Source organism: Gadus chalcogrammus, chromosome 1 (assembly GCF_026213295.1).
Source record: "Gadus chalcogrammus isolate NIFS_2021 chromosome 1, NIFS_Gcha_1.0, whole genome shotgun sequence".
NCBI classification, from domain to species: domain Eukaryota; kingdom Metazoa; phylum Chordata; class Actinopteri; order Gadiformes; family Gadidae; genus Gadus; species Gadus chalcogrammus.
In genome coordinates this window covers 24,547,251-24,619,339 of record NC_079412.1, presented here as the reverse complement: position 1 = coordinate 24,619,339, position 72,089 = coordinate 24,547,251, and the positions used below count along the sequence as shown (strand labels likewise).

Sequence of the window (72,089 nt, the reverse complement as noted above, 5' to 3'; positions counted from 1 at the left end):
GCCGATGGGTTTCCTCATCTGTAATTGGCTGGAACAGGTTAGTCAGACCTTAACCCCAATGTTGGATTTATTTAAATGAGTTACGTCACTTCATAGATTTGTGAGGAGGTAATGCACAATGACGAATGGGAATGTTAAGGAAAGGGTTTTCTTTTTCAAAGACTAAGGGTTTCCTTTTTCAAAGATAATGAACTCATTACAGCCAATGATTCAACGTCCATTTAGGTTATGATATCAGGTAGGAGTGGTTCTACTACGCAAGACCTCATGTCGGGATTATTTCCAGGACTCGTCTTCTCTTAGTGGGTTTGGACTACAGAACCACAAAAGGGTAGACAGAACATTTCCTTTTCATGAGACACACTACTTACAAACGACTCGTTTCAATATATATCACTCTTCCAAATGTTTTACTTTCTCTTAATATTATGGATATCAGTGACATCAATCACTCCATCCATTTCTTAATCTATCCATTTGTCCTGAATAGATTCATAATTCAACGAAATGTTGTAGATGAGGCATTTTACTGCGTCTTATAATGTCACTTTTACCAACGTTCGAAAACAATTATTCAAGTTCTCGAAAAACAGTTTGTACAATATTTAACACCAATATCTCACTTTTCCTGGCACTTAAACCACTTCTTATTGTTCGGAGGGTTCTTTTTCGCAGAAAATGCTAATGTGGAAGCACATTTATGCAAATGTGGTAGGAACCATAGCCTACACTGCCTCGCTGCTCAATTAAAGAAGACTTTGGGAAGCAAATGGTTTATGATGCTCTTCTGCAGAAAAGAGCCACTTAAATGCCCTCATACATATTCACTCGGAATCCATGCATCCTGCACAGTCCAACACAAAGCATATCACAAAATACACCTTCTATGCACATATTACATATTTCATCTCTATACATATACAATGGTACATATGCCTAGTGTACATATTATTTATAAAGAGTCATATTTTAACCATTCTGCAAATTGAATAGTTGTGGTTGTTTGGTGCCAGATTTCGGTCGCTTGTAAAATGGCTAACTAAATGGAATCACCACAAATTGACCGACGAACTCGATCGATCACAGAATGGCTAACTCAATGGAATCACCACAAATTGAAAAACAAACTCGATCGATCGCGGAATGGCCAACCAATTTTGGTATCCCCACAGAATGACCAACCGACTGGACACCAGCCACTCAAACATGTTGGCCCCATGCCTCTCTAAACCCGGGCCACAGCGACTCACACACCTAAATGGACTGAGAGGATTCAGCCCAGCTCAGGGGCCAAAGCTCGCCCTGCTCAAACACCAACATGAAGAGCATGCGGCAAAAGAAGAGGAATACATTGACAACTCTAAGAAAGCTGTTGAAACCACATCCTCCGGTTTGTTTGCAGTTCATATCGACAGGCACAGCCGGAGTGTAACAGAAGCCGCGAGACACTAGCTGCCTCCGCGGGCTGCGTTCACCGGCTCTGAATGGCGGCAAGCTATCGAACAGACACAGCCGCCAGGGTGATTATTGATAATGTTGAGAAAGAACCAGAGAACCACCATTCAATATCAACTATCCCGCCCCCCCCCCCCCCCCCCCCCCCCCCCAGATCCCCATGCTCCGATCCCCAATTACTGCCTAGCTGACACTTATTCAAACCTCAGCTCAATGCCTCTGGGCGGGAGAGGGAGAGAGAGAAGACACAATGCATAGAAAGTGAGAGTCATTTGTTATAATTTAATATTTATCTATCGGAGGAGGCTGAGCTTTCAGGAGCGGCCAAATTGAAAGACAGCCAAGCGTGGCCAGACAGAGTCAGCGAAAAATATGAGAAGAGGAAAATATAAGCCGCCTCTGATGACCCTCAGGGAGAAAGAGTAGAGACGGCAGGGAAAAGTGGAGAGTAATAGAATGTCTAACACTGTGTGTGCGTGGGGTTGTGTGTGTGATTGTTACTGTGTGTGTGTGTGATGGTTGCTGCGTGTCTGTGAGTGTGGCTGTTTGTCTGAGAGAGAGGGAGAGAAGAGAAAGAAGAGAGAGGGAGAGAACGAGAGAACGTGAAAGGAAGACAGAGAACGAGAGAATGAGAATCGAAGACAGAGACCGAGAGAGAGAGAGAGAGAAAGACGGAGACAGAGACAGAGAGAGAGAGGAACAGAGAACGGAAGACCGAGCGAGAAAGAGAGAGCGAGAGAGAGCGAAAGAGAGGACTTAGCAACATTCTGCAGCACAATAGACGGAGCACCAGAACTGCCCGTGGTCGGCGTGTGTGTCTGCTAGACTCTCCTATTGACTTTCACCCTGCATCATCATTCCCCTACGGAAGGCCGGCGTCTCACATTAGGCAAGCGTTTAATTAGGGAAACACATAATGGCATTCCCACGCATGGCTGAGCCCCGGAGGAATAATGGGATGGAGGCGAGCAGACGGTAGGCGCCCGCCGTCCAGCCAACAAGTGAACCCCCCGCCACGCAGCGCGGCCCGGAGGTTAAACCAAACAGACTGTTTCTCACTGCTCCCACTCCCTGGCTGCTCTGTGGCGGTCGGTGGCGCTCCCAGCGATGCCAGCCAGGGCCCTGCTGGTACCAGATGATTACGCCCCGTGTCAATATTCATAAGCTGCGTAGGCGGACACCAATATTGATAAATATCGGCGGTCTTTGACACGGGAGGGAAGTGGGTTTTGAATGGCGCCCACAAAAAGCTGATACATGCGAGTGCCCCATCCTTACACTCGCTATAGTCACCGCGTGGTCGAGGCTGAAGGTTTTATTGTTCCTCGCAGGTTCTTTGGGAACGGAGGCACCACTACGCCGGTCTCAACCAGTCTGCCAGTGCAGCTGCACTTGGGTGTATACCCTCCTGCCGCCCACTTGCACGCACACAAACTAACACACCCACACACACACACACACATAAAACACAAACAAAAGCACACAAACACACCCACATTGAGCACAAATGTACATACACACACATAAAACCATAAAACGCAAGCGAATACACATACACACACATTCACACACACACAGAGCACAAATGAATTGAACACACACACAACCACACACAAGCACATTAAAAACACGCACACACGCACACGGCAGCCCAGTGGGAAACAACATGCACGGCAACCGCTTCCGATTGGCCAGTGTAATCCTTCAGCAGCGCCTCATCATCGCCACATATTGCATCACCTCAGGACGGGACAGACAGGAAGTGCAATATCCTGTTCTGCTGCCCAATCTCCCATCCATCCCACACGCAACACAACACCTCCACGAGCAGCGTGGGTCCGACAACAATCTGCTGCTGTCACGCTTTGCTCCCGCCCAAAGCTAGACATTATTATGACATGTTATTATCAGGAGTGTGAAGCAGATTAGATCAGATTAGCCACATCAGCCCGGCATAGCCAAGCCCTCTCGCCAGGCTTATTCGTGCTTCATTCTGACGGCAAAATTTCGATGAATTTTTGGTCAAAGTCTTTTGACCGAAACGCCATATTTTAGTCTTCTGAATTGTTTCGGTCAAGTTTTACGTGACTAAATACGGATTTGGCAACTATGGTGATTCATGTGTCTCCTTTAGCTTTGTATTGTATTTAAAGTTTAGCGAAAACAAACCGGCTTCGGTTAGAGTATGCTGCAACTGTTGCCTTAATGTAATTCAATGACACCCAAGCTCCCGGAACAAGGAAACATCCATCACAAAAAGTGGGACTGGTGAATAGGTGGCTCCTGTTATTCTCGGCAGTCTAACAGTTGATTGATGTAATACGGGTCCGGCCCTTCCTGCATCCAGGACACGAGCGAACCACACACGTCACCCCGCCCACACAGGCCAGCCCATCCACTACGCTGTATGATTACCGAACGGCTGACTAAGGCTAGCTACTCCCCTTTCTACCAGGGGTTTGCTCTCCTAACCCCACAATGGTGGAATGAGCTCCCCACCGACGTCAGGACCCCTTACACCCAACATTTAAAAATAAAGAACAATTACAAATTAAAGAACTATCTTGTAATTTAGGACTTAGAGCAGTTTGCTTATTTTATGAACTCCCATGATTCTTGCACTTTTTGGTGTTTGGCATTTTCATGGTTTCATGCACTTTTGTGAGTCACTTGGGACAAAAGTGTCAACTAATAAATGGAATGTAACCTAATGTTAACATGGATAAGAAAGGAGGCAACTTCACTAAACCTCCTAATTGGTTGGGGCTTGACAGTCGCAGGAGATTTTCTGCAGTTCCTTTGTGGTGCACAACAGATCCATGCGCATTTTAGGAATATGAACCAGTAATTGTTACGGATATTATGATCACACTGGATTTACGGCTTACCCTGACTCCCACTATGCCCTCACCTCCAATAGGTCAACATTGACATTGTTCGAGATTGATTTAAAATTAACGCGATTTCAAACTCATCAACTCAAGGATGGGTTGATGTTGATGACAGCAGATATTTTATTCAATTCAAACATAGTCTAGCATGTAGTTCGGGTGATCTTTGGTCGGACGGTGCGGCAGGGAAACCAGAAGGGGTCTGACGAGCAAAATCGATGAGCTGATAATTTCGCCAGCGATTATGAACAGATTATTAAAAAGCGTATCTACGCAGGCATTTACAAAGCACTCTTCCTTCGCCCCCTCACGTGATGGCGAACTGCTGGCAGGGACCTGCTAACCCCCCCTCCCCCTCCTCCCCCCATCTTCATCACCTAATCCTATTCGCCATGGTCTTTAACCCACAAGGATATCCGCCCCCCCTGCTCTCGCACTCCCTCTGATCAGGGGATCAAAGACGCTAGCGATAGCAGGCTGGGCTAGCGATCGAAGGCTATGCTAGCCGCCATGATGCCAGAACGTTTTCCCCAACAGGGATAGGAAGAGCAGAACGGCGATTATACTAAATTAGTAAGGGGTTTAAGTAGGGTGCCAGGTGGCTTTAGTAGTGATGCAGTTTGACTCCCATCAGAAAGGTTCTGGGTACCCCTTAATGTCCACAGTCGATGAGTTCACCCCTAGCTACCTGATAATGCCAAGTTTCAGTTTAAGTTACGTTGGGTGAAAGCGATAATAGGATTAGCATTAGAAAACATGTGAACAATTGATGCTACTTTTATTTGACGATTGAGATTTGGTAACGTTACATCAAATTATTATTAGGAGGTAGCATTTGATCATTTGACCGCGTCTTAATTAAAAAAGATTGAAACAACAGTAAAGATATTAGAATTACAATAAGGGATGCCTTTTACATGTACCACTCTCACTCTATCATTGGTATAAGCAGCCACTTAGAAAAGCTTGGTGCTTGGAAGTGGAAACCATTTTGTTTTGTATTATTATTGATTCAGTGTGCTGCATTATACCTCCTGTGTGGCTGGAAAAGATGAGCCGGCCAAATGCTTGACTATAGTACAGAGAGTACGGTTGAATTACACCCATTCAAGGTCTACACTAATAGATGTTGTGGAAATGTAACCGATGATTGAGACACACACACACACACACACACACACACACACACACACACACACACACACACACACACACACACACACACACACACACACACACACACACACACACACACACACACACACACACACACACACAAGGATGAATTAATTAAATACAAATCCTTGATTTAATAAAAAGCTACTCAGTCAAAAGTGACCATGAAAACACTGTCAAAGCAGTCACAGCTTAAATATCTTGTATGTTTTACTCCAAAGGCAACTTTTTGAGTTCTTCCTCTATGTCAAAAGGAAGTTCTGAGGCAGAATGCTCTGGGTAAAGAGATTGAATTTCCAATCATCATTCAAGTCATATGAAGTGCTCTGTCATCCACTATGGAAAATCTATGTACCTAATGGACCGCCCCCACCTCCCACTTCCTCCATCACACACACACACACACACACACACACACACACACACACACACACACACACACACACACACACACACACACACACACACACACACACACACACACACACACACACACACACACACACACACACACACACATTGCCATTTGATGCACATTGGATCAATAAAGGGGTCAAGGAAAATCCAATTTCTCAAATTAAGAGCAAAACCGACCATTTGGCCGAATTTTGGTCCATTTATTGGGGTTATAGTGAAAAAGAACGGAAAACCCGGCTCATAAAAAAAAACGGACAAGTGAGAAAGAGCTGGGGAAGGAAGAATGAATAAGAGACCCAGTTCTCGCCTGTGGGGTCTTCATGGGGAGAAGCAACAAGACAGTGAAGGCTAGTATGACTCCCCCGCCGTTGCGCTACTTTGTGCGGAAGGGTGCGGGTCTGGTGAGAAGACCACCACTCCTCAATGGTCTCTCTCTCTCTCTCTCTCTCTCTCTCTCTCTCTCTCTCTCTCTCTCTCTCTCTCTCTCTCTCTCTCTCTCTCTCTCTCTCTCTCTCTCTCTCTCTCTCTCTCTCTCTCTCTCTCTCTCTCTCTCTCTCTCTCTCTCTCTCTCTCTCAACTAGGAGTGTGATGTGTTCCACGGTGAACAGTAGGCAGCTCTTGACAGAATGCATGAGATGCCACATGACATAAAAGCAACACCAACAACCGCGCGCATAATACCACCGTCCTTCTCACGCACTCGCTTTCTCTTTGAACCACACACACACAGACAAACACACACACGGGATAACAGAGGCAGTAAATGAACACGTAAAAGCATCAAAACACATAACATACACAAATAGATCGGGAAGGGAGGCAAACAACCCACTCACAAAAGCCCACTATCTAAACACACTCATAGCCGCGGGGCCATTAGGGCTAACAGATGCATTCTCCCTCTTCCAGGGCCAGTAAGGGGCCTTGGTCTCCCGCTAAACACCGTCGTCATGGGTAACGGCAGGCGCGCACGCATGAGACCGCAGCAGCATCACCAGTTAGCTCTTTGAACAATTCTCCAGCTCCAGTTAACTCTAGAACCCCTTCTCTATTGAACTCTCTCACCCCTCCTCTAGTAAACTCTCTAACCCCTCGTCTAGTTACCGCTGAAACACCACCTCTAGTTAACTCTCTCACCCCTCCTCTAGTTAACTCGCTAACCTCTCCTCTAGTTAACTCGCTAACCTCTCCTCTAGTTAACTCTCAAACCCCACCTCTAGTTAACTCTCTCAACCCTCCTCTAGTTACCTCTCTAACCCCTTCTCTAGTTAACTCTCTAACCCCTTCTCTAGCTAACTCTCTAACCTCTTCTCTTGTTACCTCTCTGGCCCCTTCTCTGGTTAACTCTCTGGCCCCATAGTTCTCCGGTTAATGCTCACTTCCACACAAAGCGGATTCCAGTGAATTCAGAAACACGTCGTTTAAGGAGCAGGAGGGGGTGAAGCATCTTGCTCAGAGCCCAGTAGAAGTAGACTGAGTACATGTAGTGGGGAGGGAATCCAACCCAGTACCTTTCAGTAGGGAGTAACCCCCTAGTCAATACGAGTACAGAGGACGGAGGCTTCGATCTGAGTGTAGAGAACAGTCATTCTGCAAGCTAACCGACCATTCAGGACAGCAAAATAAGGAGCAAGGCAACGGAATGACATCAATACCAAGTCCAATTCAGCATTTCAGTGACGCCTCAACACACATGCATGCTTCTATGCTATTAAGATAATCCTCTGAGGGACTGTTTCCATGGTAACATACCCACACGTATGATGTGTACACTCTCAGAGGCAGGCCGATGTAAACACATAGAGTGCCACAAACATGCAAACAACACACACAAACGTCTACACACCGTGTGAGATGGGGGAGAGGCAGGGGTTAATAGAGCCGTGAGACTCCATCACCGGATAACCTTTAAGATTCATCTCCAACATGCTGAAAGACTGCCGATCTCGCTCTCTCTCATACTATTTACTATTGTAACTATGGTTTGTAGCGTCAGATTTAGATAAGTTCCTTGGTTCTATTTAGCTTCAACATAAAAACATTTCCCAACAGCGATGGGGAACAAAGAAAATCCAAAGTATCACACTGATACCTCCGATACCAATGTTCACATTAAATACACGTCATACGAAAGAAAATTGGACACTCGAATCATTTAAAACACAGGCGGGCCAAAACAACGACACAAACATTATGTAAATGAAAAGAAGGGTTCGAGCAACGTGTCGTTACCCTTTCTCCTCTAACGGAGGCCCCGTCAGCGGCACGTTGCCTAGCAACCTCGGTATCAGTGGTCAAGCCATGCAAATGCCTGTATTCATCCGTCGTGCGGCCCGTTCGTTGAGTGTTTTAGGAGGTGTGATTGGCCCCGACGCCCGGGTTATTAAACAAAGCCACTTCCCTGTGAGAGACAGTGGGATGGCCTGACAGCCCTCTGTCCCTGAGGGCCTTCCAGGGTGAAGAGACCCTTCACCACCGGTCTGGACCGGTATTCACTGTCCTGGACGAGCCTTCTGTAGTTCAATCGCCAGGTTATACCGTATGGAGAGGAGGGCTGTTTGCTTCATAAGTTGCGCACATCATTATGACACGTTTTAAAGTTTGCATGTCAGTATCAGGGGTTAACGATAGGGTAGGCACTTCATTTTAGATGTTTTTTTTGCAATTTTTGTTGAAATTCTCTTTACAACCTGACAGCATATCAGTGGCTCTCGACGAGCTGTAATAGGCGGTCCAATCAATTCACCCCAAATTAAATGGTTGGATGGCCTTACTGTCTGCCAACCTACCTTGCCCCGCCTACCTGGGCAAACTCTTGAAATGCAACAAATATTGCACATGACTGGAGTCTTCCATAAGGCTAGGCAGACCTTTGGCATGGCTATGGAGGGAGGCCTGAAGAGAGGGGTGTTTCCTATTTTTTCCCAAAGAAGGTAATACATTTTGAAGTTTGTTTGTCATAACACACAGAAACCAGTTCCAAACCAAAGACAAAAAGATCAAAACTTATGAGGCTCAGGATTTGTGTATAAAAAAACACCTGAATAAGATAGTGCAAAGCTAGCATCAAGGCTCATTAGAACTTTACCATTAGATTGTCCTACCTCACTGATAACATCCTCCTCTTTCTTTTGAACCTCAGTTGAAAGGTTTCATCACCATCCTGTGGTGCAGAAATTGGAAAATACCTCCATTTTGGCAGTCGAAACGCAGGGGGGAACAAAACTGGAAAAACACCTCTAAAAACAGACAAACAATCAAAAACGTTGCTCCACAGTCCCACCTTTGGTTTTCATTGATGGTTGGGAATGAGAAATCCGAGCCAAAGAAAGTCCAGCGGGTACCTGCCAGGATCTGACAGGTTCGAAAGGATGGAACAAAATCTGTTCTTCAGCTTGATCAAGTTGTATTCCCGTTTTGATCTGTAACAACTAAGGGATCTACCCTGGCGGTAGGATTTCAATCAACAACCACGCTGTAAGGGATACAGTTCCACTTAAAATGGCTTGAGTGAAGACTAGACAGAGTCAGATCAAGACTAGAAGACTTCAAAAGTCAATAGACAAATCAATCGGTTACAGAGACTGGATCAATAGAACACCTCTGAGAGTTGAGGACCAGTGCAGCATATGAAACACGCGCCTGCCCTGCAATCCATCTCTGGGTTAAACGTCTCTTCTCCTCCGTACGTCAGTTGTCCATGACCTCAGGCTCAGCTATCACCTTGACGTCCGCACGTTTATCCCAATGCCTGACCCCCGCAGGGAGGACAGAAGGGGAGTGAGTTGGGTCATTACTCAGTATAGCTGTGGTTCTGGCTTTGAGTGCTCTGGTCAGACAGTCTCAGGGTGGAACAGCCTCAGAGACAAAGTCTAATTCCTGCCTATTCTGGATCAATGGAAGAACTGGGCCTTCCTTAGTGATCCTGCTCCCATGGTAACGTCCTGATTTCTTCTCTCTGACCTCTGATAGATGAGGGGTAACGACGCATAACAGTACTCAAGAGAGAGGGAGACAGATATGTTGGGGAATGATGGATGGATTTGGACTTGAAAGTGGATTTTGTGCCATGTTTGTGCACACGCATGCACACACACACACACACACACACACACACACACACACACACACACACACACACGCACACACACACAAACACTCCCTTTCCCTTGATGTCCCAACTGGGTAGGCATTTGGCCAGCCTACCAATTGAGACTAGCTGCAGATGGACTGGTAATCGTGCATGTGATGACCATTGGACAGAAATAAATAAAAATAAGTAGTAAGTCAAATAAGTTATGAATACATGCATTCATTCACCTCACCGGTAGGCCAATCCAGCACTGAGTTTCAAGATGTGTTTTCTAGGGTCCCTCTATGGCGGAAGAAGCCGAGGTGTGAGCTTAAATAATTCACGTTGTCTTGTTCTACTGAAAAATGTGGCCTCTCCCCATTTTGCCTCTCCAAAAAGCATCCTGATTTTAAGTGTCTGATAAGCTCCAACACTCCATTACCGGCTCATTACCCCCCCCCCCCCCCCCCCCCCCCCCCCCCGACTTCTCCCCGATCGTTCAGAAATACGAAACACATGACGATAGTTCAATCAGTCCAACTCTTGATAATAAACATCGTTTTACTTCATAAACATACGCGGGAGTACAACTTTGATGCGTTTTGGCATCGTGGGATCTGTCGTTATGTACCGTTGGGTTCACACACGCCTTCTGAAGCTGGGAACACAGCAGCCCTGCTTGAATGAAATGATTGCACTACCAAAGGGTTTGCTGCCAAGCATAGTTTGTGATTTTTATGCTTGGCATGGTGCTGATAGGATAGCAGCTAGTGGCAACCGCCTGTTCGTTGATAGTGGACTTAAAGGCTGCCAATTGTCTGCGGCTGATAAACACATGTTTCTTTATGTTCACTCTAAAAGGATATTCTGACCTGTTAGTGCCAAGTTTCAGTGGTTAAAACACGCTAACTAAGTAGCTTGGCTTAACCTGTTTTCCTCATTCCGCAGAGCTACCTCCTCGTCAAACAGAATACCAAGTAAACTTTGAATATTGAGTTACTTTGTAAGCCAGTACCGCGGGAAGTAGGGGTGCTGGGGGTGCTGCAGCACCCCCTGTCTGAGGCCCTGTCTTATCACAGAAAACAATCATTTCTAAGTGGAGATTTCTGAAAACGCTGGTTATGTGTTGTCGTGTCAACGGGGAGAAACGGGATTTTAGGTTCCGAAGCGTCACATTATGCACCAGGAAATGCTTAACGTAATGTGAGCGCCCGCTGTACCGTATTGGTCCGAATATAAACACAAACCCCATTGTAAGACGACCTATATTTGAAAAAAAAAAACAGAGACCAGATCTTGTTTTTATAAATAAATAAATTGTATTCAATGAAATAATATACGAAAATAAAAAGGCATAGAATAAAACACTGCATTGCCACTAAACAGTAGTGCCAATAGGCCGTACTGATGTGTACACCAAAGACTATTCCTGACACTTGCCCGTGGCAAAGCGAGCCATCCTCGCTGCTGTCCAAGGCATTTTGAGACGCAGCATTTATTTAATGCTCATATGACCTAGTGCTGAAAAAAAGTTATATGAAAAAGTGTGAGGGGAGCGGTGGTGGGCTAATCTTGTTCATTTTCGACTGTGCGCGCATGCCCTGGTGTTATTGAGCTGCGCTGCTATATATCTTTTTTTATCAATGTAGCGAGTTGCGAGTCTAGTGCAGGCTGATTTTTTTTTCCCAGCACCCCCTGCTGAGAATACGTTCCCGCGGCTATGTTGTAAGCCATCCACATTTTCCAGGTTTCCTAATGCACTTAATGACAGCCTTCGTTCCGCTGAACATTGCTACGCTCCGCAGCGGTTGCCAGCGTTGAATCAGATTACCCCAAAACGTGCACGGCATTATTGTTTTTTTATCACGGACGCTTTCTTCAATGTTTGTCTCTTTCCCTCTCTATCCTTTGCTCCCCCCACGACACCGAAATAGCTGTTATTTGTTTTTCTGACATAACGTGTTTACATCCTCAATCTGATCCAGACACCAATCCAGTCCAGCTTTCAGGGCGATAGTGCAAAAGCTCACGCAATGTTTTTACATTTCTACCCACTAACCAAAATAAGGACTGCGACCAACAGATAAAAAGATCCAAAACGTGGACGCCAGCCAATCGACGACTTGGCTGTTCCGCCTCTCATCCCCGCTGCCTGACGGAGTCAAGGACACGGCTGCAGACCTTCTCCGTGGAAGGATGCTTCCCCTACAAATCAGTCACGGGGCACGGCCGCTGCGTTGTGTGATTAGACGCAGATGAGCATGAATGGAAGCGTAATTGTGAGTGCTCATCGAGTTTTTCTCGCCAGAGAGGTGATACCAGAGTCATGGGGTGGTGATGGGACGCCTTACAAACACAGTGTTGCAGAGCTCCATGAGCCACACTAAATAATACTGAAAACATTGCTTTCTGTTGACGATGGTCTGCAGGCTTGGGTATCTGAGTTCGCTCCCCAAAGTCCTCATGCAGGCAACCACGACAAAGGTAGACAACCTTTGAGCAAGATGGCCAAGTTACCCATCCTGAATGAGCCGACTGGGGTGATGAAAGCCCAGGTTATCTTATTGCTACTTGATGACATGCATCATTCTGTATTCACTCGTCTTTGGATACAGGCAGCGAATCAGTGGGGTGTCTCTGATGTCATCACTTCTCAAACAGCAGGGACACAGAGACACACATAAATCACCTTCATCTCTTTCTCTCCCTCCCCATCTCCCTCTCTCTCTCTCTCTCTCTCTCTCTCTCTCAGAGGCCTCGTTTGTCACACACTGGGACGGAGCCAGGTCGGCGTTAGTGAGCCATCGCCACGGCAATAATAATAATATGCTCCCGGATGCCTCGATCCACCCCCAGCACCCCCACCCCCCGTGGAGAAGGAGGAGCAGGAGGAGGAGGAGAGGGGCAGATGGGAGCAGTGTGATGTATGTATTATGCATGGGTGGAAAGTGTACGCTCAGGATGGACCAGCTGAGCTCCCAGTCAGAGAGGGACAGCTGACACCCCCCCCTCCCACCACCATACACAACCCAGCACTCAGAGGCCCGGGACTGGCCGCGGGGTCGCACTGTGACCCCGGGCAGCGCTCCAGCTCCTCCATCAACTATTAGAGCGGGAGGGAAGTCAGTCCATTGTGTTGCAATATTAATTTGGTCACTTCTGGCTTGGAGATGACTTTGGTCAGCCCCCTGTATCTCTTTCCCTCCCTCCCCCCCCCCCCCACCCCCCCCCCCCACAGACGCTACACAGTACACACAGATGGAAGGGGACTGACGGTCATTCACTGTCATCAGACACTGATAGTGCGGCCCGCTCGCTTCAACACAATGCTAATTTCTCAAAGTAATTAATGTTTTCACTGCAGAGGGGCAACGGCCCCGGAATAATGATGAAGGAGCAGAACGACGGCCAGGCCAGGGGAACTCGTGTGGCCCCCGCCTGAGAAATGAGGTCCTTCCATCGCCAGAGTGCAGCATGGACGGAGGAAGGATCGGTCCATTTACCGGAGTCCTTCGAAATATGAGCACGAAAGCAGGCGTCGCTAATGCCTTTTGGGCCAACAGGAGTCTGGGGAACACTTCCACTTCCTCCGGCTGCACGCTCCGTGTCTGTCTGTCTGTCTGTCTGTCTGTCTGTCTGTCTGTCTGTCTGTCTGTCTGTCTGTCTGTCTGTCTGTCTGTCTGTCTGTCTGTCTGTCTGTCTGTCTGTCTGTCTGTCTGTCGCTCCACTCTGAGAGACAGACCCACTTCATCAGCTCCTCCGCGCAAAGTCACCCGTTCCCCGTCGCCCTTCAACCCCGAGTCTCCGCCCCCCCCCCCCCTCCCCCCCTCCCCCCTCCCCTGCTCATCTCCCTCCCGCCCTTATCCCCTCCCCTTCCTCCTCCCTCGGTCGGCCCTGGGGGGATGAGTGACACCTTGGCTAATGTAGTCGCAGTCGAGATAGGGGGGCATCGGGGTGCGGTGGGCCGGGGCGGGAGGGGCGCTGGGGGGGGCGGACGTATGGGGCGATGCCAGATGGGCCTTCGGAGGAGTTGGAGTAGCTACAGTGGAACCGAGCTCCTCAACCGTGGACACGCTTTTACGGTCGGGTGTTAAATCGCTCTGCAGCGCGGTGCGTTTCATTGATCCATTTTGATGAATTTTTCGCGGTTGATATAATTAGCAGCAATGCTAATTTTATTCTGGTATCAAAGCAGTGGTGCACAAACATGAGTCATCTTCAAATGGTGGAAATGACTTGACTTCAAGGGCCTTTTTTTATCATAAGATGTGCTCTGAGGGCACTACGTCCTCACTGGAGGGCTGCGACATTTCAGCTTATTAAAAATATACAATTAAACACTTACAGAACTCACTCAATCATGTTATCCAGAGATCAGGTTCAGAAAAGTACAACTGCTACAACTACTACTATTTCTACTTCTATGACCATGCCAGCCAAGTACTGGACAACACACAAAATAAGGAGTTGTAGACACACTGAGGACGAGGTAGTAGTATATATTCTGGTGCTGTAAACAAACAGAACCCGTGAAATATTTATATGGCAAATCCATGACCCTCGCAATGAATCTCCTCTGGCGTTGTCTGCCAAATTAAAATACAATACATCCATCAGAGCCAGCGTTATTGACAACCCCGCTCCAACGTGTCAGATCCTCTCTCCAACGATATTAACGGGAGGCTCAATCAATATGCCAGCTCCACGGGGCAGGAAAGCACACAAGTCCCAAGCTGTCGCCAAAACAAACAGTAACAAGCTAGCTGCGCTCTGAAGAGTCCGCTGCGTTCCTGAGGGTGGATGGGTTGGGGGGGGGGGGGGGGGGGGCAAGCCTGTCACTACGGCAACCCAGATTATACAGATCGGAGGAAAATGGTTGAAGAAAGGGAGATAAAGTGAAGAGGGTTAAAAAGAGGAAAAAAAAGAAAGACAACCGTGCGCTTGCGGCGTTAGAAACTACGGCCTCGCTGTAGTAAATGTAAATGGACTGCATTTATATAGCGCTTTTCTAACCATTGCCCACTCAAAGCGCTTTACAATATTGCCTCACATTCACCATTCACGCACACATTCACGCACCGACGGCGGAGTCAACCATGCAAGGCGACAGCCAGCTCGTCGGGAGCTAACAGTCAGGGTTAGGTGCCTTGCTCAAGGACACCTCGACACTCAGCTAGGAGGAGCCGGGGATCGAACCAACAACCTTCAGGTTACCAGCCAACCCGCTCTACCTCCTGAGCTACTGCCGTAGTCAATGCACGTCTCTTCTTCTGTGGATTTCCGCACCTTCCCCCCCCTCAAATTTGAGCGTTAAACATGCTTTCATCCCCGGGGAAACCGTTCTCCGCCATAGACGTATATAAAGCAGAAACAGAGGGGAGGAAGAAGAATAAAGACGGAGCTAAACGTTAGCGCTGCGTCCCGGAGTGGTTTGCGTGACCCGTCGCTGCGTCGGAAGGTCTCGCTGTTCCCGCCTAGCAGAAGATAAAAGTTTTTCCGCATAATAGGAAAAGGGAAATTAAAGAAAATATAAAGAGGGCCGCTAAGGGGTTTATCTGACGAGTCTACAGAAGGTTTTAACGTTTCGTTAATGAGTGTTCACCTCAACCCTCACCTCGTCTTTTATTAATACAAAAAACCTCCAGAATCCAAAGTCCCTCCAATTCAAATGGTAAATTGAATAAGGTGGGACATTGGCATCTAATAAAATCATTAAATTATTTTTAATGATTAATTCAATGAATATATATATTATGATTTAAATGTGCACCAGAAGGTTGCAAAGTGCCTCCGTTCAGTGCATGGTTAGAGCCGTTGGCGAGTGCCGTTGGCAGTGGCACTGTTGATGTCAGTTATTATATTTAGCACCATTTCGCTACTTTCTAACACAACTTCCAGTCATAACGATGCAGGTCATTAAGGAGTCGGTAGGGCTGTTACGAGTCTAGTCTAGGATGCCTAAAGGCAGGTATCTGACATCGGGGATCAAAGCCCCGGTCTTTCGGCTTGGAGAAGACCAGTCTCCAGCCACTACACCTGTCATGTTACTTTTCAACTACCAACACTGTGAGCTTCTGCTAGGGAGCATGATGGTGAGGTTTCAGCCATGCTAATTCCTCCTCACCAGGTCCAGAGTTTATATTCATCTTTTAGGCCCACCAGGATTTCACAATAGCACGCAATTAGCCATAACGTGAGCCTGCATATTGGTCAAATTCCCTGCAACATTTCACTTCCTTTCTAAACAGGCAGGCATGTCTATCAACATCCCCTATTTATTTAAACAGAATAAATAATATATATTTTTAGGTTGCTTCTGCTCCACAATTTAATGGAAATTTATCAGAAAACAGCACGGCATCGCAATTTCACCGAGACTTTTGAGAAGAGCTGCCGAAAAATCAGGGAACTGATTGCAACAAAACAATCAAACAATCACAAGAAAAATCTAAATCCTGAAGGGACTGAAAGCCAAGCGGATCTTATGTGGAACACGGTGTCAAATGAAAAGTTAATGTGGCACCATGTTCAATAGGAGATCTGCTGATTTGCAGAACAACATTAATCAGGCTGTCAGCTTCCTTTTGGCTTGTTGATACCCATCTGGCTTCTGCTGCTGCCACTTATAACTCCTATTTGATTTGTTGACTGTTTTGGGTGTTTTGGGTGTAATTGCTTTATCGTAGAGTGTTGGGCAAGATTTTATCACAATGAATGTTTATGTGGGTGCTAGAAGTACTTCTTCTTGGATAATCAATCCCATCTCCCTTGGTAAAATAAGAAGGTAGCAATGTTTGTTTGCGTTTATTTTTTAATCAAATATAATGTCTCCCTGTGCTTTACTGCTTGATTATTTCTGCTGTATTATTCCGGCTCTTGTTTTACTTAATTTTGTTGTTTATTTATTGATTATTTTCTGTTCTGTTTTTTCTGTAGATTTTACCTTGGATTTTTATCGGCGGTAAAGTGTCTTTTTTTGAATGGTGCTGTGTGATTGGTGGTGTGACACACCATCTTCATAATTATTGTCATGTATTGCTAATTATTACTAAAAGTAATCCCTGAAAGGGGTATCTCAACTGGCCGCTTTTTCCCTCACCCCTGTCGGAACTCTCCACACAAACATGTAAACAATGAATGTGAGTTGAGTAAAGGTCATTCAAACTCAATTACACCTTGAAGATGAAACCAGAAATGTAATGCACCGGTGTCCATGGTAACCCCTCCTTGGAGGATACTAGACCTGTGGTTATGATTGCGGAGAGGACCACAGATAGGACAGCATAAACTGTCAGCCCTCCATCGGAAATGAATACTTTGTATTTTTGGTTGCTCTTCTTTTGTCTAACAAATGAATAAAAGACAGAAAAACACATGGACTGAAGTAAATAAAAAACGTGTTATTCTTTTAAATGAAGATGTGTTTGTTTTGTGTCTGCGGGGGATCTTATGAGCCTCCTCTTGGGTCTCATGTGCAGCTCGTGTGTTTGACCTATCATATTCACACACCTATATCAGCTCATGCCGTACATTATTTTGTACTGTCAAGGTCAGGAAAACGTACGTTGTTAAAGAGCAATGACAAGATGGGGAAAACGGAGTGTGATTCAAAAAATGTAGACAAAGCTCAAAGTTTTCTGAAAGAATGAAATGTTCATCTATTTCTATTAAAGCTTGATGTATCCTTGGTTCCGTAGAGCATTGGGAGGGTCTATTGGGGGGCACCCAGAAAACGTTGTACCATAAAGGTGTTTGTCGATATTATTCGGCAATAAAAGCTATGTTTCTATTCAGGCTTATCAACCAGTTTTGCGTGGGCCCGAGAGACTGAGGGTCTAGCCTCTAGCGCCACTAGGCGCTAGGCTATTCAACACAGGGTGATTCAGCCTTTACTTTCAGTGTCTGGGCTCAGAGCAGGCTGTCACTCCATGGATCTCCCTCATCTAGTCCAAGGGCAAAGGGAGATATATTAAGAGAAAGAGAGAGAGAGAGAGAGAGAGAGAGAGAGAGAGAGAGAGAGAGAGAGAGAGAGAGAGAGAGAGAGAGAGAGAGAGAGAGAGAGAGAGAGAGAGAGAGAGACACACACAAACAGAAAGAGAGAACAGAAAGATAGAGTTCGGCAGAGAGAGAGGCCAACACGGAGAGACAGCAGCGTGAGAGAGAACACGTTGCCTTGTGCCAGTAACACCATGTCCCTGTTGCCTTGTCTCTTTTCAGACGAGCTCAGCATCGAATGTGTTGCGCTCCTTCCTCCGATGATTACCCACCCCACGCCACTCTAGCCGTGGGCAAACATCTGTTCCCAAACCATCCTCTCAAACCCAAAGCTCCGTACAATACAATCCCTGGTGTTCATGTTTGAGGACATGCCAGTTATCGTTGAATTAGATGAGATTGGGATTTTTGTTGGGTAAACGACTAAAAGATAAGACATGCTCAAAGATAAGACGGACAACACATGCTTGAGAAGCACGTGTTGCTACACCTGTGAGTCTGTTGTGCAGCACTATAGGCTAATTCTAGATTGAAGAGTCCATAGTGTGGCCTAGCTCACCGCTAACCTAACGACAGATTGGGTCTACATTCTGTTGTTTGGCCTAATGCAGCGAAAGGCTAACTAACAGCCATAGAGTCCGTTATATAGCCTAGTTCAGAATCAGAATCAGAATCAGAAATACTTTATTGATCCCCAGGGGGAAATTGTTGAAAGTGAATAGTTAGTTAGTTTAGCACTAACCTAACTTCCTCACTATAGTCTGTTGTGTAGACTTGTGCAGCGCTATGCCAACTGCAGACTATAGAGTCCGTTGTGTGGCCCATTCAGAAAGCGGAGACAGGCGTTCACGGAGGATGTGTAACCTTGTTGTTCCACTTCCATTACGGACAGTCAATGTTTCCATTCATTCAGAGGGAGCGTCTAGCCTTAAATTGGCAATCTCTTTCTTCATCAGAGTTTGGTTGTTGCAAAGTAAAGCACATAATGGATTTACTACACGTAAATAGCTCGCCCGGATTCAGCGTAAAACCAGTTTAGTCAGAAGTGTGTTTATCGTAGAGTTTGCTTCTTCACGTTTTAAATCGTGAAAACAAAGAATTGGGTTTGTCTGTTGGCAGTTATCGCCAACATCGGCTGATTATGTGTGCGAATGATTGAAGTTTTCCTATCAGACAGCATTTGGCTATAGTCATTTATGGCTGTTTTCTTGCAGCAGAAGCAATGTTGTGTTTAAATATGATGTGTGGCAGATAGAAGATTACTTTATCGGATAAGATAACTTTTGTACGCATTATCCATATAGTCAAGTCGATGTTGCACACCCATCTTTTTCTCTGCCAATGTAGAATATAATACTTACAAACCGGCCTGGTCATTCAAACAGGCCTTATTTAATATAATGTTTTCTTTGTCCTTGAGATTACACTTTTATCAATAGTCACTTGAATTGAATTCAGATACAAGTGATTAAGGGGCAGGTGGCCGATTGGATATCTGGGATCAAACCCAGTAGCTTTTGGCCGGGAGAGGAACATCCTAGCCCCCCCCCCCCAAGATATAGTGTAGGAGCTCTATCCAGGGATACCACCCCCCCCTCCCCTTCAGAAGCTCAGCCTGTTCTGCACCCATAATCGCTCTGGACGGGTTAACATGGAGAGGGGGTTAACGTGGCAGGGTGGAGTCATTACCTGGGCGTCCACCAGGAGGCGCCTCATCAGGGTCATGGACTTCTGCAGCGTGTCTTTCTCCGTGGGGAGGAAGGCTGGCTCCTCCTGCTCCAGGGCCTTGGGGCCGCTCACCATAAAGCTGGCGATCTGGTCGTTCAGGCTGTTGAGGGACTGCACGGCTGGTAGGGAGGGGGGGGGGGGGGGGGGGGGGAGAGAAAGAAAGAGGGGACTTTAAGGTGAGCATAAGTGACAAACCAGGAGTTACAGACGTGAGAGCCGTTTACCAGGTAGCTTAGGATCAGACCGTTTGGAATCAGGCACTTTAGAAATCAGACAGTTTGGAATCAGACACTTTAGAATCAGACGGTTTGATATCAGACAGTTTGGAATCAGACACTTTAGAATCAGACTGTTTGATATCAGGCAGTTTAGAATCAGACAGTGTCAGACGGTTAAGTCACTATTTTCAGTGACATCACAAGTGGGCGTGTTCATCCAGATATATGAAGGATAGATGAGCGACGTTTGCTACAGTCCACTGGGTAGGCTGATAAGACTATCCAGCGTACGTCTCGGTGGACACGCCCACTTCTGATGTCACTATGAAAATCAGTCCTTTCCTGCGCCAAACGGCTTGCACCTGCTAATCACACCCACACCTGGTGGCATGATATGAGCCCTTTAAGATTGGATATTTAGTCTTGGGAACTAACAGCAAGCCACTGATGAGCCAAAGCGAATACAACAGATGTTTCGTTTTCAATTTTTTATTCCAATATTCCAATAATTGTTTTGCTTCAAAGAACCATAGCATGTAAGAAGTTATTTTCTGTTTGTTATAGGCTGTGGTGTCAGAGGCTCTAGGCCTCTCTGTTCAGGAACATTCCATGTCTGTTCGAATTTTTTTTTATGGAGGGTTGAGAGAGAGAGAGAGAGAGAGAGAGATCCTGTGTTTGTTTTCCTGCACTCGTCCCTGTTTCCCTGGAAAAGCTCTTCATGAAGGGTTTCCTCCAACATAATCAACACGCACACATAAACACACACACATATACAAACTCACTTTCAAAAAATACTTAAACACACACACTTCCTCAACCCACTTCCATTTACCATTAATCGGCCCTTGTTCCTTCTAAAGGTCACCGCAACTATTCCAGAAGCCGCCCATGTGTGTGTGCGTGTGTGTGTGTGTGCATGCGTGCGTGTGATCGTTCATGTGTGTGTGTGTGTGTGTGTGTGTGTGAGTGTGTAGAGGTTTTGCTGGTCTAAGTGCCAGTGTATCTCAGTGCAGGTACGGCACTCAGCAGTACTATTGTTTCTGGTTCATGTTATTCAGAATGGGAACAGCTTGAGCTCCCGTTGTTGTTGTTCTCCACTCCAGTGGCGGCGGTTCCTTTCAGGTCAACACAAAATAATTTGTGTTGATGCTAAACCCTTTCCCAGGGTGTTATGTACTGCCATATATACGCCAAAAACGAGGCTACTCGACTGGATCAATCTCGGCTAAAAGTACCAAGATCCAGAAGTTTCACCTTCTTCTGACAAATTTACTTATTGTAAGTGGCTTTGGATAAAAAGGTCTGCTTAATTCCCTAAATGTAAATAATAATGTAAAAATAATGTAAACTCACCACAACTGGTGGAGGTTATTTAGGTCCCCCCCCCTTCACTGTAAGCGTCTTTGGGTCATTGAAAAAGTGCTATATAAATAAAATTAATAATTATTATTATTATTATTAAAAAGCAGTGTAGTTTATGTCCAGGGAAATGTCGTTTTTTAAGGTCAACGATATAAACCCCCCATGTTCCTTTTTTACCAGTAAAATAAAAAAGAATAAAGAATCAATGATGAAGTCTTACTTCATTAAAAAGAGGCGAGAACTTTTTCAAAGGTGACACTTTTAACTTTGAAGCAAACAGGCTGTCTTTAACAACCTGACGATACGCACTGGTGGTGGTGAGAGATGACGGAGGCTGGGAAGCAGTCTCACCTCCAGGTGAGAGTCTAGCAGATGCACCATCTCAAAAATAGATCTTTAAATAGGCGCCAGAGACGTTTCTTGTCGGAGCACACATCTTCCTCATATCTTGGCTGAGAAACTCATCTGACCTCAGAAAATAACAGTAAACAAGCAGTCATTTCCTCTTTTCTCCCACAAAATGATGGGTGCATTGGGAAGGGGGTGGTCATCTTCCGTTTGTTAATCAAAATGGTTTTATTGAGGTCTAAAGCCGTTCGGTGGAAAGAAACTGCGTTGAGGGCTTTCGGTTTGAGAGATAACCGCAGCACTTTGGTATTGTCGCCCTCTGCTGAGTAAATATTGAAATTGCAGGCAAGTGGAGCTGACTTCAAACGATGGCCTGCATTGCATTCTGCTGTCATTACGAATTACTGTTGAATTACCTGAAAAGCTGTTTGTGGCCTCCCATTTTAAATGATTGAATTGTAGTGTTTATGTTTACGCATCTTTCATTCATCAGCCATATTACAATGACGTAATGCACATCCGTAATATATAAATAAATAATTTGGGTAGTTTTATACAGTCTAAAAAACGTAAATAAAAATGAGATCAGAATGTGTTGTTGCAAACAAACTCAGTGCTAGAAATTATTCATGAAAGAAAGCCACAACAACAAAACCTGTTATCATTTCAATGTGCCTGTCCCAGAAACCCATTTGATGTCAAACACGCCAGTCCAGAAGCGATCTGGAACGACCACAAATAGAGATGTGATGATGATGATGATGATGATGATGATGATGATGATGATGATGATGACGCTACGCGCTAGCTGACGGACTCAAAGGGACTGCTGGAGCGGAGAGCAAGGGGTACTTTCACCTCAAGTGAATATTTCAAAGCTTCAGACACTGAACGGCGCCACACTGAAGACGTGAATCAATTTACCAATGGTCAACAGTTAACCTAGAAGTCTCCAGCGGGTTTATAAGGGAAATAGCCTATAGGTAAGCAGCAGGCAGCCATTAAGTAATGCATGCAAGAGCTAACTCTGCATGAGGCAGGTCAGAGGGTTGTGTAACATCATTGCTAGGGACACAAGCTTCGGCCGCGGCTACGATAGATCTGTTTTGAGTGTGTGTTATGGGGCTCATCGACTTGACCAAGGGTGTCTTTTAATCAATACCAGATATTATTTTCTGAGGGTATCTCATCCCATCCTTCAAGGGAAGTATTGATCCCTCAAACATGGATTTTCCTATAGCCAAGGTTTGCAGGGTGCTTTTTTGGAACCGAAGTAGGCACCATTTAAACCAAACATGAAATAGGTGGAGACCCCTCTCCACGAGAATTGATGCGAAATTATGCATATTCGAGTGTATTTTCGATTGCGTTTAGGAGCGCACTTGAAAGAGAAAACATTGGTCTTTGAAACGGGAGAAGGCGTGAAACAGACGATTTGAGATGTGCGAGTGAGAAAGAGGCGGGGGTGGGGGGCAAGAGAAGGAAGAGGACATGGAGGGAGTGGGGTAAGAGAAAAATAATGTTTTATGAAATGCAACCACAGAGCTCCACGGAAATGTTACACAGCAGAGATGCAAATGAGGTGAAATCATCGGTTCTGCTTTGCTGCGGCACGATTCCTTCCCATCACTTGTTCCTTATAAGCCCCCTGGACGCGCACCCACACACACATATAAACACACACGCAAACACAAACACAGACACGCACACGTGTGTTGCTGTACACGCAAATACTCCCTTCCCCTCCAACCCGACCACATGATTCCCCCCCTCACCACCAGCATTCTCTCGGGCGCGAAGCCGCTCTGAAATAAGATTAGCTCTTTCAATCAAGTAGTCAAAGAGAGAGTGTGCGGCAAACCAAGCCACATAAATAAATGCATGAACAAGTGGATGAGACTGGGTTGGTACACAACACATGAACATTAACTGGGTATTCGTAACGAATCAATCAACCGCACGAAACAACACGCTCGGTGCACCACAGCCTCCAATGAAGACCTGAAAAAAGAATGAAAATCCATAAGGTGGCTTTACACGTTATATATACCCAAACACCTTGTCCTCAGGCTACCAGTACCAGACCATGATGTCAGACCACCCACCTCCATCCACCTCCATCAACCTCCATCAGGCCTATTCAACTAGCGGCCCGTGGGCCAAATGCGGCCCCTCTTAATCTTTTTCTGGCCCGCAAGAGGTTGCATGCAAAAAATTAATAAAATAAAGGAGAAACATAGTTGCATGCAAATCAGGTTTCTGTGTGTAGCCGGTGATACTAGCCAGTATCAGTACCCCACAATCAGAAACTGGCATCACTTATTCTGACAATGTTTGGCTCAACCGATACATATGAGTCTAGCTTTTCTCATATGAATGCCATCAGAACAAGGGCACGTTGCTCGATGACCTATAAGAAGCTGCATGAGTGTCTCAGGATGAGCCAAACTAGGCAAACGAGGCAGTGCAATCTTTCTCACTGACTCACTGGCTCAAAATGTCTCATATGTAGTATGTACAGTAGTTCTGTTTTGTGATGATTCAAACAACATTGTTGAATTCTAAATACGTGTCCAAAATATGTGAGACAAAATCTTTTATAATGATACGATTAAAAGTGAAGAAGGAAGGAATGCGTCTGACAAGTTTATTCCATGTAGTAGTACTATATATATTAAGTTAACACTACTTTAAGTACGATTTATTTGTAGCGATTCATTGACGTAGTTTTACTCTGTGTGGCCCATGAACCCCCAGTGGTTTTCCTTTTCGGCCCACTTGTTAAGGAGGTTGAATAGCCCTGCCCTACATCAACCTCCCTCCCCCTCCCTCCCCCTCCATCCCCCTATATATAGAGACTCACGCGGGTTTGTGGACTAACAGCTTAATGGACTATGGATTGTGGTTTGTGCGGCTTCTGTGTTACACTGGTAGATTATTAACTGGCGGAATGGATTTTGTGTTTGTTTTAATCCATGCTTTTTATAATTGCACTTTTACAGTTAATTGCCAACTTTCGTATGAATTCAGGGGGCTATTCCCCCCAGGGCCAAATGAAGATCTATTCCATTGCTATCGGAGGAAAAAATCCCAATATTTTTGAGCAACACACCCATAGCTGTAAGCGTTTGCACTGGATCGCACTAGAGCTGCCCAATCACTAACGGAGGCTGTCTGGTCCCAAATAGTTGCCAGAACTGAACAAATTAAATCCCAGACCTTCATACGCCTTTGGTGTTGTTTTGAAAGCCTGTACAATCAAGGAGTCTGCTGTACCCTGAAATAAGGTCACAATGCATTATACAACAAATGGCAAATATTCTATTCTTTGTGTCATAAAAGTAAAAACGTAATAAGCTTTGAATGACATTATAATGAAATTCAGTTTGTTCTTCCAGCCACCATTATCCACTGTGTCCTTCAAAGTGTGCATGGAAGAGAGTTTTCATACTTTTAGACCAGCTTTCAGTTCACTGGTTTGGAATACGCCTTTGATCGTGCAGGAGATAAGCAAAAGAAAAAGGAATTGAAAGATGAAAGTTACATTTTTCCACTTTAACTTTTTTTTTACTAAACATCCATTTTTAGTGAACGGGTGCACTGTGTGATGGTTTTGGGTTAAGGCAAATTGTTATTTCAGGACTTGACACCACCATTTGAAACTTGCATCCATCCAACTATAGCAATTTACCAGCCTTTTTCTGATCTGTCATTTTTATTGTTTTGCGTGCGTCCTAATGTATATTTGAAGTGGTTTTGAAGTTATTTCAACTCATGCACATCATATCTCAAGGACCATGAACTTTTCCGCTGTTCGCGAATTTCTTCTCTCTTGTTGGCCAAACCAAGTAACCCGAGTGCTGGATTTGTATTACCACTTGGATTTTTATTTTTATATTAAGAAACCAAATGAGAAGAAACTCGGATCCAGAGGAGGTGTTTGGAATCGATTAAGGAGACGTGGGAGCCGGCACCCCTTACCACTTATCGAATGCAAGATCGCTCAACAATAAATTAGATGAGGTAACACTTTGCATCAAATATGAGGAGGACTTCAGTAGTAACCTCATTTCTTTTACTGTAACATGGCTGAAGCGGGACTGTTATTTCAGCCTTGATGGATATACCATAATCAGATCAGACAGAGACGAGGCTAGGTCACAAACATCTATCGGAGGTGGCCTCTGTATTCTGGTTGACAATAAATGGGCGACGCAATTCACTGTTTCGGAACAGATTTGAGAGACTATGGGATCTTAGTGGTTTCATTCAGACCATTTTAACAACGCGCTCTCCCGATCAGCTGACCCACCCGTATTCATTTTAGGGGACTTTAACACACTCTCCCTGTCAGCTTATCTTCCAGCACTACAACAATATATAGATTGCCCAACCCGCGCATCTAACATCCTGGAAAACTGTTATGGCAACATAGAGCACGCTTACAAGGCTAGGTGCCGCCCCCCTATCTGGATATCAGATCACAACTCATACACATGTGGCCAAAGTACAGACGGCTTGTGAAGCGCGAAAGGCGCATCATGAAAACAGTGAAAGAATGGAATGGGGAGACATTGGATAAGCTAAAATACTGTTTTGAAAACACAAGTTGGTACTCGTTTCATGCGGAAACCTCCATGAGCTTACAGACTGTATGACCTCATACATACAGTGCTGTGAGGTATCTGCAATTGAAACAAAAAGAGTCTTTAATATTTCCCAATAATAAGCCCTAAAAAACATGCCTTAATTAGAAAAATAGGGCTTTCTTAAGGGGTGACACTGATGGTCAGAGATTAGAGGAAAGAGCTCGGTTGCCATGACCCCTATTTCAGCCAAATGTATCGAGATGGTTGTAACCAAACACCTCATTGCATTCCTGAACCCACATCTGGATCCTCATAAAATATATTCTATTCTATACTACTCCTTAAGAGGTTCCTTTATCTAAGGAGCAGGTAGGGGTTTGACAGTGAATACAGAGACAGGTCTTTAAGGAGCAGGTAGGGGTTAGACAGTGAACACCCTCAGTGGTTTGACCCCCAGCTAAAAGGGTGTGGGTTCAAAGCCCAATGTCATCAGTGTGCCTATAGGCATCCTCGAAGACATCCTTGAAGACATCCAAAGTCATACTTGCACCCTAAAGACATGTAGGCTCTCAGGCTGCAAGTCTCTTTGGATAGAAGAATGTGCTAAAAGTCAAATAGGCAACGGGATAGAAAGAGGCAGGCAGACAGACGTTAACGAGTGGACAACTTCAAATGACATATTATGAAGCGGAACAAAAAGCGCAAGAGGAAAAGAGCTGGAGTGGGTTACTCAACATCACTAACGGTCTGCAGGCCCCGGCCATTAACGGATGGTGCATCAAAGCATTCAGCGTATGCATTCAGTAGGAAAAAGCTCTCCATTCAACTGTTTAATGCGCTAATGCGTTCCTTTGCCTTTCATAGACGTCACTGGGTGCACATTAAACAGACAGTGAGCGCAATTAAGCTTTTGCTTTTGAAGCATCTGGCTAATGGGACACATTGTGTTTGTTCACAGCCAAGCAAATGTTTGGGACCATCACAACAAACTTTAGACCGGCATTACGACGACGGGATTGGGAAATACGATATATTTAACGAGGGTAACGTTATGTCAGCAATAGGTACTTGAAAATGAGCATTCCTGCACCCGGGGACGCACACCAAGTCTGGAGACATGGGAACACCGTGACGCCATGACAACGGGCTGCTCGGAGGCCCTGACAGTGTGACAGGATCATTTTAAAAGTGGAACGTCGCTGAAGGTTGAGGTTGAACTTTGACCTCAAATTCCTATGAGGAAGTAGAGGCTACAAGCTGCTCAGGAAATGACCACGGAGGGAGCGATCGCAAAGAGGAAACGGACAGTGGATTCATGCTGAATACTTAATATTTACCAATTTGTCCCAGAAGCACGTACCTAAACTATTTTCTCGAATGGTTCCCAAGAGCTCCATTTGTTTGGAGACGTTGACCTCAGCCTTCATGACACATCATTCCTATCAGGGACTTCAGTGGAAACAAAATGAACATTAAACTGCAGTATGGACCCGAGTTTAGACCACTCATAATATATCTGTACAACATTGCCCCCTGGTGACAATAACAACCACTGCTCCCACAATTACTGCAGCGACGCTCCAAATTCCAAAAGCATAAATAAAACATTTTCGTTGCAGAGAAACATAAATGCATGTTTCATGCGGCTGAAACCCAGATTATATCGAGTTATGTACCTTTACTTTATGTTTGCATTTTTGGTTAGTACATTTATCCAATCAAATCACAGATGATGGACTGAATGATGAAAATATAAATGAATTCCCTATGTTGATTATTCAGACATTCAGAGTTATGCACAGCTGTCATATATTGCATGTGCATTTATTTTTAATGCACTTTTTAACACAGGTGTCGTGCCTTTTTGACACCCTACACCTGTGTAGCTGTGTTTGTGCATTCCTGCATGCGTTGTGTTTGTGTGGGTGTGTGTTTGGGTGTGCGTGTGTGTATGAGAGCCATATGTGGAATGGTTTCAAGTTGGGCCGTGGGAGGATTTTTGTCCTCCCGTTTGAAAATAGCTTGTTTGAAAACAATGATGGATGGACTGATCACACACAAAAACAGGCCGATGGATTGCAACAGTGTACCAGAATACATAGCACGCACACACACACACACACTCATGGCAAGATGTCACTTCCCTACATATGCTGTCATATGATGATGTCAAATCAAATCAAACACACCCACACACACATGCAGAACACAAACATATCAATAGAAACCGACAGGTGTGAAGAGTGTGCTACTTGTCCCCTGACACACCACATAGCAGCAAACGCAGTATGTGTGTGTGTGTGTGTGTGTGTGTGTGTGTGCGTGTGTGCACACACGCACGCACGCACGCCAAACTCAGATTAAGTCTGAGCTTGGGAGGAGCAAGGGAGCGAGAAAAGCGTGTGTGTGAGTGAGCTTGTCTTGCAATCAGTTTTTTATGTGATGTGTATGTTTTCAGTGGAGCTATTCAAATAGACTGAAGCTGCCAGATCCCCCCCCCATCCCCCCCTACCCAAACGCATACAGGAAGTACTTCCCCCTGGTGAAAGTAACGGGAATATTCTCCCCCATCTCCCAAATCACCCTCAGCAGCTGTCCTGCCTGGGGTTTATTCATACCTCCTTCTTTGAACAAAAGTCTACCATGAAAACTCAGTACAAACATTATTATATGTATATCGATTCAATGTGTCTGTACTTGTATCGTTTGTGCTTTTTCTGTATGCGTCATTTGTTTGGGATTGTCCGCCTTCAGATCAGCACAAAAGGTGTCTCGCCTCAATGAGACTTCCTGAATACATTAAGGTTAATTAAGTTAAACACAATGCTACTTTTGAACCGATGTTGAGACAGTGGCGGTGCGGCGCCTTTGCCACCTTGTGTGGATGAATGCAAGTACCAACATCTGCAGATAGGCCGTGTGTGATGCATGGTGTGTGTCCTGTGTTATGCAGGTCGGGTGGTTCAGTGTACACAAAACTTTACTGCACAGAATTGAAGCTGCATGATGTTATGGTCAATGTTGGACCCAGGAAGTTGTAACTAGAGGCTCTGCTTGAATAGACATATTCATATAGTTGCCAAATTCTATCAAAACGAAGCAGACATTGAAGTTGTCTAGTCATTTATTTTCTCATTTTGGACCAAAAGTGACCACAGCCAAAAAGGGACGGATTTACCTCAAGATAAACAGTGATGTACTGTCATCTCAGTCCAATAACTTGAGCTATGCCAACAGTGTATGAACCATTAACAGAAGTACACAGAAATACAAGCTCCCCTCCTTTACAAGCCAGTCCTGTCTAATCTAATTTATTCTGAATCACTGATGCGTAAAAATGGAATAGTATTATTTCATTTTCATTTCATTTCTTTGCTCGAATCACGTATTTCCCTCCTAACTCCCATTATGAACTTATGAATCTGTATTCACTCTTATTATGAATCAAAATAGACATATCCTGTTGTTCCACTGACGGGAAATTGCAAATGTTATGTTCAAGCCACCGGTGGGGAGGGGAGTGAACTTGATGTTCAAAGTCTTCACAGCTTGAGTCGGTGGGGGAAGGTGTTGGCAATAAAAATAATAATGCTGCTTCAACTCCGGGATTATAGAAAGTTGCAGCGTGGACACGAATGGGACTTGGAAACCCTGTCTCCTTTCCCTGGGCAGAGCTGGCCACAGAGCTGCAGGGCTGTACGTGGTCCCAATGCCAACCAGAGAGGTCTGTCGAAAGGCACTCTCTCTCTCTCTCTCTGTCTGAGGACAGCTCTCTGAGGATGTGATGTGTCATTAGTACATCTCAAGGCTTAGTTATGGTTGCACGTCACCGCAACTCAAGGGGGTCTACGGACCCTCCTTGCGTCCACCGCAAGGGCCTGACGTGCGCCTCCAAAAAAATTGTAGCCTTGCGTCAGGGGCTGTGATTGGTCCACTAACGTAAACCCGACGCAGAACCAAAACAGTTCATGACCGCGCCAAGCAAATGCATGGCCAGTCAAAGGGATAGTGTGTGATGGTTTGACTCCTCGTCTAAAAAGCTACTGGATTCGTGCCCCCCACACCTTAACCACTACACTACACGAGCCCAGTTATTCTCACACCATACTCTGCATTGCACAAAACTCTTCAAAAGAAACCAATAAAAGCATCAAGGTTAAGGAGATGGTTGTGAACACCTCTGATCACGATAATCAGTCCCTTGAATTGAACAAGGAGGACACCTGTGATCAATGGATGGACGAGCTCGAACGCTGTGCTGAGAGTCTCATCCACCGGTCATCGGGGGAGATCTTCAAGCGTTTCATCATACTCCCGAGTTCTCCTTTTAGTATGGAGAGGACTCAAACGTCTACACGCGTCTCTGGCACATCCTCCCTGATCTCAGCCATCATCACACGGATTATCTCTCCAGGAATGCCTTGCCCCGGGGCCCCGAAAGGGCTGGTCGGCCAATTAGAGAAGGGAATATGCAGTCTTGTACAGTACATGGATGGGTGCTAGGCTTGTATCAGAGAACACACTGCAGCATGTGTACATATGTATGAATATACATATGGAATCATGCATATTGAAACACAGTGAAGACAATGATGTATCGACAATTTTCTTTAGTTTTTCAATCCAAAATAACAATCTCGCAAACGCACTTCATAAATAATTGCAGAGGCACCACTGTCTGTGAGACACCAGCCGACAGTGCGCCGAGTGTCAGACAGCCCTCTGTGCTGTGCTGTTCGCTCCCTCTTCACACACAACATCCATATTGTAATTATGCAAATACACTTAGAAACATAATCTTTGTGTACCGATATCTCTCTGCCCCACGTGTGTACACACCTCAGCGGCGCCTAGAAGGGTTCTTTGTCCATAAGGAAGAGGAAACAGGCAGAGAAACTCGGGGAAAGGAGAAGGCGGCAAAAAAACAGAAAGAGGGTTTTGATGGCAGGCAGGGTGAGGAAAGGGATTAGAGGAAGAAAGGTCAGGGGTTCTCACCATCACATAGACAAGAAACACGTGAGGCGAGTGTGAAACACAGCGAGGCAGGGAGAGAGACATTAGGGAGAGCAAGATAAGAACGAGCGAGAGAGAAAAACAACAAGAGATTGTTAGTGTGAATGAAAGAGAGAAAGAGAGACAGCGAGAGCGCGCGAGAGAGACAGCGAGAGAGAGAGACAGCGAGAGAGAGAGAGAGAGAGAGAGAGAGACTTGTCACCTTCATCATGACTGAAAGAAGTTTATCTGTCAACTACTCACAATAACACCATTCTTATTTGTCAACCCACAGCCGTGTGCATTGTTGACGTCCCTCACACACCGAGGAATGGGGTTTTCGATCACAGCTGTAAACAAACCTACTTTTAAATACATTGCATCGTTGTAGCTTCAATGGAAAATCAATGGACTGCTACTTTTGATGTCTATTGATTAACTTTTTGAAACCACTTCACATTGTTGCTATTAAACTATCTATTGTCTATTTCTGGGTCATAATAATTGAATGCATTCAGGCAACTAGACCAAATAACTCCTTTTAAAACAATAATATAATTTCAAATAATTAAACCGGCACAATGTTCACACAATGGTAACACTGCTTTCAGTACTACGCTTCTCGTATTACATAAATTCAAACAAGCTTTTTCGGTAATTGCATTTACCATTCTGTTGTTTGGTCATTGAACTTCATGAACAACAAGCTTCTATTAGCTTGGCTGCCTGTAACCCTGCGCAGTCAATCCTCTGCCCCTGCCAAAGCGAAAGCAAGAGATCAAAACAGAGAGAGAGAGAGAGAGAGGAATCGAGAGAGAGACATAGACACCCAGGGGGGGTTAACATCCATCTGCATACATTCTCTGTGATGACAGCCAGATTCTGTCTAGCACCTACATGAACCCTGATAACAGACAGCAGCCCCCCGGGTTGGAGAGGGAGGGGTCCGTCTCAGGGAGAATATGTGGACGGTAATGCTGTCATCTCTCAGCATTACCAGCCTGTTACCTGGTCTGCTGTAGCAGGCAAACCCAGACAGCTCCAGCTGTCTGACATGTACCTGGCACCAGAAGGCTCCATGGGAGGCTAGGGAAGAAGCTCTCCGCCTCAGACTGTCAGTACCAAAGACAGGAAGGGTGAGGGCCAGAAAAGGAAAATGAACATTGTAAAAATTGTAAGGGTAATTACCTTAATGAACTGAAATTTCACTTTAGGTGTATCAGCACAGGGAATTTGAACAACTTTAGGATAGATAATTAACTATTATTAATAGTTAATTAATTAAAAAATATATATATACAAAAATAATAATATATAATTAAAGAAGATGAATATTGATGAGCCATCTTGTGACACGCATCTATGTTGGCAAATCAAATTCACATGCCTTTCAGCGCACCGAAGAAATCCCATGAGGCATCATTATATCTAGTGAACAAAGCTGAAGTTAACTGTAATGATTGAAGAAGGCATGTAGGCTATAGACAGATCCTGAGCCAGATTGCTGCGCCATTGTGTTGAAACCCATCGTTTAGATAAGATGCATTTTGTATTTTCTTAGTTTTAATATATTTGTATATAATAAGTTTGATTGAAAGATAGTGCGGGGTCGATTAAAATCGAATCACTGAATCCTTGTTCATTTGCAATCCACTTTTTTGTTTTGTGTGTCATTAAACAAATTCTGAAGGAAGGCTATTCCGATATTGACATTGGCAAATTGGTTATTTGCAGCTGGTAACATCTGGCAAACTCAGTATAACAGATGATTGTTGAAACCTTACATACAGCTTTACTGGTATAAAGATGACGCATCCTCAAAGGCCTTACAATTGCTGCATGAATAGACTGAAGAACGGACAACGGACGAAAAAAAGCAGCAATTCATTAAAAAATTACAACAGAACAAGGCGGACGGACGGATGGCTTGCACCATTTCTTTAAAAATGCTCCAGCCTACACGACAGCAGACAACTTTTGAGTAACCGTATCCAGAAATACAGCGCCAGATCAAGGTATGTCAGTTTATCACAACAAGGCATATGTGTGTCATGATTGGCCGAAGCACCTCAGATCCCGGTGTGGGATCTGCGGATCCGGTGACTCAAAATTTGGCTTCCTAAAGTACCAACATGAGAGACCATCTAGCCCCTGCCTTTCAAATGCACGGCTGGGCCAAAATAAAATAACCTATAAGCCGCATCGAATCAATGCCTCGCTGGCAGGTGAAAAATAATGCGTTACATCATGTTCCCGCCCGGCACTCACGTTCAATCAACCAGCGTGACCGCCCTGTGTGGACGCAGCTTCCCCTCTTCTACCTGATTAGCAAAACAAAGCTTATCTTCCACAGCAAGAAGAAGAAGAGGGGGAAAGTCCCGAAGCGCCAGTAAAAAGGTGCATGAGAGAGAGCGCAGCGAGCCGTCGACACGTGAGCTGATTGGACGCGGAGGGAGAGGGGCGTGTGGGAGGATGAATCACATCAAAGCACTGCCGAATGGGGGCTTCAGCGATCCAACACCTGCAGTGGTCATCCTCCGCTTCAATTCCCACACGGCGGAGACGCCAAGGTTTCGGCGGCAGGGGTTTAAAGACAGGATTTGATGGAGGTATTAGAGGTACGCCGGGGGAGGGGAAAGTGGGGAAGAAAACATGATGAGTTCTGACTGCAACTTTGCAGGCTTTTCTGAAATCTGGGCCACCACTGATTCCTGTTCGTTAAAAGAATACACGGTGGTTTTTGACATTGTTGTGAATCAGAGTGTGCCTTGTTCGACTATCCACCAAAGACCAATTAAAATAAACAGAGATCCACCAGAGGGTACAAAAGTGTGCAGTCAAAACGTCAAACCATATGCGTTTCTATTTTCATCTCAGAGCGCTTCAATCTGGACACCGTCACGGTTTGATGCGTTTTTTTGTTTGTTTTTTGCTGAAATGGGTCCAGTTGTTGTCAGAAGACTTCAGACGCCACTCCACAGAGAGCCCTGATCACAGACGAAATCACAGCAGTGGTTTTGGGGAACAAGTACCACAGAGGATTAACTACCTGGCAAGACAAGACAACACACATGCTGATCCGGGCAGGGGGATATTTGGAGCTGTCAAGTGATTAGTTTTAAGTCCCACGATGGGGTTTGTTAATATTCGACTCCTGGGGAGAAATGTGCAGCGTTGACACATAATGGATTTTCTTTCCCGCTCAGAGTGTACTGCTCGGGGACTTTCAAAAGCCAGTGATGGGTGACAGCCAATGATAACGGGCAGAACCTGTATAATTACTGTTCGTATAGTTGGAGCCAGCGCTACACTGGATTAATCCTGCGGCAACCGTGTAACGCTACATAAGATTGGCGCTAAAAATAGAAAAAAAAAATGTTTTTCATTCACACCACTTTTCCAGCTCAACCGTCGCACATCTCACCCTGTCTCACTCTCCTCCACCTCACTCTACCCGTTTCCCTCTCGCTCTTCCCCTCCCTTTAGCCGTCTCTCCCTCTCCTCCTCCTCCTCTCTCTGCCGCTCTCTCTCCATCTTCACCTCTCTCCATCTTTGGCTCTCCCACTCTCTTGCTCGCTCACTTTCGCGCACATCCAAAACTAGCAGACAAGCCGCAACAGCTTCAAAGAGCATAGATAACCGGGGGGGCTCGGGTAGAGGGAGGGAGGGAGGGAGGGAGGGAGGGAGGGAGGGAGGGAGCGAGGGAGGGAGGAAGGCGAACGTGTGACTGTAATTCTTGGCACCACATGGGACGGCAATGTCATTTGCACCCGTAGCAGAGAGTGGCACCAAGCTGACTTTACATGTAAAACTGCCAAGAAACCTGGGCCATTTGTTCAGAGGAAGTAACTACCCACCAAAGCCTCTGGGGTTTTTCTTTGATTGTTCGGCGCTAGGCTGAACCACACACCGTATTTGATATGTAATGCATAAACATATAGACGGACACGCACACACAGAAGGCCCATGCGGGTAGCTGGATGAAGGGTGAGGCCTGGTGTTTTCCTCCCAGGGTCCACAGCAGCATCGAGGCATCATTATCATCATCCTCATCATATTTTCCCACTTGGCGCAGTAGTAGCCTTGGGGCGCTCCTGCTAGAACCTGTGGTCCAGCAGTCGCAGGAACTGTGTTCTCTTCATCATCCTTCTCCTGGCCTGCTGAACATCAATTTCCAGCAGCCTCTCTATCCGATGGCAAATATTTCTTGGCGTCCTCAGGTCAAATTACCCGTTTCTGAGGCCCTCCTCCTCCACACTGGCTGGCGCTGCCTCACTCTTGCATCACGGTGGAACCAATGTTCCCTCTGAGGGCTGCGCATGGCGAAAGGCGCACACATACCGCACTGAGACACCATTGTACATAATGCAATAGTGTGAAATATTAACGCAGCAGAGCTCAAATGACATCTGCGGATCATGGCTAGCTCCAGAGGGTGGGAAGTCGATGGAAGAAAGAGGATAAAGGGGCAAAAAGTCACTGATGGGTGCATTAAAAATACAGATAACAAAAGAGCAAAATGTAGGCAGGCGTCTGTGGATTCAGATTCTTGAAACCGTTGACCGCAAGCCTTGACTGGCTTACCGTGAAACTAAATCAAAAAGATTTTTCAGTGATAGAAAATATTTGTCAAAATATGTTTTGGATTTTCTTCAGACATCATCTAATCTAATATTTTGGTCTGCATTCCAGAAAGCTACCAACTGTTGTTGTGCTGGTACCATGAACAAATATTTGTGTACCAATATATGTTGGAGAACTGGTATGAGAAGGAGTAATACTACTAAGTTGAAGATGAAGAACAAGGTTAGCTTAAAAAGTCATGACATCTCAAAGGAGAACCTGCTCAGTGTTAAATAGAACCCGATCAAAAACTGGATTTTAGGGGTCAATGCCCAATCTTAGGGAAATAATATCAATATATCGGCCGATATTCAAAATATAGATATATGTATGGGGAGGAGCAGTGGCGATTTCTCTAAGACTGCAAGGGAAGCTTGGCTTCCCCTAAAAGTTCTAAAATTAAATGGTCAAATATAACTGTTGTGTTAACATTTCACTGACAAAAAATGCGTCAGAACACGTCCATCTCAAAGACGAGTTTGTTCAGAATCAGCAGCTTATCGCAGGTCGACTGACTCGATTTGCTTCGCCTACATTCCCGCAGCGTCACAGTGCATTTGCCTGTTGAAGCTCAGCGTCCATCGACTTCAATGGCGCTGAATGGAGGAGTGGGTTGGCTAGGCTTCTGCGTGATGATTAGAGGGTCTGCGAAAGACTGAGTTGCCATTTGGTTGACAGCGATTTTGAAACAAAATGTCGCCGGAGCTCTATTTAGTCCTCAGTCCCATCGCGGATTTTGCAAGCGATTTGAAAGACAACTGCAACCTATTTCTTGATATTTGCTTGGCGAAATGGACAATTTTCATCGTACATTTCATACACTTATACACTCAATTCCTTGTATCAGTTTACCAGAATTGCCACATTTTCTTGTTCGAGTGTAATATCGTTTTGGTAGTTGGCCTATGACTTTAATTCAGGGAGCCTGAGGTCTGAACTTCAAGTCCTGTATTCAGATCAGGACTTGCAGGGTGACAGGAGAAAGCTGTGTGATTTATTGGTGTTCCTTAAAGACATGGAGTTGGACAGTGCATTGCCTCAGCTTTACAAACGGTTCTCATTAGTGGCAACAATTGGAGCTACATCTGCAGGTGTAGAAAGGAGCTTCTCCTGTGGAGGAGGAATCTAAATAAAAGTGGAGGAATCTATAAAGAAGTCAATTTAATTAATAAAAAGTCTCCATTTCTAAAGTTTTAATATCGGTAAACAACATACACATCGATATTTCTGTCATAGGCCAATATCGGCCGATAAAATTGGCCAACCTATAAATCGGTCAGACTCTACTGTTTAATGTCTTCCTAGGTCCTCGGAGGGGGGGGGGGGGGGGCAACTCCATCATCTAGATCTTAATTTACCTGCTATGTATGATAACACCTCACATGAATCATGAGTCATGACTTTTCTTATTGGTTCCCGGGGGTCATGACTCATGACCCCCGGGAACCAATGAGATGTGGGATAAGAAAAGGAGAAGGGCCAACCTGGCCATTCAGATTGAGACTATATCACAACGGAAGACCAGAGTAAACGATGTAAGCCTTCCACCTCACGGAGCAGAGTTCAAATAGGATTTTGAGGAGGATGACACCGACGGCTGCAGATTGTGAATGCACCCTTTACACTTCCTCAGTGATTGAAAGGCACTGACGCACGGAAACTCAAGAAGCGCAAATACTGAAACCTTCCTCACATCAAGAATGATTTCAACCAGACATGGCCCCTCCATTCATGGAGGCAGGCATACTTCTGACGGATTCAAATGACAAGGATCTGACATCTGAGTAATGCAAATATAAACCTGCGATTTCCCTTCGTACAGGTTCATTGGGGAATGAAATGATTCCAGAGAAATGTTAGTTCTGAACATTAACAACAATTTTGCGTCAGATGGCGATGTTGTGATGTTTCGACCACCCTTGCCGCTTCCCTGCTGTTTCAAAACATCCGAATTTCTCCCAGGAGATGAATAAACTACGACTTTTTATCAGATCTCACATCCTTATCACAACATGTTCCAGGAACGTCTTCCCATGATCCCATCACACCCATCAACACTTAACACATCTTTAATCCGTCACTCTGTCCCAAGTGTTCCCTCCCTGTTAACATGGCACCGTTGCTTTAATATACACATCAATAAAATCTCCTCGTCATCTGCATCTCAGCTATAGATCCACAGAGGTTTAACAGATTGCAAACATAAGGTTATTATGTTGGCAATCTGTTAAACCTCTATGGATCTGAAGCTGAAGATGGGGGTGTATTTTCCATTATAGTGGGATGAAATCCGCTCCCTGCTGTTATGACAAGTTGTTAAATTGTACCCCCGTTTCTCATCAGCATACCTGACCCTATAATGTGACGGTGAGATGCTGTGTGGCTAATCAAAGCATTACTCACTGGCTTGCATGAGCTGTCCCTGGCGCCCAAACACCTGGGAGAAAGGGTTTCTGTTGCAGGTGAGCATCTCCTCCATGGCTGGGCGCTCCTCCACGAGACGAGTGACAGTGGTTCGGGGAGAGGGCACGGCTTCCTCACTGTGGACCCAGGGAGCGAGTGCCGCGGGTCAGCCCTGAGAGCAGGGGGCTGGGCGTTGACCGACGCTCCCCTTCTCCTCTGATTTCCTCGCCGCTGATACAGCGAGGGGTCCGTCCCTCGATGGCGACTTTGGGGTTTCGCACACGCAGCGGTGTGGGGGGTCCTCCGCCTCAGATGTGTTGGGTTTGGGGGTCGGGCGTTGGAGTGGGCTGTGGGGGTCGGAATCCCCCCCCTGCTGGCTGCAGATCAGTGCCCTGGTGGGGGGTCCCCCTGATGGATGGTGAGCCGCTGCTCTCGGGCTGCTGGGCTGGATCTGCGTAGTCTCGCCCCGATCCACTGGTTCATTAGTGCTGCTGAGAGCTGCTGGTTCAGCCAGAGCACAGAGAGCGTGAGAGAGGGAGGGACAGAGATAGAGAGAGGTACAGTACCGACAGAGAGAGAGAGAGAGAGGGAGAGAGAGAGTGGGGCAGAGTGTGTGAGAGACAGAGAGCGGCAGAGAGTACGAGCCAAGTAGAGAGCACTGCTTAAACAGCATGGAGAGAGATAAAGGGAGAGAGAGAGTTCTGCTTAAACAGCATGCGGAGAGAGAAGAGAAAGGCAGAGATTGAGAGACCCCCGCTTAAACAGCATGGAGAAAGAGAGAGAGAAAGAGAGAGAGCGAAAGACGGAGAGAGCACTGCTCAAACAGCATGGAGAGAGACTTAGTTAGAGATGGAGGGTGGGAGGGAGGGTCAGAGACAGGTGGGAAGCCGGAGAGAGGTGGGGATTGAGAGAGGGGGATGAGAAATGGAAAGAGAGCGAGAGGGAGTGAAAAGAAGGGACGGAGGGAGAAGCAGAGAGGGAGAGAGACAGAGAGGAGTGAGAAAGAGGGAGGGAGGGAGGGAGGGTGAGAGACAGGTGGGGAGTTGGAGAGAAGTGGGGATGGAGAGAGGGGTATGAGAAATCGAGAGAGAGAGAGAGAGAGAGAGAGAGAGAGAGAGAGAGAGAGAGAGAGAGAGAGAGAGAGAGAGAGAGAGAGAGAGAGAGAGAGAGAGAGAGAGAGAAAAGAATGGATGGAGGGAGTAGCAGAGAGGGAGAGAGACAGAGAGGAGTGAGAAATGGAAGAAGGGACACATATGAGAGGGAGGGGGGAGAGAAAGCAACACGCTTGTGATGGGAGTGAGACTACAGAGCAGCAGACAACCGTTGTCTCTGCGTTTCCCTCTTTAGCCCAGCGCGTGCAGCAAGCAAGCTACAACATCACCCCTGCAGCGTATGCTGAGTCTGCTGCTACGCCTTGCTGGCGCTTACAAACTCTCTCTCTGTCTTTCTCTCTCTCTCTCTCTCTTTCTCTCACACTCTCTAGCTCTCTCTCTCTCTCTCTCTCTCTGGCGCACACTTTTCCAAACACTATATTTTACAGATCCCTCTGTGTGGTTCCCTCACACTCCCTCTGAGTTTAATTGTCTCCTCGCTTCGATGCCGAGTGAAGCAGGAGAGAATGCGGGGAACTTATGTAAGATGAACGTTTTGCACTATATTTTTATTATATCATGTCGTATTTCTCTGTCCCCCACACACACACACACACACACATAAAAGCATGCGCACACACACACACACGCAAACGTAGAGTTCTGACCATCAAACAAGCACTGGAAACCACACACAAACAAAGTATACAAAGGAATCTGACAAATCAAACAAGCACACACAAAGGACCCCCCCACACACACACAGACACACACCCCCCCCCCTCCCTCTGTCTTTCTCATACACGCACACTCATTATTTCTGTGCACTGTCATGAATACATAACAAAAAAGGCCTAGTTGGAAAAGAGGCCAGAGGAACATTAAAAATGGATCAGCATCCTTCATCAACGTGCCGCTCATTACTTCGTCGGCTCTGTGGCAACATGAGGTGCAGAGACAGGGAACATCTGTAATGTGGCTCTGAATCTCTTTTCTCGCTCACTCGACTTCACAGCGGTCGCCTACACATTTGTGAGATTGCGACTGCAAAATAAATATCAAAGGTTGTGTGTTTCATTTTCATCGGCAGAAGTCAACAACTTCATTATCACAGTTGTATGATCCCGACACTCAAGCAAAGATACTTATCCAATTCTTATAGTCAATTTTAGTTTCTCATTAGCCAGCTGGTTAATTAAATGTTTGTATCTTTCAGAATGTTTCCATATTTTCTCATTGTACATTTTGTTTGCATCTAAGTGTACATCTTAGCCCGTTGGGGAACATCACATGTTAGGTTACCCAGCATGTACTCCAGGATTTACCAAGTAGGCACTATATTAGCATAAGCGTGTTAGCATACCAAGCAGGGGGCCCCTGGAAATAAAGCCATCCCATGTTCAGCGTGGCAGCTCCGGTTAAATAAAGGTCCATCACTATATCTGCAACCATATCTACATACCATACTAAATATATACTTCTCCATGTCACTTCCTGTGAGGATTAAGCGCACCTAGGGACTCAAGAAACCAAAGCAACATCCAGGGAGAGAGAGAGAGAAAAGAGAGAAGAGAAAGAAAGAGAGAAGAGAAAGAAAGAGAGAGAGAAAGAGAGAGAGAGAGAGAGAGAGAGAGAGAGAGAGAGAGAGACAGAGACAGAGACAGCTCCCTGGCTTTGGTTTGTTATGTGAAACATTAGGGCTCAATCACTGGCCACGTTGCATTAAATTCGACCCCTTGTCTTTAAAGCCAACGGTTTGAATCAAATGTACAGCAGTCAGTTCAGCATGTCTTAGCATTCCTCCAGGGAGGCTATAATCCAGTACGATGCATCTCCTCTCTTTGAGACAATGGCTTTTTTTGGTAGGCTCATTGTCCCTGACAAATAAGCTATTAATAATAAACTACTGCATCATTACAATTAACTGGTCAGATTTCTTTCTCACTGGTGAATGTGATTTTTACCGGAGAGGATACACTATCTTAATTATGCCGTTTGACTTCACGGGAGCCGGAGAAGTTCTTCCCCCTCCCGCGTTAAGCCGCTGCCTCACAGCGGGACTCAGAACTCAGGAATGAAAGCCGATCCATTACCTGAGAGGCAGAGAAACACAGCAGCAGCAGCGGAAGCAGCAGCAAACCCTGTTACATAAGAACATATGGCTAAGCCGATACGGGGGAAAGTACCATCCCAACTCCTACTCACCACACCCTCTACCTGCTCCCTCGGGTGCTGCTGGGTACGTTTGCATTTTACCACCACAACATAGCCTTAAGCCGTGACAGGGGCAAATGAAAGGAACATCACACTCGTGTGCTACCACGACAGGGTGTTGAATGGCACCGCTCGCGAATTTCAAAAGCACATCCCATAATTTTATAAAGGACCGTAAACACCCTGCTCTTCCCTCCAAACCTCCCCAAGGGGATGTTCCATAGTGCAGAGCCGGAGCTTTGAATTTATCCTCCCCCTCGGATGTATTTCAATTGGATCCGTGCACATGGAGATTAGGCGGGATTGTCTAGGGGGTTTGGGCGTTTGAGTCCCAGGCAAAGGGGTTCTGGGTTTGAATCCCAATGTCAGCAATCGGGATCAGTGAATCCTTGAGCAGGGTTCTTAACCCTTATCAACTCTGTAATTATAATTAGAACCACAAATTAACTGGAGAAAATGGTATCAGAGGCTCTCTGCCTGGTGTTTCCCCAAAACCCATGGTGCTCTTGCAGGGGAATTAGACTCATTTGATTACGACCAAAGAAGTGAGGTGAGGAAAATGACCGAAAATAGGTTTTGTAGAGAAAGTGATTGGGGGTATACTGTGTTAATATACAACAGTGTTGGATCAGGCCTTGAGAGTTAAACTCTACTGAGCCTGAGTCTAAACCAGATTAAAACATCCTTCATCGCATCATCCTGGAGAATTTGAAGGCTGAAGTCGTGTGTCTCTCAGTCTTTTCCTCCAGCCGTAAAGACTGAGAGACAGGGCCGTTCTGGTTTCAGACAGTGATTTGATTTGATTGATGATCATGTCCGTGTTACAATAGGATATCTTGCATTATTGTATCCTCAAGGAAAAGTAGCTTTTCCTTCAGAACCAATCCCTCCACATTGCTATGCATGTTAGACCAATGATTGTGCCTGCCGGTATTGTGCCTGGACAGAACGGGATATATATTTTAATAATAGAGCTGGCTATACTTTATAAGGAAACTGGATATAGTCTACTTTTGAATCCTTCCTGGGGCCAGGCCTCTGAATTGAAGAGGCCATTCATAGTGATAGACAGTTCAATGCCACAATTCATTTCAATAGTAGCTTATTGAATTACTACCAACTAATTTGCCTCACCGATGAATTTCCTTTAGACAGAGACCATGAATAGTGTCCTGTGTCTATGGCACAGATTAATTGACAAAATGAAACTCATTACAAGTTGGGACGACCAACTTTCTTTCCTTAGCCTTGGGATGTGTTTCTGTAACCCTTGTCTTAAATCAGCCATCTGCCCTACAGTTGCTTTTATCCGAACATTTAAATATTGTTTGTATTAGACATACCTACCTTGAATACCAGTAGCTTTTTCATCGTAATAGTAATTGCCTCAAAGTTCTGTTATTAGTAGTCCTACAGTCAATCGCCATTTGATGTTAAATCTCAAAGTAATGCCTCGCAATATTAATTAGGAACCGTATAGATTTAGTGCATTGGCTCATTGTTGGATTGTAGTTCGGGTCGAGTCTGGTTCTGTGACACGGTTTGTTGTTGATCTTACAGCGAAGAGGCCAACAGCATTAGTTAGCATAGCATTGCTTATTCATTAATGCTGTTTTGCACGATTCCTAGACGCTTTATTTTGATGAATAAAGCAACTTAATTGTCGGTATTTACCTGTGTCTTGCGTGGTGCCGTGCCACCTCGTTGGATCGCAGGCATATATTTAGGAGTTGGAAAAGTGCGCCGCCAACTGGAAAAGGTTTCACCCTGCACCCTGAAAGTATTGGACGAAGAGGAGCTAGAAAGGTTTTCTCCTTTTTCATATACATTTAGTCTGAATCAAATAGTTAGTCAAATAGTTCAATATTATTGCTAGTTTTATTTAACTGATAATATGCCGTCCATTTCTGTAGAAAAAAAAAGGATAACAACGTAAACATTCTCCTTTTAATTTTGAACACTTATGGAAACATTAGTGCAAATCATAGAGGAATCAGGCCAACATAAATTTAAATAATTAATAAATATGCATAATTAATTGTACACATTTAAATGATAAAAGCACTTTTCACAGTAAAATAACATTCTAATCCAGCCTGTACATCATAGAGGAATTTTTTTCTGAACTTATTACCAGCAATATCTGAAAATATCAATTAAATACAGAGCACTTATAAATTAATGAACCAAATTAAGTCTACCCTGTATAGTGACCATTCCAGCCAGTTACGTGTGGATCACATACGACACATACACTGCATCTCAACGTCAAAGCATCATATGCACCCTGACAAACCAAAAAATCTCACTTTTTACAGACTATGAAAGCCACAATGAATTTTACAGAGAAAACAAACACCCTCGCCCAAGAAACAGACCATTGAAATACCCATTTTCATTCCAATCCGTTTCAAATGTGCAAAAGTAAGACTTCAAATGAGGCTGCTGTTCGTATACAGCAGTATGTTCTCACCAGCTGACTCGCGGCATTCACAAGCAGACCAACCCAGCCACAGCTCCGAGTTCAGGCTCTCACAGTCAAGCACAGTATTAAAACCTTCAATAATAAGCTCACAACTGCAAAGCAAATATAGACTTCATCTTATTCCAGACAACTCTGTATATTGACAAACATTGATGATGGTAACTCCGGAGCATTGCACTCGATCAAAATATCTCTCATAAGAAAAACATGATTTCTTACAGATCATATTTCTGCACACTCACCCACACACACAAGCAAATCAAAGTAACCTTGATTGTACAATGATGAAAAAAATAAAATAAAAACATAAATTAATTGGACAGCAAGTATATATTTTACACGTGCTTGCAGGTCAAATTGCCCTGAATTTCTCTTCATTATCCTTTTGAGTCTGATGGCATTCATAGAAACCACCATAACATCACTAAAATCTGTTCAGTGACCTTGCGGCATGCAGCGGGCATTGAAAACCTAAAGAGAAGGCCACATTTAAAGAAATGAAGGTGCAACTGTGTCACATTAATACATATGATTCCAGTAGTATGTTCAATATAATCTATTCCATATCCACTGGTAAAATGTTAAGGTGAGGTCTGCTCTCCTAGCTTTTTTACACTCCGCATTGCAGTCACTGATCCAGGTCTCAAAGTGCACATCAGAACATAAGCGGGGGGCAAAGAGTCAATGAAATGATTTGATCGTCTACAAACCGGTAGACGACGAAAGAAATCCAGAACCAAAACAGACCAATGCAAAGGGCTCGCTCATCTCCATTGTTCGGTTCCACTGGCTCCTGCAGCCACCCATTCCAGTGGGGACAGTCTCAAGAACATTACTGTGTACAGTAGGACGTGTTCTGTTGCTCCACAGGCCACATCTGCTCTCTCGGCGGTACTCCCTGCCTTTCCGACGGAGAAGATGAATGGGAGGGGTTCACACAGCGGGGCTCTGGATGAGAAAAATACAAAAGCGGTGAATAAATCCATCTGCCTCTTCATGAACACATGCATCTTTGGGACGCCCCATATTGTCCCTCGCACCGCCCCCGACCGCACATCTCTTCCAAAATATCTCTCTCTCACACACTTCATCATCATACCTGCTGGTCAGTCCCCAATTCATGGTTTGAAGAAGCAGCAGCAGTCTGTGCTCCTCCTTGGCCGGGGACGGCCGAGGGCTCCTCTGGCTCCCCCTGCGGCCTCACCAGAGTGATCTTGAGGGGGGTCTTGACGCCGTCCTTGGCCCCCGGCTGCGCCCTGCCGTACTGCCTCATGGCGGGGTTGAAGGTGCGTACGACGGGGAGGTCGCTCAGCGCCGACTCGTCCTGATTCTGATGCTGGACGCTCTCCTTGATAATGATCGTGCTCCGCTTGTGGGACAGCACCGCCTGCACCGGCAGGATGGCCGGCCTCTTGGCGGCGGGGGTCGAGACGTAGACCCGCCCCCCCGGGACCTTCTGGGCGGCGGGCGGAGGCTGGCGCCTCTCCTCCAGGGGGTCGGCGGCGCCTCCTCCTCTGAGCAGCTGGCCGTTGTTCTCCTTGGTGAGCGACACCGCGGCGTCCTTGCGCTTCTTCACCTCCTTGGGTTTCTTGGGGCAGACGGCCATGTGCTTGGTCCTGCTGCGCCTCATGGTGAACTCCCTGCTGCAGTGCGGGCAGGCGAAGACATCCTTCTCCGCGTCGTCCGCGCCCGCCGGCGGCGGCGGCGGCGGCGGGGCCTTGTCCGAGGCGGGGGGGGGTTTGTTCCTCTGCGAGACGGCCCTGTGCGCCGACCTCTTCTTCCTTTTGTCGAGCGCCGTCAGCTTCATTTTCACCGGAAGGTCTTGGCTCTGCCTCGAGCGGTGGTTGGGCCTGTGGCTCGCGTTGAGCCCGTTGGTGGCGTTGGTGGTGGACAGCACACCGCTTTGGGCCTTGGCAAAGTGCCGAAGGGGGATGGGGTTCTTTTTCGGCGTGTAGCGCTTCTTGTCGCTGGCGTTGGCGCAGGCCAGGATGTGCTTGTGCAGCTCGGGCAGGTTGTCGAAGCTCTTGCCGCACTTGGTGCAGCGGATGGCGGTGCTGAACGACTGCGGGATGTTGTGGGTGGTGAAGTTGGTGGCGGAGGCCATGGATCCGGCCGGCGATCGGTTATGGTAAGGGAAGGGTGGGGGCTTGAAGCTGGGGTAGTGCTGGTTGATGCCGAGACGCACGTCTGGCCCTTTGACTTCGCTGTCGTTGTCGTCTCCGTCGTCAGAGGCGGTGATCTGAACCGGCGGTCCCACAGCGCCGGCTTCACCCTCTTCTCTCTTCACCGATTTCTTCGACTCTTCTGCGGTGGCGGCCGGCGATGTGACGGCGTCGACCTTCGTCGAGCAGTTGCGGTTCTGCGGCCTCAGCTTGCCCTTCTCCTCCTGGGTGTGGGAGCACTGCCGACCCGGGTGCAACTCCTCCTGGTGGTGCTTCAGGTTGCTCAGGTACACAAACTCCTTGGAGCAGACGCTGCAGACGTACGTGGTGCCCACGCCGTGGAGAGCCAGCCGGTGCTCCAGCAGGGCCGAGGGCTTGTCGAAGAGCAGCACGCAGAACTCACATTTGTACGGCCACTCTTCGGCGTGGTCGCCCACATGGTGGCCCAGCTCCTTCATCGAATGGAAGAGCTTATCGCAGACGTTGCACACAAAGTTCTTGGTGAAGGTCTGCGGCGGCGGAGGCGTTCCGCTGGGCGGGTCGTCTGAGGGCTCTTCATCCTCGACCGGGGGAGGCGGGGTCTTGGCGTGTGGAGTTTCAACGGTGAGGGCGGCTTGCTCGACGTATGCCCCCTCTTTCAGGTCTCGTTCCTCGTCCTCCGATGGAGCTGGCCCGGGCTCGGGATACGAACCACCTAACGTGGGACTAACAGGTGCCACCGGGGAGGTCTCAGACACTGTGACGGACTCCGTTAAGGGCGGTGCTACAGTAGCCAGGTCGACAGTTTGGGGGCTAGGGAGGGACACAACCTGCTGCTGCTGCTGCTGCTGCTGCTGCTCCATCATCTGATTTGTTATCATCTGAGGGGCAGCTGGAGCCTCCGCCATAGTTTCCTGTAGATTCATTGTGGCCGGGACCATATTCCCTGAGGACTGGAGGGCTATGGTGCATTCTATCAGCACGGTGTTGCTGGGGATGTTGTAAGAGCTAAGCAGGGAATCCGTTAAGGTGACAGCGGGGGAGAACGCCACCCCCGACCCGCCAACCGAATCGACCACAGGCGCGTTGAGAGCGATCGGATCGGTGAGAAACACATGTGCGGGCATATTCAGAGCCGGATCAAAGGGCTGGGAGAGAGTAAGGAGACCTGCCGCATTGGCAAACGCAGAGTTGAAATCACAGCCGGGCAGATTCAATGAATCCTCCCTGCAGATTACCAACGGTTCAGAGGCCATGTTTGGCGCCACAACCTGGAGTGCTTGGTTCGAGGGATTAGCGATGGACGCCAACACTGTGATTAGGTTGGAAGCGGTCGGTAACATAGTGTGAACTGCTGAAGAAGAGAGCGCTATGGTGCAGGCGGAGGGCTGCTGCAAGGCCACAGGAAGCAGAGAGGTGTGTGATGGGTCAAGTGATACAGGGGGCAAGGTGAGGCCATACACAAGGCTTTCTGATGAAGGCTCACCGGGTCTTGACCCTGTAACTATGGTAAAGTTCGAGACTAAAGGTGCCTCTGGGTTCCCTAGAGTTATGTTTTGTTCTCCCGGGTCGGCGGCTTTTGCATACTGATTCAACATGGCCTGCTCCAACAGGCTAGAGTTTGGCTTCTTTTTCTTCAAAGGCGGTACGGAAATGGACACAGGGTGCAGGGCGTCTGGGCTTTGTTTTTGCAAGCTCAAGTCCAGCGCAGCCTCCGCAAGAGCCTCCTCCTCGCCTCTTTTAACCGCGTTCGAGAGATCCAGTGGCAGTTGATTACAGGGATTACCACCACTTCGTGGGGGCCAGCGCTCTTCGGCCACACAGCTCGCTTCCATCTCCTCCACGGCCGGAGCCGTTGCGTCGTCCTTCCCTTCGAGCGCGTGTGTCGCAGAGACCTCTGTAGGGGCGGTGTCCGTCGAGACGTCATCTCCTGCCTCAGGAACCTTCTCTTCCACTTTGGATGATGATGCTCTGGGCTCTGGCGGCTTGGCCGGTGAAACAGTCCTTCTTCTGTACCTCATGCTCCCCGCGGGCACGACGGACACCGAGAGGGGCGCGCTGAACTTCTGGCCATCCGTGATGAGGGCGAGGGTGGGCTTGAGGCCGTCCTGCTCGTCGAGGAGCCGTTTCAACTTGGGCGACAGGAATATGGTTCTCTCTCGGTGGGCCGCCGACGAGGGCAACCTCTGAGGCAGGAGGTTCTCTATCAAAGAGGAGACGAGCGACGACGAGGACGAGGTCCCGACGACCTCCGTCCCCAGCTCAGTTTTGATTTGAGGTAGAAGAGGCGGCGTCGCGGTTCTCCTCTTCGCCAGCGAAGGACCCGCCGTGTCTTGGCCCGTCGCGACCTCCGAACTCAGCGCCTGATTGGTCTGCGCCGGGTCCAGCAGAAGGGACCCCGTGCCGCCTACCGCAGACGAGCTGGCGGCCACCTCGACCCCCCCGCCATCGCTCATCGCGCTCGTCGACGCAACCTTTCCGTCGCCGTACAGGCTAAGGTTCTCAGAGACGTCGCCGGAGATGTCCAGCACGTGATGTTGGGCGGGTTCCGGCCCGTCATCGGGGGCGGCACCGCCGTCCGGAGCTTCTTGCTGGAGAAGAGGAGTCTGGTCAGCCTGCTCGACCGGCGGTCGCCGTCTGTGAAACCGTTGCTCGTGCCTCCGCTTGTTGATGCGAGTGTTGAAGACCTTCTCGCAATGGTCGCACCCGTGAGCCCCTTCAGTTTCCTGATCGTCCCCTCGCCTCGTCGGAGGCTCATGCCTGCCATTGTTTTGTTTGGACAAACTTGGGAGCGAGTCCACTCCCGACAGATGAGTGTCTGGTTCCTGGGGATGTATGTCTGCAGCCAGTGGGCTGTTGCTGTTAGCGTATTCGTCTGTGTCTGGGTCATGACATGGCAGGGTGTGGTTCCGGATGTGGCACTCCAGGCCCTGTTGGCTGTTGAAACAGTTCTCACAATGCGGACAGGGAAACGAATCCCAGTCAGAGTTAGAATCCTGATTCTCACAGAGTTCAGGGGAGGATGGCTGCCTCATGTCCGTCTCCACCGTAACTTCTTCTTGATCACTGCCTTCCATGTCACCCTCTCCTTCCTCTTCCTCCTCCTCCTCCTCCTCCTCTTCATATACTACATCATCTTCATACACCGAGATGTATAAGCAGGGAGAATCCTCCATCATCTCTGGAGGCTGGGAAACACCAACAGGTGACCGAGACTTTTCAGACCTCAAGAATTAAAGAAGAGAAACACTGTCAGAAGCCAAACCAAGCAAACACAGGTGTCACAAGTAGCTTTTAGCAATGTAAATAGATAAGAGGATTTGCAAGAAGTTAGCATGTTTATTAACATTTTATTTGATTTTATGAGCATAGTCTAAATAGCATTATGCCACAACTAACCTTATGGATGACCTAAATATAACACATATTTCATGTAACATTTTCCTAAAAAAAAGAAGAAGCAATAATGTATGTTTATGCACACCATGATTGTAATCACTTACCATTTTAAAAGTCAACGCTGTATGGACCTGCATGTTTATATTCTGAAAAATAAAAAGAGTATCATGTTTTGAAGTATCTCAAAATTATCGTTAAATGATGCATAAGGAATATATATTTATGGTTGCAATTGTTGGATATCAAATGCTTCTTTACGGGATTAGACGTTCCATTACAAGGTTAAAAGGTTGTTATAGCTCTTTGTATAACTGCCTAACGTCCAGTCTCTTATTTACCATGAATGTTCACTACACATGACATTTAACTGTGCCAACATTAATATAATATTACAATATTGATACTGATAGCTCGTTATTCAAAAATGAAGATATGTGAACGAAGGCCCGCATTGATAGTCGATTGGTTGCGCAATTTATAAACGACTGAAGATATTAAAAGGAATGTAGAGCTTTTAGATCGGACGAAGAACAAAATCCACATCTAATCAATCCGATTATATCAGTAATCTTTACCAATGCGTCCAAATGATTCAAATGACAAAGCCTCAACTATTCAGAGGCCCTATTTACGCACCAAGTAACTTTATCCGTTTTAACACATTAAGAGATTAAGCTTTTTATCTGGCTACAAAAAATTAGGCTGCACCAGAGACAACGTTCAATCACTGCAATGTCGTTCATGCATTGTCATTAGATGTATATATATTGATAATATATGCCTTGGAAGAATGATCTGCCCACTGCTTCACCTGTGATGACGCGCCCTCGTCCTGCACCATTGCTAAACACTCTCCCCACACGTCGCCACTTTAATAACACACTTCAACTGGATCCTTCACAGAGTAACACACTCCGTTGTGTTCTAAGCAAGCAGTGCCAATTAAAGCAATTAACGCGGCGGTTATGTCATACCAGGCACGTATCGTAGATAACAGTGTCACTCGTAGCATAAAGGATATCAGCTGCTATCTACACTTTTGCATTAGGAGTATTAGACAGATAGCTCTCGGTGGTCAGCAGTTAGCGTTAGCGTGGTTGACATTGGTGAACGAGGGTCTGTCGTTAAAGCGCTATCGTTTCTAAAACGAAATCAAATGTAATTTTCTATCTACATACTTTAATTCGAAGGGAGAACTGTCGTTCAGATGGTATGGATCGTGCAGATTGCAGCAGTATCCTCTTCCCTTAATTTACAACGGGGCTAGTTCATAAAGGGCTCTGATTGGTTAGAATTTGTTGATGAAAGATTCTGACCAATCAGAAACAAGCTTGTTGAGGAAAGGGAAAGGAAGAAAATAAAAAGATAACACAGCTGACAGCCGACCATTGATCGTTGATTTTAAAACATGAATTGTTTTTAATTCTTAAGCACAATACGGTCTATAACGTCGACTAGAACACATAATTAATTATTTGTAGGAGAAAGCTATCAGAAAATGTAATGCAATGACGTTATCTTGATATTTCACTTGGGTTTTCTGACGCAATTTAGGCCTAGTGGGGGTTTGCGTGGTACTGGGTCAATTACAAGTTGGGCAGCACCAAAATTACAATTTGTATAATGCTTTGGACCCATTGTCATTATTTTTACCATGGATAATATCTCTTTATTATCAGGAATTAAGGTAATAATAAAATAAAATAATAATAACGTTTGAAGTGAACGATGATAGCCTACCATTAATCTAAATTATTGTTGATTTTTTTTCTCTCGTGCAGTGCACTGCTTATCCCCCTAGATGTCAGTGTCGCTCAATTGTCCACGCGCCATGGGAAACATTTACACTGTAGTTGGATTTAGATTATACCTCATTGAATGTATTTAATCTTATATTGAAAATGTATGTAAATATATTCAAACGTTATTATCTTAAAAAAATGTAATGGTCGTTATTGTTTTGGTTCTAATTATTAAGTAGGCTTTTAGGAGCTTATTTTTTACTTATTTGGTTAATTCAGCTCTTGTTGCTCTGGAGGTTACGTACAAGATAGTTTCAACTCTGGGTTTTATCCGAATCTGGATGTTATTTGAGGGCGATTATTTATGTATGGACTGAGAGCAGGATACGCACCCTTGAACCGGCCTATGTATTGAGGTTATTAGACTCATTATGGTCATCATCGTCCAGCAGCCACAGCTGCTTGTGTGTCTGATGTCCTGAGTCTTTGTGCTAAGTGGAGCATTCGAGCAAGATGCTGAACTTCTTGTAGGCCTATATGCTCCTAACAAAGTGGTTGCAGACCTGCAGGCCTCTGCATGGTTAATGGCCGTGTATAGTCATCATGAGTTCCTTTAAAGATATTGGAGGGTTACTTGGTGTTGCACAGAAGTGAATGACGCATACATATCCCCCATTTATTAATAGATTTAGATGTTATTTCAAATGGTGGTGTTCCGGACATTCGCCCTTTGTGTTCTCGGCTGTGCAGATTGAATCGCCGCAGTTAGAACATGACATCAGCCGTTGTTTCCCGTGGCTCTGTTTGACAAAGAAAAGCGGAGACAAACGGCAGATTCAAGACGAATCTGGACATTCTGTCACATCTGCCAACGGCTATTCTTGTCCACTCGACCACCTCCCTCTGTGTGCTCAGCAACAATTGTCAATTGAGTTACAGTGGTGCGCTTTAGTATGCTGACACCTACAGCGCATTGACGGGACTGGAGCGGTCATTTCTCACGGTGCTATCACCACCTCCAGAGTCCGGGCGACATAAAGGCCCGCCATTGATAGCGGGAACGGAGAAACATGTAAACCTCTGACACTGGGTTCTCGTGTGATATTCAAACATTGCATGTTCTTTGTGTGTCCGATGTGGGCTGTACTGTGCGTGCAGCGAGTGGGGGGGGGGGGGTTTGGCCTATAGGCGGAGAAGATCTCTCAACAATGTACTGTGGAATCGTTACATTCTGTTCTCCCATTTGATTTCGCCCACAACAAGGCACGGTCACATTATGCAAGATGACATAAGATAGGCAGGGATACGGCAAGATGAGACAACATTAAATAATACAATGTAAGATAGGCCTATAATATCAACCAAATTGAATATATATCCAAGATTACAGTAGGTCAGATCAGATCAGATAAGCTAAGACACATTTTGACAAGACGCAACAACATAAAACGACTCTTAAGATAAGATAAGCTTTTACATGACAAGAAAACATTATAACATGTATGGTACATACATGCTACACACACACATGCACACGCACACAGACCCAAACGCACACACAAGTGCGTGCAAACTCTGCCAAAACAAACATTAACAATCAACCAAAGATGTTGGCCAAAACCAATTTCACAAACTTGCTATTAACCAACTTCATCCGACAACAGCCAATAACCACGCCCGGGTAGTCTACGCCCTAAGCCATATGGCCCGAAGTTGCCGTCTGATGGCTTTTGCTGGGGCAATTGGCGAGAAATTCAAGATTATATGAGATAAGATAAGAGGACATCAAATAAATTGAGACCATATATATATATATATCAGAATCTGTTCCCACAAAGCACAGTAGGATCGAACAGGCAAACGCCATCTGTTGGCCTTATGGCAACTGTCTGCCTTACAGTACATGCATAGATCGTCATTCAGAGCAGCTCAGTCGACATATAAGTTGACTACGCTGACATTTATTTATAGTTTGTCAGAGCCGAGTTAGAACCAGAGTCATCCTATACACTGGGCTCTAGTGTATCTTTCAAACCAGATTTGATTCGCAGCTGTGGCCCTGGAGATGAGCATGCGTGGTGCATGCGTGTTGGTCTGCGCAGCGTTACAGTCCTGGACCACACACGCAAATCATTGCATTTGGCAGGTGCGAACCAGGGGCTAACCATAGGTGCTAACTGACTATCTGCTGAATGCCATTAGCAAGCCTGGGCCTAGCGACTATATTACTTGAAGCTAGGATAAGTAATTTCGAGAAAACTAGCTAGTGTAAATCCGGCAGAATTAAGGAATTGGACTTGCTTATTACGGGCCTGCGACCGCCACAGATGGTATATTGTTTGCTGTTGGGTTGTAAGGAGAATTTCAACATCTACGAAATAAACTGCCTACCCTTGCTTTAATTAATAGGAAGTAGCCCTAACTTGGACAGGAGGTAATCATCCAAACTGAAAAGCCTTTACGCAATTTATCTTAAATTTAATTTGTATTGTTAGTTGAGCTGGTATTAGTTTTACTACAAAGAAGTTCGAATTTTCTAAGATCATCACAATTTTTAATTTATATAGACATATTAAATGCCTATTGCCTATTTCATTGGCACCAACTCACAACTCTGCCTCATAGACAAATTAAATATGTTGATATTAGTTTCAGTAAATGACTTGATGTATGTTGCTATTCTAGGTTAAATAGATGATCGTTGTGACAATAAATTATTTGTCAAAGTGAAAAATGGAATTGGCGTAAGCGTTCAGCCTCAAGCGCATTAAAGCCTTGGTATTGCCTCCATAAACATAAAAGTTGTTTCCCGATGGGGTTTAATCAGGATCTCAACCACTTCCATTCGACTCCATTGATGCAACTCATCATTTCTGTTCTTGTTTTTTTCTGCTCTTCTTGGACTAGGAGCAGCGATCATTACTGCCACCCACAGATACCTTCTAATTCCACGCCCGTCTTCACTCTTAACGAGGCCACTCACCACATAACCGTTGAAGTCTATGTCGGTGTGACCTACTTAGAAACCACATTTGTTCCTGGCTCTGAAACTAATTCTTTCCAAAAAAGTGAATCTGCCAGAAAATGGTGTGTGCTCCTGAAGATATAATTTTTTTTACAAAGTACAGAAATATGTGCTATTCTGTATTATCCCTCAGAAAATGTATTTAAAGGTCCCATGACATGCCACCAGGTGTGAGTGAGATTAGCAGATTTTCAAGCAGATTTTTCAGCAGACAGATTTTAAAAATGGCTGACGGTAAATCATACAATCTTTGAATGCACAAACCTGATTCCCACACGCTAACATGTGTGCCGATGGAAACGTTCATGCACTTGCTCTCAAACACACACAAACACAAAACCGGGACCCCCCCATAGCCTCATAAATTCCCATTTCTTCACACACATGAACACAGCATGCACACACAAACACGCATGCATGGACATGAACCTTGACCTCTGCAAAGACAAAATGCACACGTGCATTTATACTCACACACACACACACACACTGTAGATCGGGTGTTCTTCAACCTTTTCATCTCGGGACCCACAGGATAAATTCGGTGTTACTGTAGGACCAAACCCCACACACAGAATGGGGAACCGCAGAATCAGTGGTCCTTTGTTGCAGGGGTTCTGTTCTTTATCAGGGAGAACACACCCCCAACTGAATCGAGACCCCTTTGGGCTCCCGACCCATAGTTTAAGAAGCTGTTGCTGTTGACCAACATGTTGTGACTCTAACAACACACACATACAAACACTCGCAAACACACACTACACACACGCACACACACACACACACACACACACACACACACACACACACACACACACACACACACACACACACACACACACACACACACACACACACACACACACACACACACACACACACACACACACACAGACTTGCACCCTGACCTCTGTTAAAGCCAAGTCATTTTCATACGTATGTAGACACGCTGTCACACATACTGTAGACCCACATGTTGTCTCGTACACACACGTACACACACACACACATTCAGCACCCACCCCCAGTCCCCCACCCCCCACCCTCCACTCAGCTGTTGGAGGTGCTTAAAGAACACAGGGCAGCCATTTTCCTTATGAGTTCAGAATATCACACACACTCACACGCATGTGTCACTACCAGACGCACACACGCAAAATTCCCCTTCGCTCATGCCTGGGCGGTCCCCTCCCCCACAATCCCCCCCCCCCCCCCCCCCCACATCTCCACCACAGCCTGGCAATAACTGCTGAAACTTTATGAAGAAGAACCGTGACAGAGACGCATGAGGAAACAAACCGGGAGCCAGGCTTGGTCGCTCCCAACTGTCATTTTGTCAAAATACACGTCATGAGTTGCATTAAAACCTTCCCCCCAGTTTGAGTTATTTAGTTGTCCTTGAGGTTTTTGAGGTACATGAGTGTACCTTTTATTGAATATCACGTTTTCAGAAAGAAAATATGGCTCATATTCAATAAGACTTGATTTAGAAACAGGAACCCTAAATTCTGAATATGTTTCAATACACAGCATATCATATTGACTAATAGAATCTGAGAATAAACAAAATGTATGCGGCCTCGCATAACTGTTCCATGTTAAACAAGGCCTGAGGGGTGGTCAGCCTCTGTCATTGAAAAATGTATTCAGTCTTGAGTTGTATGACGGGAAGCAATTTTATTATGGTCACAAAACTTCCCATGCAGCTCGCCGGCCAGACTAGCACGCACGCCAGAGCGAAAAAAACACTTTCTGCGTTTAAACAGCGTTACAGCAGGTAGCCCAGTGGATTTACGGCACAAGAGTTCCACCAACTGTACTGTTTGGCCCTGCCGTCAAGCGTTCTGTTATTTACAGTGGAAGGCTTCCCAGCGTTGCCACAGATCATTTTTTTCCGATGAATACTGTACATACTGTACATTTGTTTGCCGCTGAATACGTTGCGTCACATGCACGCAGCTTTTGGTTTACTGCTGGAAACCGAACCCAGGGGAGTGATAGAGAGACATCCATGTCGGCATGGGAACAGTGTTCTCCATGTCTGCTACAGCCGTCCCCGTTTCCTGTGTCGGGTCTTTTTCTCAGAACCACAGTCGCAGAGGAGAGACACACACTCGCAGAGACACAGAAAACCCATGCACACATAGACAGATAAAGGCACCCACAAACACACCCTTAAACACATACACAGACACACACACACACAACCACGCCCAGTTTTGCAAAATGTAATAATAATTCACACCGTTGACAATGGGGTGTGGGTGTGTGTGTGTTAGTGTATGTGTGTGTGCATGTCTGTGTGTGTTTGGGTGTGTGCGTATGTGTTTGTGTGTGTGTGTGTGTGTGTGTGTGTGTGTGTGTGTGTGTGTGTGTGTGTGTGTGTGTGTGTGTGTGTGTGTGTGTGTGTGTGTGTGTGTGTGTGTGTGTGTGTGTGTCCGGGAGAGTTCCAGTGAATTAGATACACCCAGGAAGTGACCCCCACCGCGTAGCATTGCACAGATTATACCATAGCACCTTCTGTGGCAGTGAGGAGAGGGAAAGCCCCATCCCGACAGAGAGAGAGAGAGAGAGAGAGAGAGAGAGAGAGAGAGAGAGAGAGAGAGAGAGAGAGAGAGAGGCTACTTTTCATTAACGGCTCACAGCCTCCCCATTTGACCGTCTGAAAAGGCTCCATTGTGTGCTGGCGGTGTGAGGGGCAGCAGGACGCTGGTGGAGGGGGTTCTGTGAGTGGAGGCTGGCCGAGGCCAGGCTGATAGGTGGGTGTAGCTGGGCCTGCTGCCTAAAACCACAGGAGAGAGGTTAGCCAGACACTGGGCATCTCTGTGCTGCTCGCAGCCCAAAGCCTTGAGTCGCACCCCTGCTTAACGGCATCTTGTAAAAAAAACAACAACTTCATAACATGAAACATATAAAAAAACAAACACACACCTAGCCGTTGGGAGCGTTTAACGGAATTAACGGTCGCCGGCCGTATGTTTTTCCATATTTGGAGGTGTTTTTGTCTCCGTTTTGGGGGAAGGGGTGTTTTTTATATATTTAATGCATTACACAAAATGAGCCAATTGGATTAGGCAACTTCTCGCAGCCCAAGTGTATGCTGGGTAATGCTGTGTTTGTGTTTCTCTAAACAGATTGAAAATATGCATCTCTGCTTTATGGCTAGCTGTGTATGAGACCAATAGACAATTGGAACCGGTTTGCTTGTACAGATGAAACAGATACCCAGATTAAATAACATACAACAAACAACAACAACATAAATATATATATTTTTAATCATTCCATTGATATTATCCAGAAAAATATGTTGAATGATAAAAACAGTGAAGATACAAAGTTTAGTATTTGATTTTTTTTATTGAAACAGTATGAGCAAAAACACTGCAATTAAATAAAAGTATACAAATTAAAGCAAAAAAAATAGAAGAGCGAGTTGTTACTATGTGGTAATAGGGGCCAGGGCGGGGTGCACAGGGCTGTGAAGATAGATAACGTTGCAAATGTTTGCAGTGTCTAAAGCTTCGCCATTAAACGTTAGATCACTCGTTCAGTGCACGACAATTAAACTGAGATTCTAAAATCAAGCAGAGCTAAGCAGAGTTAATTTTTTTTTTTTACAACCATTATTGAACGTACAAATGCGAGAATAAGAACAAGAAACTAATAAACAAAACAAGAACAACAAAATACACGACAGGGCGTCGCTGCCTTACACTGAGCACTAAAATCAAAAAAGTAGTTCATCTCTGTCAGCTGGGGTTTTGCTTGTGTTTGTCCATGGCTGTTTTGGTGTACTTGCTAGTTGGGTGAGTACTGCTGTGCTATAAATACATTCAGTAAGTAAATGCTACACATTGTCTATGAAACACTGAGATGTGTTAATATATTGGAACGGATGGCCATTCGGATGGGAGGAAGCCAAACGTTTTTATTACGGACCAGCTGACGTAAAATAGACCTGTACTCGGCCATTCACACTAATGCCGCTTTCAAATCCTCCCCAACTAAACTAGGTGGAATACCAGAGAGACAGTGGCACAAACCCTTCTGCTGAATTTCACAGATATGTACTATGTTTTTATAAGTCAGTGTTAAATAGGGCAGAATGTGTCACGTTACCCCTCGCAAATGAAGGTGTCTAGTTTCCTATCAGGCTCTCTACGTTAGCCCTTGTCAGAACATCTGCACTATGTGCTTCATGCGATTGTCTGAGGTTCCGTTTTATGTCAAGTTACTTTGGCAAGGTAACTCAACTTTGGCTGGTGTTCTGAATACTTTTCTAATTGTTCTTTGGACATAGCAGCAGCAGCAGAGTCTGAATGGCTGCTGTTTGGGCTTCTCTGTGTTAGTAGAAGGCTAAAGGTAAGAGAAACGGTGAAGAGATGGATAGAAATGATCTGTGGACTAAGTCAGCTCCTCACATTTGACTGTATATGTACATCCTTTTGGAATTCGTAGCATCCTTTCGCCGAACTTCCTCACTTGATAAAACTTTTATTTTGTTTGAAGGAAAACTAACATGGAGCCATTCGCGGCCTCTTTCTTGTCGCATTAACTGGTCTTGAGATAAACACCGCCCACTTCCAGAGGTTGCAGGCTCACAGCACCATCGGCCAAATAACTTAGTAGCACGTCTCTTTTATAGACGCAAACAAATGGGCCTTGAAGGTCTTCTAGAGAATTCGCCCCACCATGTTGGGTTGTGGGGGCAGGGTGGGGGTGGGGGGGGGGGGGTGGTGTAGTCGGTGTGGGTGGATGGAGATGAGGGGTGGGGTGGTGGTGGTTGGTGGAGCTGCGGGAGGAGCTGCGGATGATTGCTTGTCCTTTTTTCTTCTCCACCAGCCCACCGACACAAACATATAAACACACACACACAGACACACAAAGACACAGGCGCACACACAGGCGTACTCACACACACACACACACACACACAGACACACACACACACACACAAACACACACACACAAAGACACAGGCGCACACACAGGCGTACTCACACACACACACACGCAGGCGCACACACACATACTCTGAATAACACAGAGACGCACACACGCACACTCTCACACTCTCTCACACACACACACACACACACACACACACACACACACACACACACACACACACACACACACACACACACACACACACACACACACACATACACTAGTGCTTGACTAGTGCTGATAGCATGGTTGTTTAATGACAGGAAATGACATCACATTTCAGTAGTTCACAATTTCCAGAACTCTGGGCGCTCCTGCCTCTTTGTTTTTCCTTCTTTCCTTCATGGACTGTGGGAAACAGAGAGAAAAGAAGAAGAAGGGGTTACAATACAGCGATGGCTGGGGAAGGACAAAGGGCTGCAGCAAACCCAATGTGTTCAACCCCTGAACTTCAGATAACATTCAGAGGAGAAGAATGGCTGGGTCCAGGGGTAGGCCTCTGCTTCAGCGTTGTTTAGGGACGGGTTATTGAAGGCCTCTGTGAGGAGTTCTGCTCATTGATCCATGATCTCGTCCTGAATTAGAGAGCTATTTTGACTTGCCAGTGGTGCAGGCATTCAAAGAGAAGTCTAGGAGGCAGGGCTTGGTTTGGTCTGGTTCAATTTAGAAATTGTGGCTTTAAACGTAGCCATTAATTGCCGCAGCAAAATTTGATTGGAAACCGGTTGCAAGCAATGGAATATTGCTGCGATCATTGAAGTGAAACCAACATTGGCCAATCCACCCATATGTTTATGCCGGCAAGACAGATAAAAGAAGACTTGATGATTAAAGCTGTGGGTGTGTTTATGATAGATAAAAAAGCCACAAGCTCCTCATAGCTTCCTCTTCTCTCAAATGTTGATTATCTGGACGGAAACTGAAGTAATCTTCAGTATAGCCGTAGTGTTTAATACAAGTAGTTATGGTTTAATGACAGACTTTCACACCCAAAGGGTTACATTTGTATGAGCCCAATATGAGAAAGGCTAACAGACAAGACATAGAAACACAAGTTAGGACGAGATTGTTGGGTCAGTGGTCAACAAAGCGTGCCAGGGTGTTCTGTTAAGACTAGACTCCACACAGTATTAAGCAGGGGTCTCAAGTCATTTAGCACGAGGTGGGGTAAAAAAAAACGAATATATAATGATGTATATATTACAGAAACCAAGATGCCCGCTTTCTTTTCACGATCTTGGCTTTCTTGGCGGCCCTGCGACACAGAGACACAGCGGCGTTCAGTGACACATGCAGACACATTCAGATCCCGGTGCCACCCTGCTCTCAGATGGGCGTGGTGCGATGGAAAAACAGCTGTTATTTCCAAGACGTGCTCCGCCATGTGCACTCAGCCGAGGATCCCGGCCGGTTGTGGTCTGAATGACAGCGCAGTATTCTGAGACAGGCCCGAGTGTCCGACGTCTCTCGGAAGGGGATTCGCACCGACGCCAATGTCATTCAAAGCTATTGCATCATGGGAATCATGCGTGGTGGCGTAAGTTGCCGGTGATCACGACACAGGCATGTGTGTCTGCCACGAGCGTGCACGCGCACGTCTGTAATATGCAAAAGGCGGGTGAGTATTTGTGTGTTTTAGATGACCAAGGGAAGGGAGGTACTTACGAGTATTTGCCCATCCTCCTCACGAGGGCGATGACCACAACGATGGCGATGACGATCGCGATCAAGGCGCCGATGACCACTCCGGCCATCTGGCCCGAACTCATCCCTCCTGCACGACAGAAAAAAATAACATATTTTGACAAGTTCTACTTGCTTCTCTACATCACTGATAATCAAATATAATGGTTTGGATTTGATTCGATGATCCAAACAAAGGGTCCATTTTCTAAACCATTTCTACCGAAGTGCCACAAACAACAGCTTGGTTTGGATGCTATCCTATACGTGAGCTTAGTTTGAATGCTAGCCCATTTCGTTAGCTTGGTTTGAATGCTATCCTATACGTTAGCTGGAGTTGAATGCTATCCTATACGTGAGCTTGGTTTGAATGCTAGCCCATTTCGTTAGCTTGGTTTGAATGCTATCCTATACGTGAGCTTGGTTTGAATGCTAGCCCACATTAGCCCCGACATAGCGCCCACATTGCCCTCACCATCCTCCATTTGCACCTCGTCCTTTGTGCTAGTATCCACAAGGTTGTCCGTGGGTGCCGCTGTCTTCCCCGCGTCGACCTCTGCCGTAGTCTCAGCCGCCGCTTCCGTCACCTCCGCTGGCGAGTGAGTCTCCGCAGCCGTGGACTCCACGAGGGCGGCCTGGGTGGTGAAAGCGTCTTCCACGGTCGCCTGCGCCGTCGCAGCCTCTGTTTCGGATACGGTGGCCGCCCCTGTGGCGACCTCCAGGGCGGCCTGTGTGTCGGCTTCTACGGTGGCCTCTGTGGATTTTTCTGGGGTGGCCTCGGTGGCGGTCTCCGTGGCGACCTCTGAGGTGGCTTCTGTGGTGACTTCGGCGGGGAGAGCTGCTGGTACGGTCGCGGGGGCCCCGGTGAACACATCGTGCACTTCCTCTGGGATTTCAGGCGTTAGCTCGGATACACCCCCCATTTCTTCGGGGAGACCGGTGGGACCTAGGGGGACAAGCAGGAGGATGAGTTAGGGGATACAGGTGGATGATCCATGGTTGGATGTGGAATGTGGGGACGGACGGATGGATAGATGGATGGAAGGAGGAAGGATGTGCGGTTGATGGAATATATATGCTATGCTGTAAGGTAGCCCTAAATTAAATCAGTGACACCTAAATCCTGATCCAGTGTGTTTATACAATGCCCCTTCCCTGGCCCCTTTTGGTGAGTCCCAGGGTTAAATATTCATACTCCTCTTGGACACATAAAGTCTTTTCACAGTCTCCCACATCCTCTGTCAGGGCGTCATCCCCGTGAGCTCATCCTGTCCGCCTCCCTCCTGCACACCATGTTACCATGACCCCCAAAAAACAACATGGCCACCGCACCCTGTGACTTGAGTAAACGTCTTGAACCGCCAGGCCACACCTGCTGCTCTGCCCTGAACACTGCTGCTTCCTGTCTCATAGGCATTCCACAAGCCCCGCCAGATCTCCGCGTAGATCCTTCCAGAGGAAGTCGTACGCTCGGGGGAGAGAGAGCGGGCACAGGATGCCAATGTCAGGGGTAATTTAACCCTCTGTTGTTCTACAATTAGGTTGTTTTAAGGAGGAAAGGGGGCTTAGGGAGTCGCCGCCGTGCCACAACACAACCGGGCCTTTAACAAAGAGTTTCCCTTTAAGTGAGCTGAAGAAGACCTCCTAGATCCTGTGGGAGGGTTGTTGATACGATCTGGGCAGTGTAAAAATAACACCGCCAAGAATGCTGCCCTGACCTTTTAATAAAACCGTCCTGAATGGTAATTGACAACCGGGGGTCGTGTTTCTTTAGTTGATTGTCGTGTTTTGACCTATTAGTGTACCCATCATCATCGCCATCAGCATAATGATTTAAAATAAAAACCCAATAATGGAGCGGGTGGCCACATTTGAAGAGGTTCAGCGGGCGTGTCGTCGGTTTTGATGTCGGTCAGAGGGAGGGCTGCCATTTTACAGAGGATGACTGCATGCACCGGGACATGTGTTTAACGCAGTGCCTCTCATCAGGACTTGGACCAGGAAGGGCCCTGACTCAAACCCAGCCATTTCCCCTGCAGCAACCAGGCGCTACCTCCCTGTGTTTTCAACCTCCTCCCAAACCGCAACCGAGAACCATAGCCTGGACAGCGCAGCCTCACAAAATGAAGGAGGTAGATTTCACCGTGGCACCGAAATTACCGCCTACGGTTTACTTTCCACTGGCAAGACGATGTTGACCCAAAATCTCTCCCTACCCTTTTTTATTTTTTTTACCCCGTAGAAAAACTTTCTTTTCCCCCCATCGTCAGTTTCTTCAGCTCCCTCTAAACCAGCGCTCCCTCTGGAATGAGAGGTCCTCTAAACTTAGCCTCTGACATCACTGTTCCCTCGAGCCCGTGAGTCCGATTGTTCGGGAATACTGATAATAGCCCACGACGCTCCGTAACGGTATAAATAACTCTCCGGGGCTCTGGTTATCAGGCGGCCGTGTTGGCACCGTTAGAGCTAATTCCATGTTCATTGGCAACAGGTGGTGTACATTGAGAACCCCTCCACCCCACACAGTTCCATCCCTCTCCACTCTGACTAAGTAGCTATCGGGGGGGGGGGGGGGGGGGGGGGTGACCACGGCGTCTGTTTGGAATGTCTGTATGCCGTGATACGCTTTGCAGAGAATGGGCTTGCCACGATGAGTAATCACATGCCCCACACGCCCCCCTTACCGCCCCCCCCCCCCCCCCCACATCCCTTTTAGACCCAAAGCACACACATACGCTCACAAAAAAACACACACACACAGACACACAGACAAGCCAACGGGCGCAACAGACACACATGCCTCCCTTTGAGACACTCCAACACACACACACACACACACACACACACACACACACACACACACACACACCCTCAAACCCCCCTCCCCACACACACACATATACACACACACACACACACACACACACACACACACCCACACACACACACACACACAACCAAAGCATGGCCCGCTTACAATTGTTTCATTATGTCCACACAACTCTCCCACAATTAGTGCTTAAGTAGTGTTTCCTTCCCGGGGCTGTGGCTCGCCTGTGCCGAATACAAACGTCAAGTTTTTGTCCCCCTTCCCCCTCTCTCTCTAGTCTCTCTCACCCCGGTAGACTCCTCAGCTAAAACCTCCACACTCCTCCAACCTTATGCTCTGATTTTCCTCTCCTCCTTTCTTTCGCTGGGCTCTTTCGCCTTCTTACTGCTCATTCTATCCATTACCCTTAATCTTTATTAGACCCTTCATTATTTCTCCTTCTCCATAAAGCTGGCTCTCCGCAGGGCTCAACCTACGGAGAGAGAGGGAGGCAGGGCGACAGAGAGACACCGGGCAGGAGCCAAGGATAAAGAGGGGACATGATGAGACTGAATGAGACCAATGATACCCTGCTCATTAACTGGTTGGTATTATAAAAATACCTGTGATGCCGATAAAAAATCTAATTTGAAGGTGAGAGACAAACAGACAAAAAGAGCGAGAGAAAGCGAGAAGGAGCAGGGGAATGAGTGACAAGACCCGTAACAGAGGTAACCCATAAGTCTTCAAAACACAAAAGGGAGAAACACACAGGTTACAGCAGGAACAGGCTGAAGGGAAGAGTTGAGAACATTATGTGTTTGTCCATATATGGGCGTAACTGTCCAAGATATTCTGCCGGTCAGTGCATCTAGTGGTCTTGGGAAGGTAAGAAGACATTAACATGGGCAGGAGGCCTCACCCGTTTACCGGGTTCTCCTCTAGCCAGCACACTGGTATGAGGGGTGACCTAGGAGCCACACCCTCCAGTCACATATGTGGATGTTATATACAAATAGACACAACAACTGACAAATGGTCGGCCTATATAGAACCAACCCTGCATCGGATGAAGGTCTATACTTTCTTCCCCAGAGAGAGACGACAAAACAGCACAGAGTGAGGTTTTGAAGGGGTGAGAGTACGAATAGGCGCAGTGGAAAATGGTAAAAAAAAAGTACAGAATGTCTCTAAAGTGAATTGCATTCTGGAGGGAGAACAGCCCTTGACTCATTCCCTCTCCTGAGTCAGACGTCTTCCTGTCTCGCGCAAGTCTCGTAGCAGACGTCCAATAAACATTCAGGAGCACGTGTGCGATGCGTATGCCTTCAGGAGTGTAGTCCTGAATGATGGACGTGTGAACCATGTGTTGACGACTCTGTGGGTCCACGTCAGCCACAGCTGATGTTGTTGGTGCACTAGTAGTTTTCCGAAGCTATAACACCTGATTACTATACCAATAGAAATACAGAAAACCTCACAGAAAAAATTTACTGGCATTAGGTCGTTAGGTCGTTGATCATACTAAGAGATTTCAGTTTGATCTTGAAAAATATATCTACATTTAAAGCTAAGGACAAATAATACAAATACAGATTGTAGGGTCGAAGATGGGACAGGGGACAGATGATTGATAATGACGTGTGGCTTGCTTCCTTTCTTTATCTTGGTTGACCAAATTTCGCGGAAAACTATAATTATGTTCATGATGTATTTCACACAAATCTTTATCTTCTAATCTTTGACGTAGTCTGTGACTTCCCCTGCGCAGCTCGTCCCTCATATCCGGGACACTTTATCTCACACCGATAGATGCCACTGATTTCTTTCTTGAGAAATTTCTTTCTAAATGACTGGTATCTATCTTGCATCCAAAAATAGGCAAAAATCCGCTACTGACATTTTGTACCGTGATCTTATCCCAACTTGTTGCCTCAAAGTCTTGCTAATAAAATACCAAACGCTCACAACACAGATGGACAAATGGAAAGATGCATCATATGAATGGAAAGAGGGGACGAGCAAGGGAGGGGGGCATTGTGTAACTAGTTGCATGGGAGGTGAGGGTAGGTGGGGTGGGGCAGGGCTGTGCTCCATCCGCCCCACGGCAACGCATGAAGACAGAGACAGCAGACAGAGAGCAGCTTTCTTTGTGTACGTGTGTGTGTGTGTGTGTGTGTGTGTGTGTGTGTGTGTGTGTGTGTGTGTGTGTGTATGCGTGTGTGTGTGTATGTATGTGTGTGTATGTGGCTACGTGGGCGCACGCTTCTGTGTTTGTGTTGCAACGCATGTGTGCCGCACACACACACACACACACATGCGTGTGTGTGTGTGTGTGCGTGCGTACACATGCGTTGCAACACAAACACAGCATAGACACGCAGGCTCGTCCGTCGCGGGGCCGCCATATGTTGGACAGCGTCCATCTGCTCTCAGTATGCGGGGGTGGCGGCGGCGGGCCCCGACCTTGGGGTGTAGACCAGGATTTATTTTGTGTTTTATCGTGCTGGTGGTCTTTGTAGGTGGGGGGGGGGGGGGGGGGGGGGGGGGGGGTGGGGGGGGGGGGGGGGGGGGGGGGGGGGGGGGGGGGGGGGGGGGGGGGGGAGGAGGATGAGTCGGAGGGACGCGCCCCTCCTGGCTGTGTCAGCACTCAGTACCGAGTGGCACGACTGACCGGCAACTCCTCCGCCCAATCTCGTATGAGTGGCGGAGTGCTGTTATACCGGGGGGGGGGGGCCGGGGGGGGGGGGGGGGGGGGTGGGGGGGGTGGGGGGGTGGGAGGGCGGGCGGTGTGTGGTAGTGGAATCTGCTCAGCGATTGTTATCACACGGGACCGAGCACGCGGCTGTGTGGGCCTGGCTTTGTTCCCTCGCAGTAGTAGTGTCACGCACGCACACGCACGCACACGCACGCACACGCACGCACGCACACGCACACATTCACACACACTTCCTATCTGTCTTTGTTAAGGGGTGTACATACGGTTACATCAGCCCAGGGAAAGCAGCGCAGACATTCCAAGTCCAGCAGTACAGATTACAGGTGGTTGGAGCATGATTTAGGCTGCTTCGGTTTCATCCAGAATGAAACCGGATGCACTCAGAATAAAATAAAACAAAAACACAGTCATGATTTATGGATGGATAACATTAATAAACGAGTGAATCACGTCCATAAAAAAAAAAAAAAAAAGACTGTACATGTTTGACCTGCTTTTCTGTCAAACAAACCCATTACTGTGAAAGGGATATCTCTGTAAATAATGATACCCTGTCGGATAGCGGTGTCGAGTGATACATCATCGAGGCCCTAAACGTTCTAATCTGAGGAGGGCTTCAAATCCGACCCCCTACACATCATAAAACACCCTTCTGCCTGTGTAAGCGTACACTGACACAGCCCTGGCCAACTGTCTTACCGGACGTGTACCTAAGACTGCTGTTCAGTTCTGACTGTATTTGAGATTTGAGTGCGTGCCAGACATTGGAGACATCAGTTTGTTCTGATACAGGAAGAAATGGAGGATGTGGTCTTTCTTTAGTGAGAGACAGAGAGACAGAGAAAGAGAGAGAGAGAGGGAGAGGGAGGGAGGGAGAGAGGGTGAGAGAGCTAGAGAGAGGGAGAGAAAGAGAATAAGAGAGGATAACAGAATGAGAAAGGTAGAGAGAGACATAGAGAGAGGCGGGAAAGAGAGAGAGACAAGAGAACGAGAGAGCTATATGGGGAGAGAGACCAAGAGAGATAGACAGAGAGAGAGAGAGACACTGGCATGGCCTTGCGACTTGTTACTGGAATGCCACACTCGTCCAACCAAAAGAGACTGAATTAGCCACTTGTTGAATGTCTGCCACACTGGGAAAACACATCATGTGGCCATCAAGCTGTGGGCATAACACACACGCACACACACACACACACACACACACACACACACACACACACACACACACACACACACACACACACACACACACACACACACACACACACACACACACACACACACACACACACAGACACGCATGCAAGCACATGCACAGAAGCAGACACTCATCATCTAAAAGGACCCTCCTTTACTCAACACTCACGCCTCTCTTCTCATGAAACGAAAGCTTGGGAGTGTCTGTTGCTTGCTTGTTTTCCTGCGAGCTCTTTCCCGCTGGGGACGGACAGCCGGGTGACGTGAGGCGCGCTTGTGTTCCCCAGCCTCTCCCCTCGCTTCTGGCCCTGGGGCTATCCAAACCATGGGGTTGGTGTCTGGTCAGACACGAGTGGCTGACTCCAACGATTGACTCGTTTTCAGTTTCTTTTTTCTTTCTTCCAGTGGCACAGACAGAGGGCATTGACCTCTCTCTCTCCCCCCCTCCCCTCTTCCTCTCCCGCCCCCCCCCTCCCCTCTCTCTCTCTCCCCCCCCTCCCCTCTCCCTCTCTCCCCCCCCCTCCCCTCTCCCTCTCTCCCCCCCCCTCCCCTCTCCCTCTCTCCCCCCCCCTCCCCTCTCCCTCTCTCCCTCTCTCCCCCCCCCTCCCCTCTCCCTCTCTCCCTCTCTCTCCCTCTTTTACTCCTGAGCGACCAGATGCACCGGGAGCAGTAAAATGCCAGGGAGTGCAGACAGGACATCATTACCAGGCAGGGTAACAGGCTGGAGATGGAGGGAGGGAGGGAGGGGAAGGAAGGGAGGGAAAGGAGAGGGAGGGAAGTGGGGGAGCTTTTTTTTCTTTTGCAAAGGATGCTCAGGGTTTGCAAGTCAGGGGGCAGGGGTTTGAAGAGAAAATAGTCAATGCAAATATTAAACCAAAGAGGGCCTACATGGCATGTATGCTTCGCCTTTCAGATCCCCCACCTACTTTCCCGCCAAAAAACGAGAGCAACGTTTTTTGTTCTGTGTAGACCCCGTGTAGTTGCATTTCCCTACGTTTGGCTATTAAGAGCAGAGAAGCGTGTTAAACAGGAGCCCCCCCCCCCCCCCCCCCAGGCCCCAGGCTGCCACTTAAAAATAGACCCCAAGCACCTATCGGTCCCTCTCTGTTCCACCAACTCTACGCCCCCTGTGCGTGTGTGTGTGTGTGTGTGTGTGTGTGTGTGTGTGTGTGTGTGTGTGTGTGTGTGTGTGTGTGTGCAAAGGGGGTTTACATGGAAGGAGTGGGCAGCAGGCAAAGGGAAGGGTTGGGGGGGGGGGGAGGAGCAGAGGAGCGTGTCAATGTGTGTTTGGGGAGGGGAGGGGTGGGGGGGTTAAGTTTGACACCCAGCCAAAGATGGGTAAGTGAAAACTGGGGGGACACATAGTAATGATGAATGTGAACTCATGGAGGGCAAGACCTCTCACTCTCACTCTCTCTCTCTCTCTCTCTCTCTCTCTCTCTCTCTCTCTCTCTGCCGTGTCAAACACCGCACCCATCCATATGAGCCTCTCGTTAGCGCTATTTATACACACACACATACACACACACAGACACACACCCACAGACACACACACACACACACACACACACACTTGCACTGTGCCTTAATCAAGGAAGCAGAGAGAATAGCAGAGAGAAAGAGATAGAGACAGATTGAGAGGGTGGGCTGAGAGAGAGAGAGTGACAGAGAGACAGAGAGACAGAGAGACAGAGAGACAGAGAGTTGGGAGAAGAAGAAAATTCAAATTTCCCAATTAAATTAACAGAAACTGTAGAGGGGAACAGCAGAGGTAGAGACATGTGTTTAGGATATAGTGTTCACTGTAACACACACACACACCCCGGCCACACCCACCCACATACACACCCACCCACATACACACCCACCCACCCACCCCACACCTACCCACCAACCCACACACACACACACACACACACACACACACACACACACACACACACACACACACACACACACACACACACACACACACACCCTTCCCTATGTATGTACGAGCGCTGGTTTGGGATCCTTCCAGAAGGGTATTCCTTGCACTTTGAGATCACGCGGGCGCTCCATTACATCACATCAGCCCCCTTTCCCATATCTCTCTCTCAAACACACACTTGGTGCCATCGTGCTGCCAGCTTTGTGTTTAGGAAGTATTGTAGAGGAAAAAGTGATTGGCTTACAGATCAAGACATAGGTTGGCTGTCAGAATGAACCTTGTGTATATATTTACCCCAGCCTTTAAACAACCCACGTTCCCAGGTTGCTTTGTACACCAACAAGGAGCAATAAAAAGGCTAGCTCAGATATCAAATCAAATAAAAAGGAGTTTCCTTGACATTCAAAGGGGATGAACTGCAGTGAGTAAGAGATCAGATGTCGGTGGAAAAACCACCATCGCGGCTTTTGCTTTTTTTTTTTTTTTTTTCTGTGCCGAACTAGACGGGGTGTGGAACAGACTGAGAAAAAAGATTATGAGAGCAGGGCCGAAATCGTGTGTATGGAGTCAGTGTGTGTTTGCGTATGGAGTGTGTGTTTATTTATGGAGTGTGTGTGTGCGTGTGTTTGTGTGTGTTTTGCGGAGGGCAGAAAGCAGCAGTAGGTAGAGAGAACAGAGAAAAGATGACTGGGGACACAGTGTCCTGGACTTGAAAGCCCACCACAGAGACATCATAGAAAGAGAGAGAGAGACTGAGAGAGAGGGAGAGAGAGAGAGAGAGAGAGAGAGAGAGAGAGAGAGAGAGAGAGAGAGAGAGAGAGAGAGAGACCGAGAGAGACCGGAGAGAGTTAGAGAAGGAGACAAAGAAAGACCAGAAAAAGAGAGCATGAGAGACCTAAGTGACCAAAGGGAGACATCGAGTAACCATAGCGATAGAGTGACAGAGAGACATAGAAAGACCAGAGAGAGAGAGAGCGTGAGCGAAAGACATAGAAAAAGAGGGAGAGAGAGGGACATAGAGAGACCATAGAGAGAGCATGAGCGAGAGACATAGAGAGAGAGGAAGAGAGAGACATAGAGAGACCATAGAGAGAGCGTGAGGGAGAGCGACACAGAGAGACCATAGAGAGACTCAAGAGAGAGTGTGATAGAGGGACATAGAGTGACCATAGAGAGAGCATGAGAGTGAGACATAGAGAGAGAGAAAGGTAGAGAGAGACATAGAGAGACCATAGAGAGAGAGGGGTTGACTTACTGGCACGTGTGATGCCGCAGAAGGGACCGGCCAGGGCCAACAGGATCAGCAGCTGAACTTTCATGGTGGCGGATAACCTCAAACACGAGTAGAGAATATTGAGATGTTCTCCGTGCACGTCTTCTCCGGTCACTGGTGGCAGAGAGAGTTCCTCAGGAGGGGCAAAGAGCTAGGCACCGGGTGTCAGCTCGTGCACACCAGTCAGCCTCTCCCCGTCTGGAGGAAGAGCGGAGGGTCAGAGAGGTTAAAAAAAAAAAAAAACGCCGGAAAAAGAATTCCAAAAGTTTTTTTGAGTTGATTTTCTTTTGTCTGGAGGAGCGGAGGGCCGACAGCATTGAGGAGGGCAGGAACAAAAGAAGGGTCTGGAGTCGGCGTGAGCTGGAGTTGGAGTGAGCTAAGTGAGCTGATGGTGGGTATACTGGGAGAGTGAAGAGAGATGAGCGAGAGACGCAGGGAGGGAGAAGGAGTGAGCGAGGGAGGGTTGAGGATGTTACAGAGGCTCTGCTGGTGTAGAGGAAATGGTGAGAGAGAAAGAGAGAGAGAGACTGTAAGTGGAGCAGCGATGGAGGAGGGGTCCGGTAAACTGGGGTGGATGTGTGTGTGCGTGTGTACGTGTGCGTGTGTGTTTGAGGGTGGGGGGAGTGGTGGTTAGGTACAAGGGGTGGGGTTGGGGGGCGGGTTGCCTGGGCAGTAAGCAGTAGTTAGGTGGTCTACAAGTCCATTTGGTCCGGCCCCCTTTCTGTTCCCTGAAGCCCCGATAATATTAGTCACAAACGCACGACGACCACAAAAACAAGACAAATAAACTGCACTGTGGTGTTTAGCCTGTGTGCTTATCCAGACAGACACCTTAAAAACACCCCCAATATTCGTCTACAAAAACGGAAAAACACAGGCGAGTCAGTGAATGAACAGATTAGATGTGTGAGCAGCGTTGGTGAATGAATGAAATGCTTCATACGGTGAAGTGAGGGCCGAGGGGAATGAGATAGTCGTTGATCAACGATTTCAGTTCCACCCTGTGTTTTGGATTTTAATCACATCCCTCCAGATTCAAAGGTTAGTAATTTGGTCAGTCCAAAGCATAGACCATATGAAATCCAAAGCTAATGATTTGAACCAAGAAAAAAAGGGCCGATGTGGATGTAAACTTCGCCCAACGCTGTTTGGTTTT

At 46.7% G+C, this 72,089-nt stretch overlaps 2 protein-coding genes across 5 annotated transcripts; both read right to left on the bottom strand.

Annotated features, from left to right (window-relative positions):
- Nucleotides 1–19,773: 19,773 nt before the first annotated feature.
- Nucleotides 19,774–50,901, bottom strand: prdm2a (PR domain containing 2, with ZNF domain a). 3 transcript variants are annotated; one of them, XR_008896384.1, is made up of 6 exons: nucleotides 50,411–50,901; nucleotides 49,704–49,745; nucleotides 45,159–49,425; nucleotides 43,249–45,007; nucleotides 38,270–38,770; nucleotides 19,774–19,853 (listed from the first exon to the last, which is right to left on the bottom strand). XR_008896384.1 is itself a non-coding variant. In XM_056597485.1 (4 exons), exons 3-4 carry the CDS (start codon nucleotides 49,377–49,379, stop codon nucleotides 44,993–44,995), a joined length of 4,236 nt encoding a protein of 1,411 aa, XP_056453460.1. In that variant the 5' UTR covers nucleotides 49,380–49,425; nucleotides 49,704–49,745; nucleotides 50,778–50,901; the 3' UTR covers nucleotides 42,881–44,992. The 3 variants fall into 3 exon arrangements, 1 of the variants encoding a protein (XP_056453460.1); XR_008896383.1 differs by having other exon boundaries at nucleotides 50,778–50,901; XM_056597485.1 differs by lacking the exons at nucleotides 19,774–19,853; nucleotides 38,270–38,770 and having other exon boundaries at nucleotides 42,881–45,007; nucleotides 50,778–50,901.
- Nucleotides 50,902–59,084: 8,183 nt separating this feature from the next.
- si:ch211-156j16.1 (uncharacterized protein LOC564557 homolog) lies at nucleotides 59,085–71,477 on the bottom strand. 2 transcript variants are annotated; one of them, XM_056597460.1, is made up of 5 exons: nucleotides 70,916–71,477; nucleotides 61,478–61,948; nucleotides 60,985–61,093; nucleotides 60,524–60,574; nucleotides 59,085–59,667 (listed from the first exon to the last, which is right to left on the bottom strand). In XM_056597460.1, the coding sequence occupies exons 1-5, from the start codon at nucleotides 70,977–70,979 to the stop codon at nucleotides 59,661–59,663; spliced, it is 702 nt and encodes a 233-aa protein (XP_056453435.1). In that variant the 5' UTR covers nucleotides 70,980–71,477; the 3' UTR covers nucleotides 59,085–59,660. The 2 variants fall into 2 exon arrangements, with proteins under 2 accessions (XP_056453435.1, XP_056453443.1); XM_056597468.1 differs by lacking the exon at nucleotides 60,524–60,574 and having other exon boundaries at nucleotides 59,086–59,667; nucleotides 70,916–71,473.
- Nucleotides 71,478–72,089: the final 612 nt, after the last annotated feature.

Excerpts from the sequence above, each read along its gene's own strand:
- prdm2a (XM_056597485.1), bottom strand. The coding sequence starts at position 49,379 with ATGATGGAGGATTCTCCCTGCTTATACATCTCGGTGTATGAAGATGAT.
- si:ch211-156j16.1 (XM_056597460.1), bottom strand. The coding sequence starts at position 70,979 with ATGAAAGTTCAGCTGCTGATCCTGTTGGCCCTGGCCGGTCCCTTCTGC. Across the intron at positions 61,949-70,915 it reads CTGCGGCATCACACGTGCCA|GTCCCACCGGTCTCCCCGAA; the intron begins GTAAGTCAACCC and ends TTGTCCCCCTAG. Across the intron at positions 60,575-60,984 it reads AGGAGGATGGGCAAATACTC|GGCCGCCAAGAAAGCCAAGA; the intron begins GTAAGTACCTCC and ends TCTGTGTCGCAG.